Source organism: Diadema setosum, chromosome 1, assembly GCF_964275005.1.
Source record: "Diadema setosum chromosome 1, eeDiaSeto1, whole genome shotgun sequence".
NCBI classification, from domain to species: Eukaryota; Metazoa; Echinodermata; class Echinoidea; order Diadematoida; family Diadematidae; genus Diadema; species Diadema setosum.
The window spans coordinates 31254612-31326700 of record NC_092685.1 but is presented as its reverse complement, the minus strand read 5'-3'; the positions used below and the strand labels follow the sequence as shown (position 1 = coordinate 31326700).

The 72089-nt window shown below is 38.3% G+C and overlaps 4 protein-coding genes across 4 annotated transcripts; 2 read left to right on the top strand and 2 right to left on the bottom strand.

Annotated features, from left to right (window-relative positions):
- Positions 1 to 6545: 6545 nt before the first annotated feature.
- Positions 6546 to 21063, bottom strand: LOC140235346 (TAF6-like RNA polymerase II p300/CBP-associated factor-associated factor 65 kDa subunit 6L). Its single transcript, XM_072315377.1, has 10 exons — positions 20846 to 21063; positions 17010 to 17096; positions 16559 to 16709; positions 16095 to 16151; positions 13493 to 13590; positions 12623 to 12796; positions 11667 to 11791; positions 10602 to 10734; positions 9930 to 10052; positions 6546 to 9628 (listed from the first exon to the last, which is right to left on the bottom strand). Exons 1-10 carry the CDS (start codon positions 21038 to 21040, stop codon positions 8855 to 8857), a joined length of 1917 nt encoding a protein of 638 aa, XP_072171478.1. The 5' UTR covers positions 21041 to 21063; the 3' UTR covers positions 6546 to 8854.
- A 9567-nt stretch (positions 21064 to 30630) lies between these two features.
- Positions 30631 to 50527, top strand: LOC140231305 (BTB/POZ domain-containing protein KCTD3-like). The gene is made up of 16 exons (XM_072311492.1): positions 30631 to 30797; positions 38453 to 38506; positions 39053 to 39098; positions 39713 to 39845; positions 40462 to 40542; positions 41614 to 41775; positions 42356 to 42640; positions 43533 to 43648; positions 44164 to 44251; positions 45053 to 45175; positions 45747 to 45917; positions 46489 to 46644; positions 46893 to 46989; positions 47547 to 47679; positions 49262 to 49319; positions 50190 to 50527. The coding sequence occupies exons 1-16, from the start codon at positions 30715 to 30717 to the stop codon at positions 50525 to 50527; spliced, it is 2124 nt and encodes a 707-aa protein (XP_072167593.1). The 5' UTR covers positions 30631 to 30714.
- Positions 50528 to 58618: 8091 nt separating this feature from the next.
- LOC140229743 (palmitoyltransferase ZDHHC22-like) lies at positions 58619 to 59781 on the bottom strand. Its single transcript, XM_072309980.1, has one exon. It carries the CDS (start codon positions 59519 to 59521, stop codon positions 58628 to 58630), a length of 894 nt encoding a protein of 297 aa, XP_072166081.1. The 5' UTR covers positions 59522 to 59781; the 3' UTR covers positions 58619 to 58627.
- Positions 59782 to 60461: 680 nt separating this feature from the next.
- LOC140229734 (uncharacterized) lies at positions 60462 to 64536 on the top strand. The gene is made up of 2 exons (XM_072309974.1): positions 60462 to 60578; positions 63088 to 64536. The coding sequence occupies exon 2, from the start codon at positions 63432 to 63434 to the stop codon at positions 64218 to 64220; it is 789 nt and encodes a 262-aa protein (XP_072166075.1). The 5' UTR covers positions 60462 to 60578; positions 63088 to 63431; the 3' UTR covers positions 64221 to 64536.
- Positions 64537 to 72089: the final 7553 nt, after the last annotated feature.

Below are 72089 nucleotides of genomic sequence, written 5' to 3'. Positions count from 1 at the left end.
CAAGATCAACAGTCAATCTCAGATTGATACAACATGGCTACTGAGCACGATGATTGGTTTTGATGTCCACACCTGATGGTTCGCCACAGGGTAGCTCGTCTCCTTTGGGCCAGGCAGCACAGGACGTTTCAACTGGGACATTGGCAACACGCTATCTTCATGGAGGAGAGCCGGTTTTATCCTTGACCATGGAGATGGGAGACAGCGGGTTCGTCGGTTAGCTGGGGAAAGCCTTTGGGATGACTGTGTCCACGAGACAATTACCCAAGGTGAAGAAGGCCCAGTGATGGTCTGGGCCGGAATCCATCAAGGAGGAAAAACGCCACTGGTGGTGCCGGATGGCACCACTAGTGGCATTTACTTATCTAGTGAACGCCGCTGTCTACAGGGGGTTGTTGGAGTTCCACTGCCTTCCACATGAAAGACATGTGTATGGGTTCAATTTCCGACTGCAGGATGATAACGCTAGACCGCACAGGACAGCTGTAGTTAGAGAATTCCTAGAGGTAGAGGGGGTTGAGCAGTTGCCATGGCCAGCTTGTTCGCCAGATATGAACCCCACAGAACATGCATGGGATGCCCTAGGCCGAGCCATCAATGGCAGAGAGGTCATTCCTCAAAATTTGCGGGAGTTGGCAGCTGTGTTGAGGGAAGAGTGGGAAGCCATACCTGTTGATGTCATCAACAACCTGGTGGACAGCCTGCCACAACGCCTACGCGCTCTGATTCGTGCTAGGGGTGGGTATACCGGGGGTGGACATACCCGATATGGTGAAATCTTAAAAATGACTTAAATTTGATGTGAACTTGTCAATGCAATCACAAAGAAAGTCATCTGGAAAATTGAATGAGGTTTAAAACAAATATTCTGTTGATAAAGTTTCATTTGTAATGTTACCAATGTTGTTTCATGCCCATCTATATATATAAAAGTCTCGAACTACTGCTGCTGCTGCTGCTGCTGCTGCTCGCACTTGCTCGGTGCACTCAGGCGGAACGCCAAGGGCATTCATAGGTCATTGCATTGAAAAACTGCCTGTGTCATTCCCACTAGGCAGGAGGGATGATGCGTGTACACTCGTGCGAATGTGCACTTAGTTGACTCAATACAGCACTAGTTTATGTCAATTTTATGAAAAGAAATAATAAACTGTGAAGGTATAATGAAAAAATATTATTTTTCTGTGTATTTTATTCATAAATCATCTTCATTTCCACCTATCTGTAATCACATCTTACCCACTTGCAAATCGACGTGTCCATAGTGTCCTCGAGCCCCCGAGATAGCGCTGGGACATTCCATTCAATGACGGGGTTTTTGTTTTGCAACGTTATCAACTAACTCTCATGTAAGCAAGTTCTTGCTATGGCTAATCTATTCTATAATGTATCATAATCTATCTATGCTTAGATAGCCTAATTCAATTTTGCAGAGACATAGAAAAAGATTTGTTTTACAATCGTGATACGTTCATCTACTCATTTACCCTGTGCTGGAATCCGCATGTCTGCTCCGCACGTGTTATTGCTATCGCTCAAACTTCGATCGCGATGGCTTGTATGTAGATACACATGGCATGGTACAAACAAATCGGACGTAAGAAGTCGTACATTCAAGAGCTAAAACAGACAAATAGCGAAATCAATGTCCACTGAAAAGGTCTTGACACTGTAATGTATGTTCCAAAATCATGTTTGGCTTAGTTTTGAGAGGATTTTCAAGGTTTTCCTCGCTCGAGATCAGGAATGAGATAGCTGTACTAGGTACTCATCATACAACGTGTACTGTAACATGTGCAATGTATGTGACGTGACTGTTGCATGCATCGAGTGCGACAAGAACGCTAGGAATGCACCAGCTACGCGGTGTGCTGCAAATTCTTGGGGCGAAATTAGACTTCATTGTTCAGCCCGTCTAGTATTTATATTTTCATGATAATTCTAATTCTTCATAAAATCACGATTAACATACTTAATATATTCGTTATATATTTTAGAAGAGTAATATGAAATATTTGGGTTTTTTTTTTCAGTCCGAGAGAAAAAGACTTTTGAATAAAAAAGTAATAATAAACAAAAATTCTTAACTCAAGTCTAAATTCCATGCGCCTTCTTGCAGTTCCCCGCAGTTGTCCATGGATACGATGCATAATCAACTGTTTACAGAAGGCGTTTTCACATCAGCCCGATAAAAATCCAAGCTCGAGATATTTGTTTTTATTCCCCAAGTCAGAAAATAGCGCGCTATTTCGAAACATCAGGCTGATGTGAAAACGCCTAGAGTCGTACCTACCCTACTGCTCCTGTTAGATTGTAATTGAGAGCGATTGTGATTTTATCGGTGGTGTTTATAGCTTTATAACCCTAGCCAATAAAAAAAAGACAAATTCAAACATCAAATGGTGTGACAGTTTTAGTCAGAATTCCCTATCGATATCACTTGTTGCCACGATAGTTTTCAGATTTCACTTGCTTCATTATCGAAGCTGTTGGACGTTTGAAAGAACTGCTTCACAAGAAATCACCTTTGATTTATCATTCACATATTTCTTTTATTAGTTTAATGTCATAATATTTCATGATGGTATGTGTTCTGTCTTTACATGGCAAGATGGGATTTTTTTTCCATCCAGGGTCAAAGAAGAAAGTGACAGCAAGGAAACAAAAAGGATAGGGAGGAAATGAAGAGGACAGAAAGAAATACCTGCTCAGCAGGCTCTTTTTTTTTATTGATTTAACACAATGGTGAACGCAGTACATCAGATTATAAGTACAATTCTAAATAATTTATTAGTTGAAAAATTAGCAAAGAAAACGGGATTTCATCAAGTTCTAAATAAAAACTAAAATTAGCATCGCCATTTAGATCTAATGTTCACTACAGAATAGACCTAATGCAAACTTATTGTCAAGCTTTTGGTTGAGTTTCTTTAGAGACACAAATTTTGGTAGCACTAAATCCGAGTGAACAAACAAAATGAAAAAAAAAATGAATTAGCATCGCCATTTAGATCTAATGTTCACTACAGAATAGACCTAATGCAAACTTATTGTCAAGCTTTTGGTCGAGTTTCTTTAGAGACACAAATTTTGGTAGCGCTAAATCCGAGTGAACAAGCAAAATGAAAAAAAAATGATAAAATGCAGGTCTCTAGACCATTCCTGTCTGTGCACGAGCGAGCATCAGCACCGTTTCAGTGTCACTCTCGTCATCGGCCTAGGCTATTCGTGTCATGTCGTACTCGCCATCAACGTCATGCTCATGGTCACACGAAATAAATTGCATCATAAGGGTTCGTACATCAACATCACCAGAATCATGGACATTATCATCATCATCACTATCATCTCAACCACAGCAAATCCCTGAATATCACTCCCATCATCATCATACTCTTCACTCTCACAAAACACATCAGCAAACGAGACCTAGCTAGACATTAGTTATACACAAAAATGAAAAGGAGGTGGAAAACAAGTAATGAATACACGAAGACTATCGACAGTGGTATTTTACCGTAGAAAAAAATACACAAAACATCTTGCACCGGAAAAAAAAAAATCGAGGTAAAAAACTACGATGAGTAAAACTAGGGTGAAAACCCGATGCCTGGAAGACGAACGATGAAAACATTTTACGGTAAAAATGCAAACTCGAAAACAAACGAGTGGGTACCATACAAAGAACGATGTTCTCGCACACACGTAGATAATCTACATCGTGTTCAATCAAAAAACTCAATAAACACTCGAACAAAAACTCACCTCTAAATTGTTGCAAACGAGATAATCACTTAAAATAATGAACAAAACACTCTCAGAAGTACGATTGTACTCTGAGAATAAAAGATATAGAATGATACGAAAGCAAAAGAGAAAAAAGAGGGAGATATGGACGGGAAACCTAGAGAAGTTACGCAACACTCACTAACGTAGATGGAATTCGACACACACAGCTAGGTAATCAGATATCCACGCACTCTCTGAGGAGATCGATCGATATCACGATACCGCGCGTAAGAAATCACTGCAGTTGCTGGGGCAACAAAGATACATGCGCGCTGTAAACATGAATATTGATTACTTTCTCAGCAGGCTCGAACCACAGAACTCTGTGTAAGAGTTCTGTGGTCTGAGGTCGTAGGACGCCCTCTTTTGGTCAGAAATAATGCAGCCCACGCTGGATGTTTCAGATTTTCGCGAAAAACTGTTCGGTTTTCACCACAATTTGCTTGGTTGTGGTGGCCCTGCCAAGTTTCCAGCGTACTGAACACATTCCCGGTCATAAATTTTTGTTTAGTGTGCTTAACACAATTTTAAGCGGGGTGCGGTATTCGGGCCCCTGACGAGGTGCGGGCACCTCGCTATACTTGACAAGGGACGCCGAGGCGCGTAGCGCCGAGCCTAGCTGCCGAGGCGCGCGCGCAGCGCGCGCCGAGGCAGCTAGTAGTTTATAATGATTTAGACATTTGTTAAAAATCACTGTGAAAGTGTTTAAGCGACATGATAACAAAGTTAAGTGCTTGACATACATCAAACATATTATTTTCCAAGCACATTGTAATAGATATGCCGTTAATATTTGAGAAAAAAAAAATGTTCCACCTTTATGACGAACAGTGTATGTGTGTGTGTGTGTGTATTATATATATATATATATATATATAAATTATTTCAAAGTCTATGTTTCTCTATGTATTGACGTCCCAATGAAAATATTGTGAAATAACGACATATCTGTGACTTCAAAATTTATACGAACATACCGAGATGAAATCTGGTGGTCCATGGACTTGTTTAAGAATAAAGATTGCAGTATCGATGCAAATTAAGCCTGTATTTAACGTTTGACTCATGTTATGATTACATATATATACATATATATATATATATATATATATACAGGGGCAGATCCAGGCATTCTGTAAAGGGGAGGCGCCTTTACAAAATTAAAGAGGGATGGGGCGCATGTGGCCCCACATTCGAGAGGGGGCGCACGCCCAGTGCGCCCCCCTCTGGATCCGCCATTGTTTATTATATATATATATATATATATATATATATATATATATATATGTATATAATATATATTGACACAAAGAGAGGGAAAACTGACCACAAACAAATAATAGAGAGTGAAAACTTTGAGCAAAGAAAATGTTCGAATCCCGATGAAAACCCATTTTCTTTGCTCAAAGTTTTCACTCTATATATGTGATATATATTATATATATATATATATATATATATATATATATAAAACATTACCTTGTGTGAAAGCCTCCACAAAAGGGATATCAAGGAGCAAAAATCAATTGACACAATCAATCATTTTGATGAATATGTACTTAAAACCTTGCTCTTTACCAATCCTGTACTGGTGACTGAAACTTACACTCCTTCCATCAAGACAGCCATACCAATCAGCCATACAGTCTTTTCTACTTGGTTTTTTTATCCTTCAATATAATCAGCAGTAAAATATATACCACCACATAAGTGTAAGACAACACACTTGTATATTTACATCAGATATATGCCATGCTTTGATTACTGTCACATAAAGAAAATATCTGACATATCTTGCATTCTTGTACATTCCCATACAGATGCTTTATCAACTTTCTCTCTCAACCATCCTCTCCCCTCCCCCCCCCCCTCCCTCTCTCTCTAAAAAAAGAGAAAGGGATCCAAGTGAAAACATTGATTATTTATTTAAATGTGACTGCCCAGCTCAAAACCCACAAAGTTGCAGATTAGGATTCTCTGTATATACTTGACCAAATATATGTCATATGCCATTATAATATGATTTCAGTCAATACTCTCCCTTTAACCTGTAGAGAGATACACTTGTATATACAGTCAACCTTGCCCAAGTCAAATCTATTCGGACTGAAGGAATAACTTTGACTTAGAGAAAATTTGTCTTATGAGGGAGTAAAATCAATAGAATATAAAAAAAAGACTTAAAAAAAACCTTCGACTTGGGTGATTACTTGACTTGTGTGAGGTCAACTCAGGCAAGGTTGACTGTATAGAGTACTACACTCCACAACCACCCGTTTTCTCCAGTGTGGCTCTCTTTCTTTCATTGTAATTTCCTGAATCTTCTGGCTTATCTGCCATTCACACAATACTATATGGGTAAATTCACTCCCATGTGGATTTTCATGATTAGATGTCACGAAATATCTTGTGTACGTGCATCTCTGTGCTTGACTTCGTTCTACCTTTCATTTGATTTCACTTCATACTGTCACTTAATGTGTACAACCTGACCTTGTGGTTTGAGCTAATTACCTTTGGAGGTCTCTCTTTGATAACTCCGTCAAAAAGTTTGATTGAATTAAATTGAGTGACCTGAAACGAACGATTACATCAAAGCCACAAAAACATACATATCAAATTCTCTAAAATGATACATGTTTTTGTAATCCCTGGTAGCTGAAATATAGAATCACTCCAATATTGACTTTATAGTGGTGAGGCCTGTGACATGATTCATGTCAAAGAATTACAGAAATGAGCACCAGATACAAGTATTCAAATAAATATCTCAGTGTTTATTCACCTATACGAAAATGTATTTACATTAATGAGTGATCATAGTGTTGAAAACATTACGAAGACGACAAATAGTGCACCCGTGGTGAACATATTCCAGTGTTTCAGATAACTGTCTTCAAATGAAATTCCGAAAACTACACATTTTTGAAAAAAAAAAAGTTTTGTTGTGTCATAATTCTATTCACATAAAGCCCATCCTTTCAAAGGAAGCTTTCACAAACCATCAAAAAGCAAAATCAAGAGACGTTTGACTTGAGCTACTAGCAACAGCTAGACCACTGTTTGAGTCATCCAAACAAAGAAATAATGCCTTTGGTACCCTTCAAGGCAAAGGCATAAGAATGGTCACTTGGTCCAAGACATTTTCAAGCTTCCACTTACTTCTGAAAGAAGCAAGAAACACAGCAGTGTTGCTGTTTAAGAATGCAAACATACAGGTACTTGTTCAGTCCTCTTCAAAGAAATGGATAACATGGTTAGCACCTCCTGCATTTTCCACTGCAGTATTGAAACTTTATATATATACCTTACTTCACGATTCTCAGAGTTTCTAGGCTTCTGGTTGGTCAAAGGTGCAGTCACTGGTTTTCGCTATACTGCCCAATAGTCAGCTAGTGGGCAAGATGTGTGTAAGTATATCTGCATTCGCATCTATATTTGCACATTGTGAAATTGTTCTTTATATAATTTCCCTGACCAGTAGCATGACAACTTTATTTCAAAGCCATGATTTAGCATAGATATCTTAAAAAGTAAGATATAGTATATAAAAACAAATATATTGACTAGTATGGGCCACAGTTAAAACTATTTGCCCTTGGTAATTTCTCCCTCTAGGCAAATAGTGTTTACTGTGCCCCTCAAAGTAAATGATATTTGCATACCATTCAGATTGGATCTGCACACACAATTTAAATATGGAAAGTTCCATGACATAAAGTAACGTTGTACATTCTGCCTAGACAGGAGACCCACTAAGTTTTCAGCTTGCTGCTTATACACTTGCTCCTTCATGCCACAGCTAGATACTTATCCATGTGATTAAAAAAATTGAAGGGATATGGTCAGCGTGTTTGAAACAAGAAACAAAGGGGGGGGGGGGGGAGGGGCAGCCAAGCATCAATCTGGTGGTACACACTCAACTCAACCACAGTGACTTTAAAGCTGTTCACCGTGCCCTCATTTCTTCACACACCAGAGTAGAGAGTATTAAGTTTCGGCTCGCTCAAGGACATAAATGCCATAGCGGGCCTTGAACCAAGGATTACTCACTAAACGTGCAGTGAGAAAGCCACATAACCATGATCTTGATAACCATTCAATAACATTAGATGGGTTTTTTCAAAATAATGTTTTGTATACACCACTTGATTGATGTTGTTTTTCTTTTGCACCATATCATTGATGAGCACCTCTTATTGATGCCTTGCTGATGTTTTCCAATTTTTGCTTTGTTAAGAAAGAATTAATATTAAATAATTTCTTTTTCTCTTTTTTTTTTGGGGGGGGGGGGGGGCTAGGAAGGAGGGACATCGGTCTCTTTTACATGATGCCCCACTGACGTCACTAAAAAATACTTTGTTTGGATATCCTGGTAGAACAAGAGTGACAAAGGATGAAAGTAGTTCCCAGTTACTCATCCTCCCTTTGCTTACAAAATGCTGTCATTTGTTGAAGAATGTTGTACACAAAAAAACATCGCTTTCGGATCATAAGAAATGAATACAAATTATGAATAGGCAACTCTACGGCACAGAATTCCTCTCAGAGGGGAAAAGAAAAGACTGAAATCTCACTAGTACTGGTATTTTCCTTCATGAGATCTGTAGGCTTAAAATGTGCTTAAAGGTTTTCCAGCTGTAAGGACTCAATAACCACTGGACTAATATTCACGGTAACAAATTTGTTAACTGTGATCTACGAAAGGGCAAATACATGCCAAAGTGTTGCTAAAAAAGGAACACAATTTTTTCTTTGAGCAAATCAAGACAAATAAGTATGAAATTATGCAAATATCAAATCTTGTGAGAGTATTTGTGGTTTCCTTGATTCCTATGCATTAATTTTCTAACAGTTGTCCTGTCTGTTCAACATCATGATATAAAAACCTCAACAACAGGACACCCAAACATCAAGGCTTTTCAATTACACTTTGGCCTTCGAGAGGAGACAGTGTTGAATATTGCAAGAACAAGAACCAAATATAACTGAAAGCACTGGTCCATGTTACCAGAGAGCTACATGTTTGGCAAAAAGTAGAGAGTCAAGAAGACACCCAGGGGTGCTAGAGTGTTGCATGTATGCTAGGGAGGTTCCTGGTGGACGGCATTCCCAATCTTTTCACTTTTGTCCTCTTGGCTTTGCCTACTGGTGGCATTTTGATGCTCACTTGCCAGACTCGGCTCTCTAACTGCGCGGCACTCGCTCTCTTGGCAGGATGTTTCAAAAGCTTTGTTGGCTGGAAGGCATCCCTCACCCCACCCGAACGGGTCCGGAATCGTTTGCTGGTCTTGCCCTGTCTCGTTCTGAGGCTCTGTGACCTGTGCGTTGAGCTTCCGGGCTTTGGTGGCCGACTCTGTGGCTTGGGCTTCGCCTCCTCCGCCGCATCCACCTTCGACCGGGGCGGGGGAGGAAACGTATTTGTGGCATTTGGCCGATGGCGCCTGAACATGGTCCCATCAAAGGTGACCCGCTCATTGACGAGTTCATTCAGGGAGGCACTGTGTTCGATTCGCTTGTCAAGTTGGGAAAGCACCTGCAGCACGTTGACCTCAATGCCGAGTCTAACACTCAAGCTGTCCCCAAAATATGAGTAAAGTTCTGTGTATAGCTCAACAAAACCATTCACCCTTGCTTTCTCCACGAACTTTTCCTTGACAGGTGGAGTAAGGCTCCCCGATGAAGACAGTGAGCGCAGCTGGATAACACGACTGGCTGTGCTAAAGGCAAGTTCTGGCAGGTGGCGCGGACTGTCGCAGGGAGAAGTTATTTGGCTGGGCAGCTCCGGATCAGAGACGCCCTCGTGGTACTTGTAACGGAGTAAAGTTTCAGCTGCCATCTGGAAAGCAAAAGAAAGTGAGGGAGAAATAAATGTGAAAGTGGTAAATATTAATAATGCCACCAAATTAACTTTGAGATACATCAACTGTGAAAATTCGCAATTCACAGCAAAACTTTACAATTCCATGACTTCCCTTATTTGTATCCAATTTTGAACAAATTTTCTCCAATGTGCATATAAAATTTTACTTTCTTTTATGACTAACTTTTAACTGATTTGGAATTCCCTCTAAACTTAATATCACCAGTGACATGAAGAATATGCAAATTAATGTACACAGATGATGGGTTTCACTTACCAGGAGAGCCCCATGGACCTTGTGTCCATCTGCCTTGACCTGTGAGACGGCCGTTTCCTCCAGGACTTGCTGTAAGGTGACCCAGTATGTGGCCAGCTGTGGACACAGCACCTCTTCAATGGCCTGATAAGAATTATCATGATACAGTCGACTCCCATTATATCAAAGTCTTCAGAACGGGCAGTTTTCTTTCGTTACATCAAAATTTTGTTATAACCGAACAAATCATGTATGTAAAGATGCATAGCTGATGATTTGGGGGGGGGGGGGGGGCTGAATATTTACTTCGTTTTAACCAAATTTTTGTTATAACTGTGTTCCTTATAATGGGAGTGCACTGTACAAAAATAAATCACTGCTTGTGTGTTTACGTACTCTTGCCGAAGGGCTCTAGAGTCGTGACTGTGGCTGAAACCCAAAGCATGAATATTGCACATAATACAAAAACATATCATACAGCATGACAACTCTGGTGCAAAGCTGAAAACAGGAAACATGTCCACTTTAAGCAAGTCATATTCTACACGTACAACAAATCTGCACATAACACAAACAGGGTATATGTAAAAGTACATGACGGTAACTACCTTTCCATGGTATCTGTCTTTTGACGTTGTACATTTTAATTATCATAGTTGTAGGGAAAAACAAAAATGTCTATGACAGTCTTACTTGGGGTCCAAGAGCTACGAGTCCCATAACTGCCCCATAGTATGTGCACAGCGGCCTGGCCGGATCATTCAGTCCGTCCTGGAGTGCCTTCAACATTTGCTGGTAGAACTTGCTCTTTGAATCTTTGGCACATCTGAGTGGGACAAAAAAAAAAGAAGCAAAGTGGTAGTTGCATTGGTTGAAATGCATTCTAACTCCTATGCCATCACAAATTAAATTGAGAAAGCATCATGAGTGTGTTTAAAGAGATGATATAGTTTTGGTTGAGATGGGGCTTCATGTTTCCAACTTTTTTTTTTTTGTGAGATAATGAGAAACTTCTTACAAAATATGAAAGAGTGTACAATTCTAAGAAAAATTCAAAATTTATTTGATGAAAATTGGTTGTGAAATGGCCCAGATATCCTGTATAAAGCGATCCTAATGACAGGTGGGACCCTCCTCTTATTAGAATCCCTTTGTTTTACTTTATGTTTGTATATCTCGGCCATTTTAAAACCAATTTTCATCACATCAACTTTGAATTTCTCTTAAAATTGTATGGTCTTTAATATTTCATAAGGCATTTTGTAATTATCTCGCATAAAGTTAAAAGATGAATTTCCATCTCAACCAAAACTACAACATCCCTTTAAGTAAAAATGTAGAAAATGAAAAGAAAACTGAAATACAGACTGATGTCTATACTATCAAACTTTCTGAATTAAACATATTTTTCCTCATAAATCATCAAATGGGCTTACAACAGAAAAGGGCTGATGATATACACAAATGCAACAACAGAGGAAACTCACTTATAAGGGGGAGAGGAATGAGAAGACAAAACAACCTCTTTTAACATCATTTGTGAATATTGGTCAGAGATGTTTAATTTGTGCAAATATACCAGTCAAAAATCAGCATTTCAAGTTCAGGAATGATTTTCATTTGTGGATGCCAGGAAGTTAATCATTTTTTTTTTTTTATTAATTTTGAAAAATTTCATTTTAAAAATAACTAATACTTTCAATATACTTGTTTCTTTTACAGTGAAAGAATCATCAGGATCCTCTCAGTGAAGCGCACCTGAGGATGGGTTGGAGAAGTCTGGCAGCAAAGTCCCTCAGGCCCCAGTGGTCATTCAGTGGGTTGATGGACACTGCAAGTGGCTTAAGGATGCAGTACATCACCATGGAAACCAGCTGGATCATCTGGAAATTGGAATTGCAGGCATACACATGCATTTTGTCAGGACATCTGCATTTTGACAGACTTTTCCAGTTCAATATGACCTTGAAATGAGCACTGTCTCCATAAACTCCACTAAATAAACTACATAATACAGAATGTAAAATGTATTCACACACTGACATAATCAAGATCCTTTAATACGAGCCTTAGATTTCACATGATATTGAAGCGTACACACATGACTAAATGCATCAATGTCAGGGAAACCCATATCTAAGATTCATGATTCTTCATTGTCTGACAATGATACAGAAAATCGCCTTCCACTGGCAAAAGAAAAGAAAAGTAGTATACTGACAAAAACATTGTTCAAGATGAAAGACAGCGATGAATACACAGGTAAATTATTCAATTTAAATCTACCTAAGATAAGTTTACACTGATTAATAGATTTTATTAAAAGAAACCAAAGTCTTTGTGCATTCTAAATCTAAGGGGGAAAAATACTGAACAATTCGTAGAGGGTTCTAGAAGTAGAAAAGAAGTTTTAGTACAAATTGAAATTTTCATGCATTTTGCATGACAAAATTTAGCTCAAAAATATAAAAAGCATGTGAATATTTTTGCTTGTTATATGTACCATTATGTAATGTCTTGATTCTGCAGAATTAAAAATATGTGAAATTTAGCGGTTCATGAAAAATTACTCGCCTGAAAATATCCACTTTTACAGCATACGAACATCATGAATTGTCTCTTGTGAAGTAGGCCTATAGGTGCATATTTGGACAGTTTTGGGGGACAAATAGCATATAGAGACTTTTCAGCTGCACATGAAGTCAGTTACTCACATAGGGTCCCAAATAGAGGAACTTGTTCCTGACAAGTGCATCAACAACATACAGCAGCCCCTTCAGTTGATGTAGCTCAAGGCTTACTATTTTGACACCTTCCGATACAAAGTTGACAAGAGAGGGCAGCAAACAGGCTACCTTGCTACTCGTCTGAAGATCATTCAACAAAGTCTGGATACAGCGAGAAGAAAATGGATGAAGTGACATACATGTACATTTGAAGAACTCCGTGACAACACTAATACAATACGACCACTTTCTAGAACTTGGAAACTTTCTTGTTATAGCTACAAAATACTGACTGAACATTCAATTTACTGACTACAAAAGTTTGATACATAACTTAATAACATGACAAATCACAATGCATTCTACGATATAAAAGCACACACCTCTGTAGCTTTCTCTAACCTTTTACTTTACGCATCTTACAGAATACAATTTAAGATTTTTTCCTGCACATCTATAAATATCAAGGCAATATTAAAGTAATCACACATCATTTTTTTTATAACTTCTTACTAATTTAAAATTTTTCCCACACATACAGCAGGATTGACACAAACTGTATTCTGTGGTGGTCCATTTGGGCCATGAAAATCTTTAAATCTGAAATTTTGGTGGCCTGAAAAATATATGTAGTGGCTAAAAACAAAAGCAAAACGTAACAGTCCATTTTAAATCTTAGTTGCCCAATCAGGACACACAAAGATCTATAGCCTATTTTTCAAATTTGGTGGCCCAACATCAATTTTTAGTGGCCCCGGGCCACCTGGCCACTACTAATATCAAGCCCTACATACATGATATCATATCCCACTGTAGTTAAGGAGAAAGTGAGGTCCTGAGTGGACAGAAATGACCCACCTTTGCAGCCTCATTGTCTGTCCCGAGAACAGCCCTGACCAGCTGCTGGTAGTAGATCAACTGATCTGATGACAGCATGTCCTTTGTGTGCAACAGACCTGATCATGAAAATCAAAAAGCAGCATTCAAAACTCGATGGCACATCACTTCTTTCATGGTTTCCAAAAGGATCACATCTTCCTTTTCTTTCATTTTTTATTTAAGAACCAATCCTCAAGGAATGCGCTTCAACTCTCTGAGGCATATTACCCAGTCATAAAATAACAAAGAATCTGATTATTTGTTGTGAAGAAAAAGAAAACAAAGCATCTCCTTAAAATGTCTTCTATCATCTCTTGTTCTCATTATCTATAAAATTATGAGTCTTACATGAGTGCTACCATCAATTTCCCCAACACAGACAATTTCAAATCCAGTAAAATCGCTGTTCTTACACTAGAAAATGAGACTACTGGTATTTGTCAAATAGGGACCCCCCCCCAAAAAAAAAAAAGAAGAAAAAAAAAAAAAGAGGTACTGTTAGATGACCTATTGTTTTCCCAACTAAGTCTTATAAACCTTCCAGTCCACAAAGCAAAGTTCAGTTGAACGAATCAAAAATAAAACAGCTTTCTCTTCAGATGTATGGCTTACTTACATACAATGAATATAAATGGAGCAATGAAACTTTCAAATAAAATTACTTATTATCAAATGCTAAATTACATACGCTGCACATACTGCCAATATTTATTCAACTATCGAGCAGAGAGCGAACTTTCAAAGAGACTACAGAGTACTGTAAAACATGAAATATTCGCGGCATGAAATTTTCGCGAATTGCTACTGGCATTCAATGCATGTAGTGTAGACAAAAGCTTTCGCGTGCATTTTAATTTCGCGAATTTTGGCGCTCGCGAAATTTGCGAAATTAAAATGCACGCGAAAATTTCTCGTTTTACAGTATGTAAAAGCGCTTTGAGATTTACAGTACCTTATTGGCAACAACATGTGAGTCCAGATTAATGATCCTAATAACTGGAAAAAATAAATGCTATTTGTCTCTTTCTGTTGGGTGGTAACTTATTTGCCAATTAGCAGAATTATCTACACAGCTGTTAATGAAGGGAAAGTATTAATACTAACGCATTTCAACTCTCTACAATGAAAACAATGTGAGACCATTTCTGTGAGAGCAATACCTTGTACCAGGACCAGTGAATAAAGGAAAACAAGGAAAAGTAGAAATTACGCGGTGCGTAATATATGTCCCCGCCGGAAGTTTAAATCTTTGGACTGGCATCAATGAGTGTAGAAGTTTTTAAGACCTCACCTAGTGCCATCACATATTAAGCAAATGGAATCGAAATTGGGTTAGAAATGGTGAAGGAGTAGCATTTTGTAGCCAATGTACAATAAGGTCAAAAATCAAGGTCAAAGGTCAAAATTCTGTGTAGAGGTTTTGAAGCCCTCACCTAGTGCCATCACATAAAGCAAACGGAATCGAAATCGGGTTAGAAATGGCAAAGGAGTAGCATTTTGTAGCAAAATGTACAATAAGGTCAAAAATCAAGGTCAAAGAAGTCAAAGGTCAAAATTCCGTGTAGAAGTTTTGAAGCCCTCACCTAGTGCCATCACATAAAGCAAACAAAATCGAAATCAGGTTAGAAATGGCGAAGGAGTAGCATTTTGTAGCAAAATGTACAATATAGGTCAAAAATCAAGGTCAAAGGTCAAAATTCTGTGTAGAAGTTTTGAAGCCCTCACCTAGTGCCATCACATAAAGCAAACGGAATCGAAATCGGGTTAGAAATGGCGGAGTAGCATTTTGTAGCCAATATACAATATAGGTCAAAAATCAAGGTCATAGGTCAAAATTCTGTGTAGAAGTTTTGAAGCCCTCACCTAGTGCCATCACATAAAGCAAACGGAATCGAAATCGGGTTAGAAATGGCGAAGGAGTAGCATTTTGTAGCAAAATGTACAATAGAGGTCAAAAATCAAGGTCAAAGGTCAAAGAAGTCAAAGGTCAAAATTCTGTGAAGAAGTTTTGAAGCCCTCACCTAGTGCCATCACATAAAGCAAACAGAATTGAAATCAGGTTAGCAATGGCGAAGGAGTAGCATTTTGTAGCAAAATGGACAATATAGGTCAAAGGTCACAACTGAAATTCTGTGTAGAAGTTTCAAAGCTCCCATGTAGTGCTATCATATAAAGCAAACAGAATCAAAATTGGCTCATAAATAACAGAGAAGTAGCAAATTGAACATTTTGATCACACACGGACGTACACACACACATACACACGGACGGACACACACACGTACGGAGCCCGTTTCATAGTCCCCTGCTCGAACTCGTTCGACGGGGACAAAAATCATAGCATAGAAATCTAGAATGATGCCATATCACTGGTTTCGGCAGTGACATTCATGTGGTGTATTCTATACTTGCTTGTTTGAAGAGGGTATGTACCAGGACTTCAAGCTCCACATGAGTGTGGGTGGTTTCATGGTAAGGATACATAGTGCGCCATGAAACCACCCACCAAATGTTCTGCCACCATGGAAACCGTCAACGAATGTACTCTACAAGATGCCATGACACTAAATCTTGCTCTTACCTTGGTCGCTATGTGATGCTGGTACTTTGTTCACACCCTCTATGGTCAGCCAGTTTGCTGTATGCACAAAAGAAAATTTGTCAGCTACAACTACATGGATGAAACTGGCAAAAATGAATACAAATCTTGTCTTTGACTTGAGGGCTCCCTTTGTTACTCCATTGCACAAAGATACTTTTAACAATTAATCTGATTATATACAACTTACATCCATTCATATGATTTAACTGAAAATAAAATAATGTGCATTCTCTGCACAAGAAGTTCAAAGAAAATGTGTATATTAGTACTGCATGTGACTTATTTTATTCTAATGCTACATCTTACTCTTAGTACAGGTGTACCTATTTTTTCTTGTTTTAAGAAGGCTTACTTAAAACAAAGGTTTTGATCAAAAAAATGCATGAAATTACAGTAGTACAGCATATCTGCCAAAGACACATGGACTGTGGAGCGCAGCTCACCCTTCAGAGATGTTCTCCCATTGTCGAGGGGTGTCTTTGTATCCATGGCGATTTCTGAGAGGCTTAGGTCACGATCTTCAGCAAAGTACAGCTCTGCATCTTTCACTTGCCTGAATACAGAGGGCTCATTTGAACCATATCCATGAATGGGCTGCAAGGTAGAACATATCATCATCATCAGAGCATTTCATTTTCTTCCCCCCCCCCCCCCCCTTGAGTGGCTGTCTTGACATTCTACTGACTGACATTTTTCTCTCATAGCAGACAATGGTGATAACAGCAATTACAATAATAATTATCATCATCAAAGTCAAATCATAAATCCCATTGTTCATCTATAGAATTCACAGGTCACATAAAGGGTATCAAGACAGAAGTGCATAAAGCTCAGCTTTATAACTACAAACAATTCTCATGACACACATACATTTGATATATTGGCATATCCTACCTCTACATCACTCCATCGAAGAGCCTTATTGAAGTCTTCTGTGGTCATTCGCTTACGCTTACTGTGCTTCATAAACTGGGCGCTGGCCTGGGTGTACAAACAAAGAGAACAAGAAAAAAAAAGGAAAATGATAACCTTTTTCTTTTAGATGTTGGTGCTGATCTGAAATTTTATAGCCACTCCAAACACATACATTCATTGACTGAAAGATCGGTCTGTATCTGGTCGTCGGGGATATGTTCCGCTGAGACTGCGTCTGGCTTCACGGATCCCCTCCTATACAGACTCGAAGGCTATGATGCTGGCTCCTATAGGGGTGCTCTGCCAGCGGTCGCGTACAGACCAAACGTTACGATGAACCCAATTTCATACAGCTTGTTTACACTCAAACATGTTTGACATGACACGACACATTATGCAGCAATATTTGGGGTAACTTTCTCACATTGTACAATTGAAATACATTACTAGGTTAAATTGCAGAAATTTGTATCCATATTGCAACATCGCCGTTTGCAAGCCGTAAGTCGCCATTTTGAATCTGTAAGCCAATCACATGCGAGGTACGTGTTTTGATAAAAAACATGTAGAAATCTACCTCGCATGTGATTGGCTAATGGATTCATACGTTGAAGAGCTGTCAATTACGACCGTACCGACGGGCTGGTAGTTGCATCTTTTTTTCATGAAAATTCTACCAAAATGTTGGATATATCATTAATCTGGTGAGTGCAATGCATTCTTGAAATGTTGATTTTTCTATACAAGTTTAAATTTGCCAATCTAGGAGTGTGAATTAGACGCAATCGAGAAGGGTGAGGTACCTCACCCAATTCTCCATAGAGACAGTGGTTAAGAGCACCCCTACAGCGAGGTACACTATAAGCTTCCGTCTGTCTATGGAAGAGATAACCCAGGCGCGGGGCGCTGTAGCCAGTAACAGCCGTACGGGTTGGGGTCGCTGGTGCAGTTATGGAGGAGAGTGATAATGTCAATAAAAATAAACTCTTCCGGACAGACAGATCTTTCTGTCTAAATATATTCATTGCACAACAACATACACAGCACATGCAGTTTTCTTGCCCTTTCAAAAATTCCATCTCCCTTTAGATTACTTCCATGATACTGTAAAATGTATGCCATTACTTTTTCTATTTCACGTATCAGCCAAAATCAAGATGGGTACCGGCTATCCAACAGACAGCATTTAGCAGCGATGTTTGCAGTGCAGCGTCACAATGGATCCATTGGATGGATGGAATATAATTATGACCAGGGCCCGGTTGCATGAAAGTTACTATTGGGGCAACTTTGGCATCCAATGGTAACTACCATGGTAACAATACGCAACAGCCAATCAAAATCAAGAATTCCATGGAAGTTACCATTGGACGGCAAAGTTACAATAATAGTAACTGCGACCAGCTCAGCAGCCCCAAACGCGTAGCATAATGGGGCTGCGGACTGTAGCATTCAGGATGACAGGGATAGTATCGCGGATGTAAAATATCAACTTAAAATAGAAAATTTTTTTCAATTTGAAGACTTACAGATGAAGTTGAAGTGTTGACAACAGGTAACGTGGAATGTTTGGTTTTGCCAATAGTCTCTTTCTGTTCGAATTGATGACTTACTGTGACTCGGTCGAGAGGAACCTGGGAGACCTACACTTAGGCCTACACTGAATTGACGGCCAGCGCATGCGCACACATCACATGCGCACAAATTTCAAATCCATTGACCGGATAAGATGTCTGTGTGTGCATGCGCTGGCCGTCAATTCAGTGTAGCTCTCCCAGGTTCCTCTCGACCGAGTCACATTAAGTCATCAATTCTAACAGAAAGGGACTATTGGCAGAACCAAACGTTGCACGTTATCTGTTGTCAACACTTCAACTTCACCTGTAAGTCTTCAAATTGAAAAATTTTTTCGATTTCAAGTTGATATTTATCCACGATACTATCCCTGTTATGATCCTGAATGCTACAGTCCGCAGCCCCATTATGCTACGCGTTTGGGGCTGCTGGTCGCAGTTACAATAACAGTAACTTTTATGCAACGGGCCCCCACGTGTGACGTCTTCCATATTCATATCCCCCTGTAACTATACACAGCCCAGTCGCCGCTGTACATACGCAGCGCGACAGGGCTGTACCAGCGAAGCTCCAAACACGAAGAGGGTCCAACGATCGCATGCGATCGGATTGAATTTTGATACTTTAGATCATTTTTTTGCCACTTCAAACTCATCTGACGAACAAAATGATAATGAGACTTCATATCTATGCTATGAATATTGAAATTTAGATTTAATAACTTACCTAAATTGATGGTTATATGCAGCATGTGTGAACGGTTCACGAACGGTACATCGTCTTTCACGCCAGGCCATTTCCAATATCCGGGAGGTCACATGATCTGAATACCCTTTCAAAAGGTCGCGCTGTCGACCGTGCTGCTACACCAACACTCAAGCAGCGCATCGCACGCACGCAAAAGATTTCCGCAGAGATCAAGGCGCCATTTTGAATTCTGCAACGATGAACCCCGACGGTGTTAGGGAATCCGCCAGAAAGTATCATTTTTTGGTTCCACGGACTTATCACGGGGGCTCTCAATGGACTTACGAACCTTCTGTAATACAACTACAAGCATGCACTTAAGCCTAAGGTGAGTAACGTTTGGTAACGACTAACGTGTACATTGTTTATAAAGAATGTATAAATTTTCATAAGTTTTGTAGTTGTGTTGTGGTTCCCCACTTTGAAGGTGCCCGCTCGCTGGTCAGACGCTGTATTCGCGTAGCATATTAACAGCGTCTGGTCGGGCTAATCCCCCTGTAGCCCGACCAGACGCTGTTAATACGCTACGCGAATACAGCGTCAGACCAACGAGCGGGCACCTACAAAGTGGGGAACTACAACACAACTACAAAACTTATGAAAATTTATACGTTCTTTATAAACAATGTACACGTTAGCAAACGTTACTCACCTTAAGTGTATGCTTGTATTACAGAAGGTTCGTAAGTCCATTGAGAGCCCTCGTGATAAGTCCGTGGTACCAAAAAATGATACTTTCTGGCGGATTCCCTAACACCGTCAGGGTTCATCGTTGCAGAATTCAAAATGGCGCCTTGATCTCTGCGGAAATCTTTTGCGTGCGTGCGATGCGCTGCTTGAGTGTTGGTGTAGCAGCACGGTCGACAGCGCGACCTTTTGAAAGGGCATTCAGATCATGTGACCTCGGATATTGGAAATGGCCTGGCGTGAAAGACGATGTACCGTTCGTGAACCGTTCACACATGCTGCATATAACCATCATTTTAGGTAAGTTATCAAATCTAAATTTCAATATTCATAGCATAGATATGAAGTCTCATTATCATTTTGTTCGTCAGATGATTTTGAAGTGACAAAAAAATGATCTAAAGTATCAAAATTCAATCCGATCGCATGCGATCGTTGGACCCTCTTCGTGTTTGGAGCTTCGTTGGTACAGCCCTGTCGCGCTACGTATGTACAGCGGCGACTGGGCTGTGTATAGTTAATCCCCCTGTAGATAGACGTTGTCTAACACTAACAGTCTAGTTGTAGAACTTGCTTTGCAACAAACAGCTCATAAACACAGGAAAGTCATGATTAAATTTTACACTTAAAAACTTCATGCAGTTACATATCACAATTCACATACTGTAACGTTAGACAGGATCCATAAGGAGAACATTGGATGAGGATAACCCCGCGCGTTCGGGTCGGTCGTGTGCTTAGGATCGGGAGGGACGGTGTTTAATCAGTTATATGACATAAACATTAATACATGGGACTGAGCAAACCTGCACTGCCTCCCGAAGTCGGTAGCACACATCTTCAGCTAAAGTTGCTGCTATTTCGTCAGAGACACCATCAAAACCAGCAGATTCCGCCATGATCTTGATCGAATCTTTTGAAAATAAGGCATACTTCTTTTCATCTGCAGTTTTTGATCTGTCCTCTTGCTTAATCTGCGGCTTCGCCTCAGTAGAATTCATTACTGTGTTCACCTTCCCGCTGTCGGCCATGTTCAAACGCAATCAGACGTGAGACATAGACGTAGACGTACGGGCGTCCGAATCTATGTATGGCACAACCAGCGCCAGGGAACGATTCACTTTCTAGGAAATGTCTCCATCAAATAATTGATAAATGTCGCAGTGCTGTATCATTTTTTGTATTACATGGCGCATAAATTGTTCACTGTTTTTCTTGTACAGTAGAACAAACGTGTAATATGACTTTAATTACAACAACCAACAAACATATCAAAATTTTCCAGTGGTAGAGAACATAAGCAAAACCCAAAACCCCTCGTATAGGCCCTATGTTGAGTCAGATAACTGTACTGTACTGTATAACCTGTTTGTTATCATCTGATCATTTTGTCATGTAGGCCTAAACATTTATTTTGCAATAAATGCAGAAAAGTGCCTGCAAACAAGCAAAGGCACACAATAACAAATAAACATATGCATTTCACCAGGCAGTAGGTCTCCCTAATTTCCTCATAACCAAACATTAGTGAACTTTTTTCTATCCTGACTTATACTAAACTGTCTCTTCATATCAGGGGAGGGGGGGGGGGGGGGGGGGTATGTATCCCCCTAGTTTACAAGGTGCCGGGGGATGACATGTATAATCATCCCCCTCTAAGGTTTTGGGGAAATATCACAGTATCTTTTTACTAGTCGTATCAATCTTTCTTTTTTTTTTCAATTCAATTCAATTCAAAGGTGTTTTTTTTTTTTTCAATTCAATTCAATTCAATTCAATTCAATTCATATTCAATTCAAATGAAAACCTTTGAATTGAAATGGTTTATTGAATCTTCGGGGGTTATCGTAATTGCACTCTTCTTCTCTTTTCCCTCTTCTTCTTCTTCTTTTGTTTCTTCTTCTTATCATTGTCTCTATCGTCACGAGATATCTCTTGGAGATCAATATCACGTCAAGTTCCATCCTGGAACCTTAGACTTTTAGTACTTTCCTTAGGATTCGCGCCGTCCCCAGCAATGCTGCTTTTTGGAGCGTTTGCACTCGATCGTGGGCACACCCGCATCGCCCAAGTGCCGTCGCAACTGCTTTGGCGTTGTTCCGAGTGCTCCAATGAAAATAGGGATCACCTTCGTTTTCGTATTCCACAGCCGGCGAAGTTCTCTGGCAAGGTCCTGGTACTTTCTATCTTTTCCTTCTCCTTCGCGGCTACTCTGCTGTCTCCTGGTACCGCGACATCGACGATCGTGCACCTCTGTCGAGCCCTTTCTACGCCTTTAATATCCGGACGCCTATGCTGGATGACATTGTATTGTATATTGGCATATGTAAAATAGTTGATGACGCAGCCCTATTTTATCTTTGTAGACTTCTATCCCGACGTAACGTCATACCAGACATGTCCTAACAAATCAGTTATATTTACCTAAGCCGAAAACAGACAATAAAAAAAAAAGTTCCTTCTCATCGTTATACTCCGCCTGTAAAAATGTTCAATTCTTTACCAATTTCCGTTCAATCATTCCCTTCATTACAAATTTTCAAGAAACCCTTCCGGCTTCACCAGTCTATCTTTTGATTTAATTATTATTTCGTATGACCACCACTTGTATTATGTCGTATTATGTTTTCGCTGTAGTTTCCATTAGTATATAATATATTACTCGATATCAAAGTGTAATCCGTATATTTGATTTTGTAACCTGTAGAATTTGTATTTGATGCAGGACTCCCTTGCAAAGAAAGCCATTGGGGCTCTGAACGGGACAACCCTGCTTTTAAAGAAAACATGAATATATAAAATAAATGAATAAATAAATAAATAAATAAATAAATAAATAAATAAATTGTCAGTTTGAACTTCGAAATCCCACAGGATTTTAACTTGGTCATTTTCAGAAATTTTCTGTTGTTCGTGCATACACCATTTGCTCTCACATGTTTTCTGCAAAGCTCCCAGTGAACGACTTGTACCATTGTAGCTTGTCATGTTGTCTTTTGTACTCCTTTTGGGCCAGTTTACTACAGCCACGTACATAGTACGATATAATATGTTGCACTGTCTCGTCTCTTTCTCGGCATATCCTGCATGCGGCATCCACATCTCTCTTCTGTACCTTGGCTTTTAGAGCATTCGTTGACAGTGCTTGCTCTTGGGCAGCGATGATCAGTCCTTCTGTCTCCTTCTTCAGTTCTCCTTTCTTCAGCCATAACCATTATCACTGCTGATGTTCTCCGTCTCTCTGCAGAACTGCCCGTGTAGCTGCTTTTCTCTCCACTTTGCGAATCTTTCTGTTCGTTTCTTGCTTTTGAAAGTAAGTGGATCAATGGCGTTTACATTATTTTTCCTCACTGCAGTGGCGTATCTAGGGAAAACGGCGCCCGGGGCAAGCGCGAAAATTGCGCCCCTAATTTCTGAAAAAGTGTTCAACCCCAACCCCATCCCGGTAGGGACTTTAAACCCAGTCCACATGATATGCTTTTTCAAGCACTTTAAAGGGGTCTTTTGAGGGTGATTTAAATGTAATGAATTTTGATAAATTTTGGCGAGCGAGCGCAGCGAGCGAGCCGAAAATTTTGGTATTTCAGCTTACAAAACATGGAATTTTTGTCATTTTTTGCTAATCAAATCTTACAATTCCAATCAAGATATAGTGACGGCCTTATAGATAACGATTTATACCAACAAACTGCATTAGGAATTTCAAAAGTACTCTAAATTAGTACGCGCGAGTTAGCCGAAATTTGTATATTTCCACGTCATCATCACGTTTTGTTTTTATCTATTTTTTCTTTTTCTTTTTTTTTTTTTGAGAAATTTTGGCGAGCGAGCGCAGCGAGCGAGCCGAAAATTTTTGTATTTCAGCTTACAAAACATGGAATTCTTGTCATTTTTTTCTTATTAAATCTTACAATTCTAATCAAGATATAGTGACGACCTTATAGATAACGATTTATACCAACAAACTGAGGACTTATAATACTAGTACTATAAATTAGTACGAGCGAGTGAGCCGAAATTTGCATATTTCCGCGTCATCATTACGTTTTGTTCTTATCTTTTTTGATTTGTTTTTTTTTTGCGCCCCCCCCCCCATTTCATGTTCGAAACCGTTGGCGTCCTCTCTTGATCCAATCGGCGATCGCTTCAGAACGAATGAAATTGCAGCCGCTGCTCCGTGTAACATTTTTCCTGCTTAATATAAAATGATATGTGTGAACACAATAGACATTGCTATTTTGTGCGCGTCATCGTCACGTTTTGTTCTTATCTTCTTCTTTTCTTTTCTTTTTTTGATAAATTTTGGCGAGCGAGCGCAGCGAGCGAGCCGAAAATTTTTGTATTTCAGCTTACAAAACATTGAATTCTTGTCATTTTTTGCTTATTTAATCTTACAATTCGAGATAATAGTGACGGCCTTATAGATAACAATTTATACCAACAAACTGTGGACTTGAAAAAAATACTCTAGATTGTACGAGCGAGTGAGCCGAAATTTGCATATTTCCTCGTCATCATTACGTTTTGTTCTTTTTTGTTCCCTCCCCCCCCCCCCCCGTATGTTCAAAACCGTTGGCGCATTCTTTTGATCCAATTGGCGATCGCTTCAGAACGAAAGAAATTGCAGCCGCTGCTCCGTGAAACATTTTGCTTGCTAAATATAAAATAACATGTGTGAACACAATAGACATTGTCATTTTGTCCGCGTCATCATCACGTTTTGTTCTTACCTTCTTTATTTATATAAATTTTGGCGAGCGAACGCAGGGAGCGAGCAGAAAAATTTTGTATTTCATCTGACAGAACATGGAATTCTTGTGTGAACACAATAAACATTGTCATTTTGTCTGCGTCATCATCATGTTTTGTTTTTATCTTGTTTGATTTGGTTTTCTGCCCCCCAACTACATTCTCCCCCCCCCCCCCCTTTCCGGGCGAGTTTTTTTTTTTTTCTTCTTCTTCTTCTTCTTCTTCTTCTTCTTCTTTTCTTTTTTCTTTTTTCTTCTTCTTCGTTTTTTTTTCTTTTTCTTCTTTTTTTTCGTTTTTTTTTTCGTTTTTTGCGCCCCCAAGGTGTGGCGCCCGGGGCACGTGCCCCCCTTGCCCCCCCCCCCCTAGATACGCCACTGCCTCACTGCTGTTTATGTAATTGTTTAGGCTGATTTGCTTCATTTCCACGCAATCTGATGCACTCACGAGCTCTTGGCCTCCTCCTTTCCTTGGCAGGTACAACCTGTAGACATCAGCACTCATCTGGTGGGTTTTGTAGTTCGAGAGCATCTTTCTTGTCTTCCATATAATAGCAGCCAGTTTCGCCTTCGTCCATTCCACCACTCCTCCTGTGTATCTCAAAACTGCTACCGCCCAAGTGCTATAGAGCTGTGATATCACGTGTCCACCATTTAAGTGTGATTTGGTCGTCACAGACACTTTGATAGCATTGTTCGAAACATCATCAGATTCCAACACACCGAGGTATTTGTAATTCTCTCCTTTCTCCAAACTCTGTAATAGTCTTTCATCAGGAAGTGATATTCCTGCCCTCTTCACTTCGGTCTCCCTCTCTTCATAACCAGGGTAGCGCACTTGTTGATGCCGAAGTCCATTCCGGATGTCTTTGGTTCATCTTGTTGAAGAGCTTGTTCTGTCTGAATTGCGTTACACGTTGCTGGTATCCTTTTACCTTTGCAGCCTTCGCCGTCACACGCTGCTTGAGCTCTTCAAATCAAAGACGACAGTCCTCCCTTTTCCATTTATATTGTACCTTTTCTCAATTTGAGATAGTCCTCTGATTTTCTTACCGCGTCTCTTTTCGCTCTCAGTTAGTTTACTTATGGCAGCCCTCATCTCCGTTATTTTGTCCCTCCAGTCGTCTTTTCCACCATGGCTCAGTTTTATTAACTTTTTGCTTAGAATGCACTTTAAATCCAAGATCTTCAGTTACAACTTTGGCTGCAGCATAAAGTAGAGCATTTGTGTCTGTTATGCATGTGGTATCGATGGTGTCCAATAGACCTACGTCGTTAACATCCATATAATATGCCCCATCAGCTTGCGTTTGTCTATACTGAATTGAGGGCTGGCAGCTTTTCTCTTTGGGAATCCGTCATTATATTCCAATATTCTCGACCTTATTGTTGTTTTTTCTTCAGAGAGTTCAAATTCAATTCGTGATGCTTCCGTATCTTCCCCTATCTGCTCATTGTCCTCATCACCAGCGTGGAACGTGGTATTTGGGGTACAGTGTTATCATTCGTTGGTCTATATTCTGCAATGTATCGTCATTTGTATTACTCTGCTCCACCTCACTCTCTTTATCTCCTCCGACTCGAGAGAACCATCGATTTACTCTTATAGCTCTGACTTGATCAGCTAATCTCTGTTCTGATATTGCAAAGAGTTCTTCCTCGTCCCAAAAGCGCTTCATGCGCTGTCGATAACCTCTCTTTCTTGGCTCACTTTTGAAGTAACACTTCATTACAACTTTGTTGGTTGTTCTACTCCACTTTCGTCTATGCACATTGTCAATCATTTCCTCATGTTGATCATGGCCAGTGTTTTGGTTACGTCCAGGAGACGCCTGACCATCCACGTCTCTCCTTATTATTATTATTATTATTATTATTATTAGTATCATTATTATTATTATTATTATCATTATTATTATTATCATTATTATTATTGTTATTATCATTATTACAATTATTATCATTATTATTATTGTTATTATCATTATTACAATTATTATTATCATTATTATTATTATTATTATTATTATTATTATTATTATTATTATCATTGTTATTGTTATCATTATTATTATTATTATTATAAATGTTATTATCATTATCATTATTATTATTATTATCATTATTATTATAATTGTCATCATCATCATCATTATTATTATCCTTATCCTCGTCTTTGTTCTTGTCACTTCGTTTTTATTTCCATACTTCTGATCGCTAAATACAATATTTTTTCTGCCTCTAATGGGAACGTCATTAGATATTTATCAAGAGACGTGTATACAACGGGGGATGTAGTAAATGCATAAATCTTATTGTTTATCCCCACTGTCTATTGCTTGTCTTGTAATCTTGAAACTAACTCATAGTAAGCGAGCACCTTTGTCATTGAGAGCGCGTCGGCGTTTGCGCTAATGAAAACAACAATGCACAACATTAAACCGTTCGGTTACCATTATCGCTGAATTTATTTAGTGACATGGTATACTAATATTTCTAACTTTTATGATTAAAAACTTTCTCAAAATTCCACTCAAAGAGTGCACCAGATCGTTGAATTTCAATTCTAAAAATCAAAATACTCTCTGGAGGAGGAGGAGGAGGGGGGGGGGGGGGATCCGGGAACTCCATCCCACACCTAATTCCCTTCTCGTATAGTTCCACCGCCATAAACTATACACAGTGAAAAGACGCGAAAGCAGAAATTTGATCAAGTCATTGTCATGTCCGAATGGCCTCATTGGTTGTTTCTCAAGCTTTTCATTTAAAATGATCTTAATATTTCCCCCGAATAGGCTACAGATCGTTGAATTTCAGTTTGCTATATATACACACAGTATGCAAAAGCTCCATGGGTGGGAGATAGCCCCTCCCATACCCTCCCCCTATTCTGACCATCTCAAAATACTGTGAATTAATGTCAACATTTAAATGTAGTATTTATTGTTTTACACATCCTAGCAATCAATTTGCTCAATATAAAAATCTTGCAACCATAAAATACGCACTATCATACTAAGTCATACATCCTAACCCCATACCCTGATCCCTGACACGACATTTAGTGTTCCTGCGACAGTTGTTCCGGTCTCATTTTCCCCTAACTACACACAGCCCTGTCGCTGTACACATTTAGTGTAAGTCGCGACTTGCACTAAATTTAATGTGTACAGCGACAGGGCTGTGTACAGTTGATTTTCCCCCAATGACTTAGGGCTGGGTTAGGGTTGTATTAGGCTACATAAATTATAGTTGACGTGAAAATTAAGATTAGGGTTTTGTATTGTTTATGGTTAGAATTTATGTTCGGCTTATAGGTGTGCAGATATCATGGGAGCAATATTATTGTCGCAGGGGCAAGATATGGAACTCCTTATAGATACACACACATCTCCTATCGTATAATCGTAAGCACACTGGGATCGATTTTTGTTGTTGTTGTTGCTACGTCTATATTCCTGTTTATACTCTCTAAAAGAAATCGAGTATGTTCACTCTTGTAAGGAGTGAATAACAGAAAAGTGTGAATTTAGAGTAAAATTGGAGTTAATTTTGAGTGAAAATTTTCATTTTCATTCATTTTAGAGTGACCTCAGGGATCACTCGAAGAGTGACGAGTGATCCCTGAGGTCACTCCAAAATGAGTGAAAATTAACATTTTCACTCGATTTTTTTTAAAGAGAGTAGATGTGTGTGTATGTGTGTGTATGTATGTGTGTGTGCGCGCATGCGCGCGCGCGTGTGTGTGCGTGTGTCACAACTCTTATCCCAAAGCTTAGGAAATTTCAGTTTAAACTTCTTCATGGTGCACTTTATACAAAAGTTAATCTGGTGAGATTTGGGTTTGTTTCGGATGATCTCTACTCTTTCTGCAAAAAGAGCACTGAGACATATTCACATTTATTTTGGGAGTGTATCAAAGTGCAGGAATTGTGGCAAATCATTATTCAGAAATTGAATTTAGAGGAATTAGGAAACATGAATTGGAAAGTTGTTTATACAGCTATATCCGGAAACTCGTTAAAAGTTAAAGGATGGAATACAATTTATTATATTGATGATTAAATATATTTTATATTCAGCGAGATCAGAAGGGGAGATACCAAAGTTTATTGATGTTATGAAGTATTCTAAGATGTGTAAAGAAGAAGAAAATAAGATAGCGAGTAAAAGAGGAACAGTTGGAATGCAGTTGGTAAAGTAGGAATATGATGTATACCGCGGATGATATGTGATTTTCCTTTTCTGTCTTGATTTTACTGTATCTGCGAGTTATTGTCACATCGTTGTTGGTTTTTTCCCCTCTCTGTTGATTCTACGATTTCCATATTTCCACATTATGATTAGGATGTATATGAGAACAAAATGGCAATTTACACGGCAGAGTTATTCAAGTGTGAATAAAACCTGAAACCTGAGGACTGAAGGCACGGGGTGGGGGGGGGGGGGGAGTGCATGTTTGCGTGTGTGTGTGTGTGTGTGTGTGTGTGTGTGTGTGTGTGTGTGCATGTGTGTATGTTTTCTCCCAAATGGCCTCGTTTTATGTATTTTTTTTTCGAGAAGCAATGAAATATGCCCGTTTTGTTTTTCAAGCAAATTATCTATTGTGTTGAGTCCGTTTTGCGGGCTTTTTGCGAGAATATATATGTCGTTAAAAGAAACAAAAAGCGGATTTCGTTTCCTTGGCTAAAAGAGTTACAATGTGAGATGACATTAGTTTGCACAATGTTGGTGTTACCGCATTTTGTCCTTATATAGTGTAAGATTTACGTTATTCTGTACAATGTTTGTGTATAATGCAGTTTGTCTTTGTATGATGTTTTGTTTCTGTTTCTGTGAACGTTTCTGTAAAAAAAAAAAAAAAAGTGTGAGTATATGACACATGGTCCCCGTATACTTCTCTATCAATGAAAACTGAAACAGAGTGAAAGCAGGTTACGAGAACAAGAGGAGTGGGACGAGAAAAAAAAAACCACGAATTGAAGGGAGTCAGAAAGTGAAAAGGAAGCTTATAAAGAGGGGAAGGGGGTTATGGCTTTGTTTGAAAGTGTAGACCTATCAGTTCATCATAATGATGATACAAGAGTGTTTTATCTCATTTTTGTCTTGAATACCTTTCTCGTCTTCATCAACGATATTATATAATGCATCTGTGCTTGTTTACATCAGTCCCATCGGTATGGAGATCCGAGCATAAACAATCCTAGACAAGAGTAAAAAGTAACTATACCAATTCAGTTCTTCTTGACTAATCGAGTGTTAGCCTAGGCGCATAGTCACACCGTGCAGCTACTAAACATTGTTTAATATTTCCATGATTTAACCAAGGAGCTTGAAGTTCCTTGATTTAATTTTAAACTGAACAGGGGTGTAAAACAACCAGAATTCTTGCGAAACAAGACCACTGATAGCATTTTATCATCACCTAGAAATATCCAGCTGATGAAAGAAGCCCCACAAGCATTTACAGGGTGGGGCGTTCAGTTTGCTAGTCTTTATACTGACTCTTATATTTTGTGTTCTCATTTTTAGGGAAGTCTAATCCTGGCAAATGTCAACGATAACATTTTTTTGCATACTTTCAATCCTATTTCATGAGATAAAGTAAGTATTTTTGTCACTCATTTTACTGAATCAGAGTGATCTACCAAACTTTCTGCTACGCAGTGTACATGGGGCTTATAATAAGGTGTGAAAACAAAGACTGCGCAGTCAAAAGAAGCGTACCGTAGAGGAGTGCAATTCCGGAGTTCCCCACTAGCATCGTACGTACAGTACGTACGCGTATAAAAGCAGCGGTATTCTAATCAAAGAACGTGATTCTAATTTGGGATGTTAGAGTGTAACGCTACTCACAGTCCGGTGCTGAAGCATTTAGGACTCAAGAATTATAAATATTTAGAGCGTGTAACGGCTGTCTTTTCATCCAGATGCCTCTTGATTGGAGACCAACGATGAGTGGACACTTTTTTTGTTCGGGCGATCTCATAAAACTGAACGTTGGTGGAACAAGGTAAGTAGGCCTAACAGAATAGGTCTACATTAAATTCTACTGCTCGTTTACACTCCAGTCGAAATTGTAGTCCCACATATCTATTTTGACGCTGTAATAATCGCAAATCGTGAGTATTGGATGACGGTAGCATGCCATGTTATTGGTTATAGAACTAGAAGTACCCGGTGTTCCCGGGCCGCGACCGGGCATAAATTTACAACTGTAACTGACCAATAATGTGAATGAGTTGAACAAAGAGAGAGTGGGCGGAGAAAATGTGGATATCTGTTTGACCAGTCAAGGTGACACAAGTCAATACTCAATAGTTTGTGAAATTGTGTTTCACTGTTTGTTCATGATCTAACCCCCTCTGACTGATGACGCGTGCAGGACGCTGTTAGCAGAAGAGTAACCAAGGGAATGATCTAACATTTTCAGAAAATCGACCTCCCCCGACTTTCGGAACATCATCATCATCATCATCATCATCATCATCATCATCATCTGTAAGGGAGTGTAGGTAGATCCTGTCGAGTCTCCCTGTCGTCAGCGCTTTGTAGCATGAGTAACAGTCTAGAGTAACTGCGTCAGTAAGTGGCCGTGCAGCCGTTCGTGGCAGGTACAACATACATGGTAATATACAGCTAAACACAGGCTCAGCATTGCACTGTTACATGCACACTACACATATACTAACACACTAGCAATCAACAAAAACCAACCGATAAAATGGGCACGATCTCTGACAAAAGTGAAATTTTCTCACCTAAATGACAACATATCGCACCCAAAATGAAATTTTCGTTACTTCTTAACATAACAGTTAAGAAACAATGGTCCAAGAAACTGGATTTTTTTTCGTTTTCTCAATGTTCATGGATTTTGAAAACATATCCTCACGTAAAATAGAATTTTCGCGAGCCGATGTGGGCCGCCATTTTTTTCAGAAAGTGGATGTTACCATCGAAAAAAATGAGAAAAACACGAGAAAGACATCAACAACACCGCCAGAAGTGCAATCTTGTTTGCGGCCAATGCATGTGCGCACGCTATTTTCACGTGCTTTCGCAATGGGAATTGGCGCTTACGCAATGTTCGCGAGACATGTGAAGGCGTTCAGCTAAAGATCGCGGAGCACGCGCGTATTGCATAGGGATTGTACATCGTGCTGCAAGCAGAAATACTACGTCGCATATCGCCCTTATCGGCGAAAATTGTGCCGGGTTTTGCCATGGTAAATCATGAAAACTGCGTTGGTCAATGGTAAATTTCTTTCATGAAAACAATTGCGTTAATGAATAATCTTGTCTATGATATATGAAATGGTTGAAAATAATTTGCCTGATTTGTTTACAAGTTGGAAAAACTCTTAACAATGTTAAACTGCCGCAAACGGGATATTTTACTCTATATCAAGCGTGGGCATGGATGTCAGACAATTTCAAAATGTTTCTCTAACCAAAACGTGTCTTAAACTGTGTTTAGACAACCTTTTGTTGTATTACCTAGTGGGTCACAAATTATTATACTCAAATTTTTGTCTTATAGGAGACAACTTTTATTGCTATGCAGCAATGTCTTTTATTGCTATGCAGCAATGTCTTTTATTGCTATGCAGCAATGTCTTGTAGTATAGACCGGCGGCATGGCATTGATACAGCCGTGCGTGGTTGTCTCGTTGCCATTGACATCAACGTCCTTTACTATTTGGACTTCTGTGTTGTCATCAGAATTAAAAAAAAAAAAAAAGAAGAAGAGACAAACAATGATGAATGAAGGGAATGAAAGCATTGTCCAATTTAAGTCTTCAGTTGGGTTCTTCTTCTTCTGGTACTAGTCCTGCATCCTTCATAGAATTCTACTTGAAGATTATTACAGGCATGATTCATGCTGTGTGTGCTGTGCTTGTGTGAAAGTGCAGTTGTATAAAATATCTCCGGGTGAAAGTAAAAATCAATCAGTCTACACTGCATAGCTTGCCATCAGTTTAAGCCGGAAGGCTTCCACTGATGGGGCTGATATGATGTCAGGGGGCAGTGAGTTCCAAGTCTGCACAGTGCGTGGGCAGAAGAACTGCTTAAAATGATGTTCATTTCTGGAGATTCGCAGATGGTAGCCTTGACCATGAACATGTCTTGTTGCTTTGTGGACTGTTGCTGCAAATTGCTGTTTTTCAAAGGGGTTCAACCAAAGTAAAAACAACATAACAATACACAAAACATTCAGTAGGGGAGAGTAGTAAAAAAAAACCACCCAACAACAACAACCAAAAATAAATGACTAAACAAGAAATACACAAATTTAACTGAAACAGTAAACAAATAACAATATATGCGAGGTACATGTAAGTCAAAGAACTCAAACATATAGAGCAAAAAAATCAGAAGTAGGGAGAAAAGAAAAGGAAAAAAAAAGCCAAACAATAATAGTAACTCGTACATTATTACCAAATCAAAATGCCATAAACTCAATAATGTAAGGCATTCATTGCAATTGGAATGGTGTTCAGATGACGTTTGAAACTCTCGACTGAAACAAATTTACCATAATCCAGATCATTCCATAATTTAACGCCACGATAAATCAAAGATCATATACCATAATTTTGGGTTGTGGGAGTTTGAGTTTGTGTTTGCCAGATCTCGTCACATGTATGGAGTTTCACGCACACGAAACATACTGCTTAAATATGATGGACAAAAATTATGGGTTATTTGGTACGTGACGCATGCTGAGTGTTTTCTCCAACGCACACTAAGTCTTTCTAATTTAAGTACATCATACAAGTTTTGCGAAGGGAATAAATAATCCACATTCAGTACAATCCGAAGTGCCTGATTTTGTAATACTTGTAATTCATTAAGATAGGACTTGTATGTGTTTGCCCAAACTACATCACAGTAGTCAAAATTAGGCTGAATAATTGATTTGTAAAACAGTAATGCCGTGTGTCTATCAATATACACTCTTATTCTACAAAATAAATGTAACAACTTAAACACTTTTTTCTTCACGTAATCAGCATGTTGTTTCCAACATAAATTCTGATCAATAATTACACCTTAGAAGTACATGTATTTACAACATTCATTTCTCTTCATTTCATTATCATCTATATAAATATGACAACTGTTGAGTACTGTTTGGTACTTTTTCAAACGCTGATGTGTACCGAGAAACATTACTTCACATTTCTTTGCATTCACGGTGAGTTTATTTTGCTTAAACCAGCTGGATAACCTCAGCAAATCGATGTTTAATTTCATGGTAATATTAGTTGGCTCTTTCAATGCAGTAAACAAGCAGGTATCATCTGCGTACAAAGATAACTCGCAATGGTTTACAGGCATATCATTAACAAAAATAGAAGATAATAAATGGCCTAGAAGTGAGCCCTTGGGTACACCACATTTCAAATCGGATTCAGTAGATATAATACAGACGTATATTGCCTTCTAGTTCTATCTTCAAAATAATTTCTGAACCACCTCAGTGCATGTTGGCCAAATCCATACATTTCTAACTTCTGCAATAAAATACAATGGTTGACAGTATCGAATGCTTTCTTGAGGTCGATTGCCACAAGACCAACAATATTACCTTTATCATGTCTGTCACAGATGAGGTGTTATGATACCTGTTGAGAACAAATCTCGTAGCAATTTTTTGGATGTTCCTTTCTGTATGTGGGTCCCACAGAGGAGCTCCATATTCCAGGAGTGGTCTCACCAGAGATTGATGGGCCATGGTCTTGAGTGGAGTGGAGGAGATCCTCACGTTTCTGCAAAGGAATGCAAGGGTATTGTTTGCTTTGTTGCAGATGTTAACATGCCTGTTCCAACGGAGGTCTGAGGAAATTGTGACTCCTAGGTATTTCACTTCTGGGAAAGCCTTGAGAGGTTTGCCATAGAGGGTGCACTGGAAGATCTCTGGATGTCTTTTACAGGTGACCCGAAAGACTTGACACTTATCAGGATTGAACTCCATCAGCCACTTCTTGCTCCAATCAGCAAGAGCATCAAGGTCGGCCTGAAGTTTTCTGGAATCGGTGGCAGTTTTGACAGTCATGTATATCAGGGTGTCATCAGCAAAGAGTCGCACATTGGAATTTAGGGATTCAGGCAGGTCATTGATGAAAAATAGGAAGAGGCAAGGCCCGATGACTAAACCTTGAGGCACTCCTGATTTCACGGAGCCTGCATATGAGGTTTGGCCTTCTAGCACAACTTGTTGAGTACGGTTGTGAAGTAAGTTTTCGATCCATCTGCCTACCCTTTGATACCATGGAAATGAAGCTTCTGGGACAGTCGTTGGTGGCCAACCTTACTAAAGGCTTTAGGCCTACTTAAGTCCAGTACGATAACATCTGTTTGGTTACCCTCTGGCATGTTGTTCTGAAGATCTCCCAGAAACCCAGCGAGTTGTGTTTCACCAGACATTTTTGTTTTAAAGCCATACTGTAGCGGGTAGAGGATTTCATTAATTGTAGCATGGTGCATAACGCTGCTGGTAATAATGTGTTCCATTATCTTGCAGCATACTCAGGTGAGGGAAATCGGTCTGTAGTTCGATAGGTTGGATGCATTGCCCTTCTTGGTTGCCATTATCAACATGAAATGACTGAGAGGAATTATTAAAGAAAAATCTCTTTATGTGATGATTTGTGTGTATTCCGTATGGGAGTCAAATAATTGTGTCCCGAACACAATCAAAATTGACTCTGTTCAGTCAAATACCAATGCAGCCTCCAGTAAAAAATTATAATTGAGATAGTCGAGATGACCTGTATTCATGGATTTAATACTTTGTTACGATTTCTGTGATCAACCCCCTCCCCCTGAAAAAGTAGGCCCAATTCTGAGGTTGAAAATAGTTTGGTTAGGTGAAGGTGATGAAAATATGAATAGACCAACTAATACTAACACCAATAATGATACTTATACTTATAAATACCAATACTAATGTTGATGATACCAGTGATAGAGATAATACTGTTAAAGAAATAATATGCAGCAACATCATAATTTTGATGTTCACACGTAAGAATAAAAACAATGTAAGCATACCTCATTTTTCACCACATGTGTCACTGCAGTAATTACTGCTCGTTTCGCGTTTGAAGACACCTTGCATATTACCTGGATGGCATGTACATGTAAATACCTATGCCTTCTGTAATGGTGTTGGTATTGAATCATCAGGGTCCCTGGATACATGCTTTCTCCTTCATCTTCATCATCCTCTTGATATTCTGTGGCTCCGATGTCATCGCATCCCTCAGATCCTGTGTCCTCAACTTGATTTCCTGTAACCTTAAAATCAGGCTGCTCAGTTTGACCTGAATCTTTGTTTTTTTGGGTAGCAAAAAGGGTCCTCTTTTTCGCTTTTGGGGTTGGGGAGTTCTCTACTGGCGGTCCATTCTCTCCTAATTGACTTCTTGCAGGGCGCCAACGGGCAGTCCTTTTCTTTCCTTGTTTGACAGTGTTTCTGAGAATTACTGTGTGGCATTTCCGGCACACAAAATTGTCCAAATACACAGTCCTGCCGCAAAGTTTGAAGGCTGTACCTGGAGATGTAATTGCGGCCAGTCTCAATCGACTTTACCCCTTTGACCCCTTTTCGAAGAGAGTCATGCACATAACACACCTATGGATCGTAATAGGCCATGATTCCATACAGCGGTCAAAAAGAAAACATCAGGAAAAGAGACAGGCTCTATGCTGCTTGTTCAGAAAAGTTTTCCCGCCGTGCGCAGCTTTGGTCAGAGCAGAGCCACGAATTTGGCTCAGCTCACACAGCGCAAAAACACAAGGAGGGAATGCAAAATTGCAGCATGTGTGGATCCTTCACACATAGAGAACGCGAATGTGAGGTGGTTTCATGACTAGCAAATAATCACTCTCTATAATAGATACACCAATGTTCGTGACAATATTTTCAGCCATTTGCAATAATAATATGGAGACGAACAGTGCAATTTTAGCAATCCTCTTGACTTTTATCTCACATACAAATAGGACTTAAATAGGTAACTCCTAAAAGACATTATTTCCACACGTCAAAAAGTTGATAGGCACAGCTTTGTGCATGCGAATGACACTGGTATGGGCGTGATTGTCACCTTCCCTCTCCAGGTATTCATTGTGCACCATCATGAGAATGACGAACATAAAATATAGACGATTACACAAGGACATACATGTAACATAATAGAGCGTTATTGTTCCTAATATGCATGATGTGGAAGAGAATAAATGAATAAATATGCTTGTACATTACCATTGCTAATACTGGTACATAAAAGGTGTAATCATAACACTCCTATGTGTAAATAACAATATCAACATGAAGTTGTAATTGAGTGTATGAGTGTTATTAGTTATAGTGTTGATGATATGTGTGTTTTAAGAAACCACTTCACCTTTTGAAAATGCCATGGGGAGTAGTGGAATAAAACCCCATTGACCATATGCATGGAACTGAAATGGTTAATTTATAATTTTTCATTAAACAATCTGATATGCCTTAAAGAAGAAAGTCACTCTAAAATTCTATCAATTTCATGAGAATTAAAAAAGAAATCCAGCAGAACGGTGCAAAAATGATAAAAATATGATAAAAAACAAGGAAGTTATGACATTCACAGATTTCAAAAATTTTCAGAAACACTTTTTCACCAATCGTTATGAATGAATGAACGAATGAATGAATAAATGAATGAATAAATGAATAAATGAATGAATGAAGTAGTACTTGTTTAGTCAAATTGATTGGTCCGCATGCTGATGCATAGAGAGTTAGCTTCCATTTTTTAAACATGTGATACACAATTATTATTAAACACACACACACACACACACACACACACAATGGAACAGCAAGTGATATGACTTAAAGAAAAAGAAAGACAGGTAGGATTTCAACCATAGCATTTCAACCATAGTATTTCAACCATGGTATTTTCAAAGAAAAAAAGTCTCTTTAAATGAACAATCAAATAATTCTGAACCACTGACGGTACACAGAATTATATCCTCATGAATTCCTTTATGTTCACAATTCCTTTATTGCAAATAAGTAATGTAATGAACATTCAACATGTTCAAACATCATGCATTCTACTGCATTACGCCTGTTTAACATCGGCTCATGAATATTCATATATCAGGTCTCAGTGAGAACTCAAGATTTTTTCCATACGCATACGTGTATTATAATATTTACTGCGTTTTATCCATACCTGATCAACAGCAAGGTTGTTGGCGCATGCGCTGTGAAAGCACTACGGCAATGTATTTACAAGTTCGCAGGGAGGACCAAAAGGCTCAGAAAGGACCAAAAGGAAATCATATTGTAAATCAATTCATTGCTAATGATTGTAAGTATATCGGCTAACAGACTGGCTGTGAATTCTAGCGTAAAACCATGTATTATGGTCTCTGGTCTCCCGGACAGTAAGCCATATCAGGCGATACATCAAAAGCAATAAGCTAGCCCTGCAACCCTGACATATATGTGTTGGGATCGCTGTTGCGGTTATTCATGATCATGACATAACACTACTATTTAACAGTTAATTTAGATCTACACTAACACTAGTAATACTGGTAAACACTATAAGCCCATGTATTACAATGTGATTTTCATTTCATAAATCCCTTTTATTCGCACAGATTTTCAACATCCAGGCAGACACTGACATGGATTCCAGACTCCTTTTTCTCAAGGTAAAAAACCTGCACCAATGTTTGACCTCCTGTGCCAAAATTGGACTGTGCACAACAGCATAGGTTTTACATGTAGTTGGTGGTCAAATTTTGGACGGCGTTATGGTCGAATCATGGGTGGCTTGCTTTAAATATCAACATATTCTTTGGCTTTTGCTATTGTTGAAGGTTGCTCGGCATATGAATATTTCCAGGAATTTTTCTTTTCATTCTGGAAAAATAAGATCAGATGTTGAATAAATGATAAATATGAATTGATAAGAAATATATGAAACAATGTAAGTATTTGGAAATTATTTGATATTCTTTGTAAATTGTTTTTGCTCTCTTTGGCTTAAAGATGTGAAAGAATCTGCTCATTTTGAGGGATATGTTTTCAAAATTGAAATTTGTTTTCTGGGTTTGATCAAAGGGCAGTCCATTATGATACTAAAGTTACTTCTGATATTAGGTCTAGATGTGTATTTTTTGCAACAAAGACTGAGTGTGTTTAGAAATTTACTGTTATCTGTTCTTCCTTTTCTTCATCCCCCAACTTAAACATAGCCTGCTAAGTGGAAGAATATCTTCTGTGAAGGATGAAACTGGAGCGGTAAGTGTTGCAAATAGAGTGAGGAACAAAAAAATTCAGTCATATGTACTACATTGTAAACAGTAGCAGTGCTATTGCAGTAAAAATCCTTGTTAATTCACCAGCATTGGGGGATGTTTTCTTCAATTGATATTGTACATAAATCTACTGCTTCTATTACAGTTTAATTATGATCCAGATATGTACAAAAGTAGTAGTTGAAATGTGAACTGAACCTGGAGTTATCTGTGCCCATTAGCATTGTTCTATGTTTTAGCATATCTCACTTAATTTATTTTGATCATGTGTACAAATCTACTCATCATCTGATATCTAAATACAAAGATGCTGCATATGTCAAAGTTGTAGTTTGGGTGTAAAGCAGTATAGGCTTGCATCAATAATACGTCAATAATGTTTATGTTGTCACTTCCAAAAGGTGTGTCACTTCACATTTACTGTGTAAGATGTTCAAAGTATGTAAATGCCTCAAATGAAATATGTAGTTTCTGAAGTATGCAAAGCTCCTGGAACCATGGAATAGTTGTACTCTTCTTTCAATTCATTTATTCATCTATTATTAAGCAGCATGTCATAATAAATAAAAAAAACAAATATTTCATGTCATATTTCAGATATTTATTGACAGAGACCCCAGCGCCTTTGTTCCCATCCTCAATTATCTGAGGACAAAGGAACTGAATCTCAAAGGCATTGACATACAGACCCTGAAACATGAGGCGGAATTCTATGGAATCCTACCACTAGGTGAGCAATGTCAGTTTGCATCATTGTATGTCTCCATAACACTCCAGCAGGTGTGATACTTTAAAATGAGGAATATTTGCATGCATTTCAATTTCGCGAGAGCCAAGATTCATTGAATGTTAGAGGCAACTCGCGAAAATTTCATGCCGTGAAAAAGGCTCTCGGCTCCAATTCGCGAAAAATTTCATGCCGCGAAAATATTGTGTCTTACAGTAAAATACATGCCTCTTGTTCTGTTTTGTGACCAGCATTTACTGAGCTCTAGGCAAGCATCTGTCCAAATAATGAAAGGCTAGTGAGAATTGTGCTTGGGCATGAAGCACTGGATAATTCAAATAAATGAACTTCAAAAGTGAGCTACTTTATTAAACAAACTCTTGAGAAAAGTACTGCAGAGTCCTAATTCAGTGTATAAAGACAACCTGTGATTAGTGAAGTTATGTGAATATGCATGCATGTTCCAATACAGTTTAGATGATGGCTGTTTTAAATCTAATTGTCATTGCAAAACCAAGATATCTGTCTACGTATGCTGTCAAACTGAGAACAGTTCAGCTATTTTAGCCATACAGACACAAATTTGATTATTTTGCGGTCATCTCATGTTGGTTTCCAGTGAAGAAATTGGCCTTATGTGAGGATCTGGATCATTCATCCTGTGGAAATGTCCTCTTCCATGGATTTTTGCCCCCTACACGTAAGTAGAATCTGTCAAATGTAGATTAAAAAGAAATGTATATCATCCAATGCACAATCCCTTTCATCACCGGATATTCTATGACGGTATTCTTTTGTGATATTTTGTAGCCTCTATATAGATAGTGTATGGAAGATGAGGTTATGGAACTTGGACAAGATGATGTATCATGGACTACCTATTTCAAATCTTGATCCTACTCATCGTAGGATGCTCTGTGAAAGGGTGGTCTTTCTATAGATTTTGAATTCTCTGAAGTCAGCACCCTTTTGGTACTTGCCTGATGTTGTATCAAATTATGTGTCCAATATAGAATGACATGCTGATGTTGAATTGAGGGATTTTGCATAGAACATGGGGTCTCTGAGATTTAGTTTGTTGAATTTGTTGTTGGCTTTAAAAACACCCTTCTTTAGGAGGGGTTGTGTAGATGAAGAGTGTTTAGAATCATGGTAAATACACTTAGCCAACCATTCATGTGTGTGCTTTGTCGGAATCTTTTTCAAACCCAATTTGACACATTGTTAGCATGATAAGCACAACAACAAAAAAAAAACAAGCATATCTCACTATTGCTCTCCATGTTATAGTAATTGAGAGGAGATGGGGTGGGGGGGGGGGAGGAGGGTTGAGAATGTATGCAGGGTCTTTATTATGGGGTATCTCACTGAGCTGCAAATATTTGCGAGCATAGCGAATTCTAGGGAATTTCAGGGTTCATTAACAGTTGTAATCAAAATCATAAACAATTGCAATCAAATTTGCAGATAGTTTTCATTGTTGTAAACAATTTTTCTTGTCTCAAAGAAACTTTGAGCATGTTCAAAATTTCTTTGCAACAAGAAAAACCGTTTACGACATTGAAAACTGTTTGCAAATTTGATTGCAATTGTTTACAAATTTGATTACAACTGTTAATGAACCCTGGCGAAACCTAAAATTCCCTAGAATTCGCTACGTTCGCAAACATTTCCCCTGCTCAGTGAGATACTCCCTTATATCTTTTCATTTATTAAGGTAATCAAATCCTTCATTTAGAGCATATGTTGTGTAACAATCATTGCTTCCCAGCCTTCCCTGTGAGACACGACCTAGCTGAGCAGAGGTACAGCTTTGCCAGTGAGGCAGAGCTGAGGATGCGGCCAGGCTCTCGTGCTGGGTCAGGCAGGGATCAGCGACCAGCATCGGCCATTGATATCAGACATTCCAAAAATGATCTTGACATTCCACTAGGTCAGTTTCATATGGTGATGAGGATGCTGTGGATTCTGTCTTTATTTCAGCATTTGGATCTTTTCCTTTCAACTTTGATGTAATTATTGGTGACAATGTAATAAGAGTGATTTTTCCCCCATTCCTAGGATTCAATGATAAAGTGTTGAGAAGAAATCATCATGAGAATTCTCAGTTTTGCATTTCACAGTGTGAATTCATGTATTGTTAATTGAATATCTTTGCACTGTAATAGATGGAGGATGCTTTGATGTTGCAGCTCAAATTACAATCCAGCAAATATTACTGTCATGTTTGCTCAATGTAAGAATGTTAAAGAGTTTTAGCTCTGTTATTCAACTCGGGCATGTAGCCTTTCATCCAAGTTGATGTTTTTATGCCCGTATATGAAAGACAAAGCAACAAAGTTTATCTTAACCTGACTTACTATATCAACATGGACTTTAAAATGTTAAGGTCAAATAACTTATTGCAAATTAAATTATTTCAGTTAGTCCCGTGATACAGTCATAGAGTGGCCTATCAATGCTATGCTAGTCGAAATGTATCAAAAACAAATCAGCAACTTTCGTTATCACAGATGCCAGCATTGATCCGCGTCGTGTGCTCATAATCGGGGGACACCACAACTGGATTGTGCTGGCCTATGCTCACTACGTCTGCTGCTACCGCATCAAGGAGTCGACCGGCTGGCACCAAGTCTTCATCTCACCGTACCTGGAGCAGACGGTGCAGAGGGTAGCGCTGAACCCAAAGGTGGGCGGAGTCGCTCATCTCGACAACAGGGAGAAGATGGTTGCCGTTGCGTACGGGAGCCAGATCCGGATGTGGAGTTGTCGGGAAGGAGAGGAGAAGGTGGAAATTGGTGAGCAGGTCACATTGGGATTTATGTATAATACTAGCGCTGTTGAGATGGTGCATGAGTAAACAGTGATTCTTTGATACTTTGTACATTTTCATGACAATCATAATTGTTCTCACGTGAACTCTTTGTTCCCTTTCGTTCTGTAGAGTATGAGGACGTGCTCTTTTAATGCCTCTTTGAATTATTATTACATTTCACACTTATGGAAAACGTTTCCACAAGTTTTATAATGATGATGATAAAATAGGTATACAGTAGTCATTGTGAATCAGTCAGCACCTCTGAATTTGAAATATGTATTAGTATTGTATGTGATGTATTGCAATATATTACAATGACAACCATTTGGTCCCTCCTCCATACAGTGTATACATCTTTGATCTCACAAGACATGTAGGTAAATGTTTTAGGGGTAAAACTGTTAATTCTCATTGTAGTTTTTTTCTTACTTTCACTAATCATGTAGACTGAGTGAACTGTCATAGTGTGTACTCATTATTACCTTTTACCGAAGTACACATATGTTGCCGCCGAAGCCCTTCACCACCGTTGCAGTGGCAAGCTGTTTGAATTGCTCTCTCAGTTGTCGTGACCATCCATTCACGAAATCAAAAGCATGCAGAATTCATCTTAACTGGCCAAGCGTGAAAGATTAACTGTGCAAAGATCTCTGCTTTTACTCTTTACGGTAATTCAAAATCAAACTACTCACAGTCTCTTCTTCATCGGGAGCCAACTGGACCCCATGGAAGACCAGCTTAGCATAGCTGAATATGGGCTATCCAGCCATCTTCTCGGATGGAAATGAACAAACAAACAAACAAACAAACAAACTTATGCATCGATGATAATTCATATTTTTTTTTGTGTGTTCTTTTTTTCTTTTCAACAGGAACTTTCAGTTTAGGGGTGCAGGTGGACAGTCTCTTCTTCATTGGGAGTCAGCTGGTAGCCACCAGTCACGTTGGCAAGGTTGGAGTCTGGTATGCTCTGACACAAGCTTGGCAGGTATGTCAGTTCACTTCTTCTTACTGTAGCTTGTAACTATTCATGATTTAGTCTTTCCATAGACAGTTTTTGTGATTTGTGTTCTGTTTTACTGATTTGCCAATTGCTAGAATTCCTCTTCTTCTCACTTTGCTATGATTTAGTAAAAAAAATACAATGTTACTTGTTCATATGAGATATATTTCATCATTAGTTTTAATTTATCTCAGAGCCAAACTGAGGTAGCCGTTAGTCTTTATTTTCTTCTTTTGTTTACTTTCCGAGCAAATCCATGTTCAAGGTGTAATAAGCACTCATATGCAACTAGATCATACTTCACAAAGGTGACATTTCACAATGACATACATTAACGCGTTGAGGATGGACTAATTTGGCTATAACGCGCATTTCCCATAAACACCAGCCCGAGGATTCCCAGGACTCATCTTCAGTGGGATAAAGGAGATGCAAGTACAGCTGATATCATATGATTTTAAAAGTAAGTTACTTTTGACTTTTCTATCCCATCTCTGCAGGTCCAAGATGTACAGCCCATTGCCAGCTATGATACAGCAGGTTACGTCCTCCTTCTGGGCTGCACAAATGGATCAATATACTACATAGGTATAGGAAATAGTCCAGTTACACTACAATCAGTTGTATTGTATTCATCGTTGTATTCATTTACTTCCATTGAGTAAAAACAATTTAAAAGTAAAATAGCAAACAAACAAACAAACGAACAAAGGAATCATCATGATATAAGTGAAACATAGTAATTGACAAAAGTCAATTTTATTGTTGATTACAAATGCGATACATTGTTGGTTGTAAAGGGTATTTTAGGGATTGGTTCGTTGTACTTGCTGTGCAATAAAGTAGGTTATGAAAATCAGTGTACAGGAAAAGCCAGTTGCAACTTTGTAGCATACACCAAGTACATGTACCGGTATATGCAAGGGGTATCACTAACTAATGATATTGAAAATATTGTTTTCCAAAATTTGTTGTGTATTGCTAAAGATACTGTTTACCATTGGCAACAGTGGTTTCAGAAATGTTCAAGTTATCACATTTGATGTGTACAGTATATGTGTAGGTCAGTTGTATCACAAAACATCCTACCATATAAACATTTTGCAGTAAAGCCTAAAATTTAAGGAGATATCACGATTTTTCTCACTAAACCATAACTATAGACGGTTTAGTCTAGAGACAATTTGATTAAAGCTATTGTTCACATTTTCTATATTTAACAATACTTAACATTGTTTATACTGATTAACTTTTTTACGCTGGTTGTGTCTATCCCTAACTCACATTTTAGAACTATTTTGAAGCACTAAAACTGGGTTTCTGTTTCATCTGCAAATGGTAAATAATGCCTTTAATGTCCTGTCTGAATTCTGTTCTGCCCTTGACCAGATATGCAGAAGTTCCCTCTGCGAATCAAGGACAAAGATCTCCTGGTTACCGAGCTGTACAAGGATCCAGCCAACGATGCTGTCACAGCTCTCAGTGTTTATCTCACACCAAAGAGCAGCAATAGCAAGTGGTTTTCATTTTCTTTATATGTCTGGTATTCTGTTTCTTTCTTCTTCTTTTTTTCTTTTGTCTTCTTATGCCATTGATTGCATATTATGAATATTGATGAGACTTTCTGATGAAAGGTTTGGCTGACTGTTGGAAAAGTTCATGATCATTACCTTTTCTCTTGGTTACTGGGGCGTGCAATCATGCACTGCTCAAGTTTTGCAGCTGAATTATAAGTATCTGTATACCTGTACGTGCATGTTATTGTTGAATGCTTATTGTAGATGATGAAATATTCTTTCTGACATGGAGTAATCAAATGCCTACTTGTATTTGTCCTCTGAATTGTAGGCCTACAAGGTGATTTGGGTATTGATGTATAAGTAGATTTAATGTGTGTACTTAAAACATGTGGAAAAAGAATCAAAGCAAGTCTGGTACTGCATTGTCATTTTCATAGTGGCCCCCTCCCCTCTCTTGACAAAATAGGCTTTATCCATGTAAGTATCAAATATGTGATATGCTTTGTAGTAAACTGCACAGTGTGAAGATTAGTTCTGACCACTCTTCGATGTTCGTTTTATAGGTCCAAGTGGTAACTGGATTGAGATAGCCTATGGCACGAGCTCAGGCAAGGTCAGGGTGATCGTCCAGCATCCAGAGACTGTCGGTCAAGGCCCCCAACTCTTCCAGACCTTCACCGTCCACAGAAATCCCATCACGAAGGTTGTGCTGTCAGAAAAGTATTTAGTCTCGGGTGAGTGTCAACTGCATTACTGTGAATTTCCATCTAACCCAAGATTTTACACCAAATGAAAAAGTGATCAGAGTAAATAAAGACATTTGACTATAGAATTTCACTAACTTTTCTTTTAATTGCTCTTGACTAAGACTAGCAAACTTTATTGCAGTTTCAAGTATTGGCAGTTGATTTTAATAGAGAGGGGGAGACAGCAAGATGTGAAGAACATGTAAAAAATAGAAGTGTTCTTGAGGTAAGGTGTGATATAGAAATTCATTATGGTTGAAAGTGCTACTTCTGTGTCAGCAATTTATGATATGATGTAAGAATTAACATATTTCAGGGCAAAGTGTGTTGTTATACCTTTCCAGTATACATTGCCATGTAGAGTATTCTTGTGTGATGCTTTTTGAATGACTTGTTTTCAGGTGACTTGTACTTACTTTCGAGAATATCTTCTTTTGTTTTTTGTCTGTGTCATATTCTGTACTTGTGTGTGGATAATGCCAGGGATGCTGTTATGTTCCTTAAAAGCAATATGAATCTGTGGTGACAAGTCTTCACTGCATGCATCTCTATATATTAGTTTGCTCCGAGTTCAACCACGCCCGCACCTGGACCGTGACACGCTTCCGGGGGATGCTATCCACCCAGCCCGGCTCCACCCCTCTGGCTTCCTTCAAGGTTTTGTCCATAGAGGACTCAGACCCTCATCCCTGCCAGCAGGTTGGCAACGACATTGGTGAGTTTCCGTAGACATGCCAGTACGTGGACACAAACACACTCACACACATAACACACTTTTTTGTCCACTCTTTTAAGATGTAATTTTGAGAATAGGAAATCAGCTTTGGCATCGTGAAGTAGAAATGAAACTTGCTAGGGTGAAACAGGTAGAGGTTTCTGTTTGTTTGTTTGTCTTTTGTTTGTGAAAGGTTGGTGTGAATATGAGCTGCTTTTCATGCCATCTCTTGCCCCCATTCTGCCTAGGTCCGTTTGGAGAGCTCGACGATCAACAGGTGTTTGTTCAGAAAGTTGTTCCCGACACAGATCAAGTCTACGTCAGACTGTCATCTACGGGTCAAAGGTGAAGTTCTACATTCATGTATATTATGTTGTCTTATGAGTCCCTTGATCATGATGAGTGGAGTACAATTCTTCTTTTTTTTTTTATTCAAAATGATGATAGGTGCAGTAATGACAGGATTTATCTTACAACATGATATGTTTTGATAATATATGATAATATAATTATGTTTTAAATTGTTTTGAAGGTCCCTCTTTTTGTATTTTTTTCAGGCATGCATCCATTGTCTAAAGCAGTAGTTTCAAGCTCTAGCCATAATACAAACAATTCCTATTGAAATATGATTATGATTTTATGATATAATTATATTCTATGACTTGTGTGAGGAACTACAAATATACTGGAAGCAACACGGAAGAGAAAAGTGCATCGCAGCATGTTACTGTGGCTGTGCATCATTTTATTTTGCCTGCAAGTCAGACCCAGCTTTGATCTGTGATAGTATAAGAGCTTCTTGTGGCGGAATTGGAGCTGAACTCGAGTAAAGCTCTGTGCAGTGTTAGAAAAATTAACGATGTGATCTTTATTGTTTTGTTTTTGTTTTGTTTTTCTGCCAGAGTGTGTATGATCCGATCTGTTGACGGCAGCAGCATATCCTCGTTCTGTGTCCATGAGTGCGAGGGGTCAAGTCGCATGGGGTCGCGACCCAGGAGGTACCTCTTCACAGGTCATGCCAACGGAGGGGTGCAGGTAAGCGCAAACTTGGCGTTTGTTGTACAGATTTTATGACAGTCTGTGAAAAGTGTCCAAGACAAGTCTACCTGAATGAATGTGGTGATATCTGTATAATGTGTGTCATAGAGTACCTATCACAAGTAAATTTGAGAATGAAAGGAATTCATGCAAATAGGTTAATTACTGTCTCCCACACTCTCAAACAGTTTTTATTATTTGATAGATACTTCAAAACAGCTGTTACTGCCCTGCTTTTCTAACTGCCAGCTTTATGTTGCTCTCTCTGTTTGTCATTTTGCCTTTAATAGACATCATTGCTAGGATCTAAAGCTCAGGCACCTTTTGACTCAGTTTCACTCCTCCGGCTCACTTTTACTGGATAAACTGTTTTCAGCAGCTTTTTCCTAACTTGTTCATACACGCGCATGTGTGGAACCATGACAATATCACTGAATGTGTGTGTAGTAACATATTCTTCAGACGAGAATTGGACCTACGTGTGTATTTCATGCAGTCTGCCCAAGTTCCTGGATGTAGCTTTTCAACTGCACATGCACCATTATCAGCCTATGGGTTGAATTGAGATATTGCGGTTGTATCTTTAGTGTGTCACAGTCTCTGTAAATGGGGTTGATTTGAAGTGGGAGGTATTATGGGGTTGAATCAAAACCCGATACACTGGAGGGTAAAGATTATTCTCCCTTTGGAAGACACAAATGCAAAGAGGAGCGGTTTTTGTAGTTCACTTGATGTTTGTTGGCAAAGCTACCAAAAAGTCAGTGGAATGTTTATGTTTATGCCTTTCATTGTAAACTGAGCAATGGTGATATTTCTGTCCTAGCAATAGCCATGTCAAAAAAGACCGCGCCAAGTGGTATCACACACACAAAAAAATTGTCTGTTTAAATATATGTGATTTTTAAAGGGTGTGTACAGTTCTGGTTGAGGTGGAGATTTAGCTTTTAACGTTTTGCAAAATATTCAGAAACCACCCTATGAGATGTCAAAGATCATGCAATTCCAAGTGGTATCAAAAGTTTATTTGATGAAAATCGGTTTGAAATGGCTGAGATATCCAAAAACAAGGTGAAACAAAGAGATCCTAATAAAGGCGTGGCCTGTCGCCTTTTATTATTATCACTTTTTTGGTTGAAAACCAATTTTCATCCAATAAACGTTGAATCCTTCTTAAAATTACATGCTCTTTCATATTTCATAAGAGTTTTCTCATTATCTCACTTAGGAATGTTCAAAACATGGATCCCCACCTCAACCAGAACTGTACAGTCCCTTTAAACATGGTTGTACATGGCTAACCTTGCACATGAAACTCCTCTCAACCGTTTGGTTGCATTCTTTGGAAAAAGTGCTTGTTTTTGTCCCAACAGTTATGACAAAGAGCACTTGATAACAAAATGTGATGGTGAGGGGAATAATTGAAGGGAGTAAATGCAGAGGAAATAGAAACTAGTGTCTTAAAACATACACCATGGTGCAGTTGGCACTTGAACCTCTTGCACAGTGTATTAGAAATGCTCAGTAGACTGTCAAGTTAGTCTGATTACTAAAAAATTGTATCTTTTTTGAAATCTGCCAGATGTGGGATCTCACGACGGCGATAGATATCTTCAACAAAAAAGAGAAGACAGATACTGGTGAGTCCATGTTTGACAGTTGTTTGGGGTTTTTTTTTGGGGGGGGGATGAGGCAGCAGTTTCTTTTTTTATCCTCCATCCTACTGTTTTTGGAAAACAAATTCTGTCATCAAGAAATATCAAAGGTATTGAACTAGTTTTAGAGTTATAGTGCGGAAAATGCTGTTGTCACACTCATTGAATTCATTCACTCATTATTTTTTTTTAACTCAACCTAATCTAATAATTTTGTGTCGTATCATCCTGTAAATGTTTTAATGCAGTGAGCCATATTGATATAGAGTATGTTTTTATAATATAAAAACATATTCTGTATCAATATGACTTACTGCATTAACATATATAATATGTTGTCACAGTAAAGCCTTTCCACGAAATTATAAGTCAAAGGTAAAGCATAAACCACCCATATCAAGATTGTAACAATGTTCATCATTCCCATTGACAATATATTGATGAGAGCAGTTGAAATATGCATTTAAGTGATTTTGTGTTTAACAGAATATATAAAACAACCCAGGTATAAACTATAATACATCTCATATTATACAAAATTGCAATTATACTTTATGGATTTCAGAAAATCTCAATAATCAAAGTAAATACAGTAACATTAACTGATAAGTATAATCAGAAAAAGTGTGAAGAGTGTGGCCGACCACTGTGTCTTGCCTTTAATCCTTTTTATGGTAGGTACTTTGGACATTGTGTACAACACTATGGAGTTTTTGTTTTTTGCCAATCACACTCAAAATACACAAAAGGGTTAAATCCTGAAAAGTCACTTTCTCAAAATGCCAGTGACATTGTGTGTAAATGATTATTGATGATGACAGATTTGCATGTATAATTTTTTTTTTTTTTTTTCAGATGAAAGTGTTCCTGGTGGGCCCACTGAGGAGGAATTAATCAAGCTGCTTGGAGGGAGTGATGTGAGTGCCTCCCGATGCACCACGCCGTCCATGAGCCCCGCCTCCTCCCAGCTGCTTTCCATGCCTAGGGCCAACCAGCTCAGGGCCTCTTGCACCGCACTGCCCCAGCACAGTGTGGAGGAGCTGCCCCGCAGCCTAGGGGCCGAGGGGGGATGCGAGCCTGACGCTGTGGACAGCGAAAGGGAGGGCCTGAGGGAGGTGGCGGCGACCTCTGACCCACCACCGAGAGACCCGTCTCAGCCGACGCAGCACAAGGTCAAGGTGTCACACTGCTAGCACAGCGGAGTGCAGTGTCTGTGCCCGAAGGACAGGGGCGTGACACATTGGTGGGGAGGGTAGGAGGTCATTCTCTGTTCCTGGGACAAATAACTTGAGCAAGATGGAAGAAACCTGATCCAAGTCTTCTTCTCGCTATGCTGAGAGCTGGCAATAAATTTACTACCAATGTAGAAATAGCTTTTAATGGGTCTCTGTATTGACATCTAGACGTATTTATTTCTTTGCCAAGTATCAGATAAGTTCACTTGCTGATGTGAGGCTTTCTTCGCGTATCAGCTAGTTTGGACATGCAAAACAGTTTCGTTCATATTTCCTAACTGTTGAGTTAAAACATATACTCTATATATGAAACTGTTCTCTTTTTGTTTAAAATGATATAATTTTATGCCTAAGTTAAGATCTATTTTAAGGATTATTTTTATACTGGTGAAAATTATTTTCTTTGCGCTGATGGTGTATAAATTACAGTAAATGCATATTTATTTTTTCATACATTTGAGAATATGGGTTACTGAATATAGCTTACCTCCAGTAAAAAAAAAAAAAAAAAAAAAGTGTGAGAAAAATCAATTGCTTGCAGGAATTGTTAAGTTGTTCACCATATAGTGATTTAGATACATGACACTGGATATTTTGTACTTTATTTGATGAATTTGAGGATGCAATAATACTTGTACATATATTTGTTGAAAAATATACTGCAGGAAAAAAGAAATGCAGAAATGCAGATGCAAAAAAGTCAAACAGAAAAGTAACTGCTGCACTGAAGTCTGACATAAGCTAAAAAGTTTCTGGGAAGTCAAAATTTGTGCATTTAAAACGAATGATATTATTCACAGTCACGCACACACATCCAGAAATACTTTTAAAGTGTGGTATCATTTCATTCCATATCTCCCTCTGACCTGGACAGAAATCTTCACAAATTTCTGTCTTTATATCAATTGAAACGAAACAATTTACGTCTATTTTCTTTGCATCAGATCATTGTTAGAGATGTAATAACTTCGCGATGATGACTTTTAAAGAGGAGGGAATTGCTTTTGCTAGATGTCTTCCCAAAACATGATATTACATGGATTTTGATGTGCAAACCACGCAACTTACATATATTGTTGTGAATTTGTAAAACATTAATATTCTATAATTTTTTGTCATAAGTATGATATCAGTAAAAAATTCTGTATTTCTGCTTATTTGATCTTTAATTTTGGGGTTTTGGTTTATCAAAGTCATTTTATAGGATCTCACTGTAATGTGTATCAGTTTGATACGACAGGATGCAAGGTCCAGTCTCTTTTTTGGCTAGTTTTAAAATGGCTGTCATTCAAACGAAGGTGTGATATTGATTTGCAAATCATACTGATAAATTTACAGATTCCCTGAAGCACAGTGCTGATAGGCTGACAGTGAAGGCTGCTGTATACAAATATTTACAATATTTCCTTCTGGCTTTTTTTTTGGGTTCTTTTTGTTTATTAATATGCAACTATGAAGCCAAACATTGACATTCAGTGTCATGTCAGAGTTGATATTCCCTGCTCGTTGTATTAGCATGTGCAACAGCAATTGAATACATGCTTTGCCGTAGCGCACATTTCACTGGGTATTGATAAAATACTTTTGTCATAAATGCAAGTGTTGAGCACTGGGTCTTGCTGTGTGAAAGTATGTTTGTGCTTATGGCATTGTGACTGTGTCAAGTATGTGTGTGTGTGTGTGTGTGTGTGTGTGTGTGTCTGTGCAAGCTACATGTGTAATGATTACATTGAAGCTGTTCCAAATTCTGTGATCCCTGTGGCATTTGACAGTGATCACCGCCTGAGGATTCCAAAGCATTTCCTTGAAATACGAGTGTCTGAACCTACGTTTGGGTTCTGTAATCAGAATTGTTGATATTATTTGCCTGGGGTATCACTGAAAATGGATGACAAAGTAGAGAAGCACAGAATACAAAATGAATGGTGCTGATTGATGTATCTAAATTCTATATATTTATGAGAATATATAAAGACAGCTTAAATCGTTTAAATGTAACCAGTGTGTATATGAGAATATTACCTAATTACTGACTGGTAGTGCAATATACTGAAGAAGAGTATAATATGTTTCATTTGCAGTATACAATATTGTTTTCAATGCATTTTTGTATTTAAAGATGGCATAAAAGCTAGAAAATATGAACATTTTTTCATGATACCTGTACATGTTTATATATATTTGCAATCCAACCATTTCAGTTCATGTGCCTTTATAGGGATTGAATGCATAGGGGAGAATCCAGTTGTTTCTTTGACATAAATGCTACATATGATGGTAACACTGTTACCTATTATTAATTGTAAATTGTCTAATTTTGATATTTTAGTTAAGTCTGTGGTCTCGATTTTTTTTTTTTTTTGTAAGCCATGAATGATTTCTGTCTTAAAGATGACTACCATCATCTTACTGTAATGGTAATGATGATTTGTGTTTGTTTGTGTCTTTTTTTCTTCTTTTTTTAAAAATTTTGTTTGTTTCCTACAGTGCCTGTCAACCAGGTCAAGCTGCTATATAGTTTGCTTTTCAACACACAGATACAGAATGTATCTTTAAGTTATTTTAGAATGAGAATGCCAATATGAACACAAGATGCCACTTGATTAGTGAATCAAACAAATGATGGTTAGAGTTGAAATTCACTCTATAGACTTTGAATGTAAGCAGGGGGTCATCTGGCATAAGCCTCCTGTAAGACTCTTGACCCAGCAAACCTGGACATGTGATATGTTGGCATCACTCTCCAGTGAAACTCGAGTAGAGTCTACACATATTATTACATGTACGTTAATGTGTCCACAGAATGCACCGTAACAGAACATGATTTAGAAATACAGAAAGAATTTTAATTGTTGTTGTTACCATTGTAGTGGTAAGTTAGCTGTCAAGTAACCCATAAATTGTGACATGTAAGGGCAGAATAAATATATGTGTGCCCCATTGTCACTGAAGGTGACATGGTTGTGTAATACTGTACCCCTTAGTAGTCTTGTGTGTGAAATGGCAGTATGTATACATCTTCCAATTAGGACTCTTGCCAACTCATTTCGAGGATTTAGACAAATTATGTATCTTCCAAGACCAAGGAAGTTGGTCTTTCTATACAAATTCGAGAGAAGTTGTAGTTTGATTGATAATTTTTGTAAACACAAAACAGGAAAGTTTAACACAAGCAGTATTTGTAAAGTGGTCAAGATGCCTATCTCTGTATTTCTCAATAGAAACACCATTGTGTTTAAGTCAATCATTCCCACTAGCCACTTGCCTGTGTACAATATGAACAACTTTTCAAGTCTGTGGTCGAGAAAGAGTCAAAATACCGACATATTGACAAAATGGAAACCAAAGGTTTTAACATATGTTGTAGAATGAATCTCGTTATGAAGAGGCCGGATATAACACATTTCTTATTAAAAGACAATTTTTACCGGTGTTTGGAAAAGACCTTTCATTGTTTTACAAGATTACCACTAAGAAGGGCTCAAAAGATGATGCCATATCAGATGTTTTCTGACTTAACATACATGATCTATATTTTCACTGATTAACAGTGTTACCTCTGAATAGTCCTTTTACCATGTGCCACTATTTTCACTTGCAATAAAACTCAGTTTAGGATGAAATGACAAAAGAAGCCTTTACCAGTATCTCTTGGTGTCTGTAGTGTCAAGAGCAGTAGAACTGCAAGGCTCAAAGTATATTACGCACTTGTTTTAAGATACAATTTATGTACACTGTATTAGTGAAATTCAGGAATTTGGCAGTAGTTGAAATGGTGTGTAGTACACACAAACATAGTACTTATTATGCTTGTTGCATTTTTTTTTCTTTTGTCATAGAAGTCACAAGACTATATGCAATTCATGTGAGTGTAGCATCAGTAAATCTCTTCCTCGGCCAGATCAAAGCCTCATGTAGCTCAGACCTCTGCCAGTGCATGCAGACATTGTACATACAGAACAGGGAACCCTATTACGAAAACTTGCATATAATACGAGATACTGCATTTGACAAGTTGAATTTGGCATTCCCAATTTTCTCTTACTGTGGTTAGCTGGTCTTTTTTTTGTGCATTTATGATGTACTGGTTGTAACGTGGTAAAATTGGCAATCCCAGTGACCTCACTGTAACTTGGGTTTCCCTGTACTGTATAAGCTGAGGACTTTACTTCTGTCATGCCAGACTCAACTTCAGAGATGTCTGTCAATTACTGTATGTGTTGCTCGTATATTGTGTTTGAAATAAAGGGTTCCAGATATTGAATTGTTGAAAACATTTGATTTACCAACTAAATTTGTAATAGAGGAGCTTTCTTTTATCTCATATATATAATATATATATATATATATATATATATATATAATACAGTACTTCATTGATGAATCCTCAAATCTGATTGGTCAACGGTGCAGTCACTAGTTATTTTTCTAGCAGTCAGCTAGCGGTTTTTTCCAAGATGCGCATAAATATGTGTATATATTGCGTGTGTATCTACATTTGCACATTGGTTTAATTATACTTTATATGTAATTTCTCTGGCTGGTAGCACAATAACATCAATTCAATGCCATAATTGAGCATAAATATCTTAAATTAAGTGATATCTTTTTGAGACATGGTTAAAACTATTTCCCCTTGGTGATTTTGTCTTAGGGCATAACACTGTTGACAAATCACCTCTGGGCCAATAGTTTTAATTGCCTTTTGAAGCAGTCGATACGATGTATTACTGTATACATGTACTATATTACATCAACAGCATCTACTGTAAAAGTGGAAATTTTCGTGAATTTCACGCAACCATAAGGTAGAGCAAAAACAAAAGCACGCAAATGTTTTTTACATGCAATATGTTCCAGTACAATGTAGTAAATGTCCTGATTCGGTGGAATGAAAAGCACGCGAAATTCATCTTAGGGTGCCGAGCGCAAAAAATTGCTCGCGCAAAAATATCCACTTTTACAGTATGCCTTGATATAACGTGTACATTATTTAGACTTACATGTACAATGTAGATTTCATCTGAACACTGAGACATGAGAGTTAACACAGTGACCATGATACACATAATTGAAATCTCTGCTTTTATTTCACACAAGAATGAAAAAAACTGACAAAGTGAAAGACCAAGTTGTTAAACATTACCGTATTTCTCTTCATACAAGGTGCAAAAGTGCTTCCAAAAACTTGCATTAACATTCCTTGGTTGATGCAATCGGATGAAAAGTTGTATGATTACAAAAATATACAAATACAATTGTACATGTACAATTTACACTGTCATGCCATGTTACGAGACAACTGCATGGTTATACGCATACTGATTGAAATGTGTAGACCCCTGACGGGACCCACAAAGATTTGAGCAAACCTTCCCCCTCCAATGGACAACATGGGCATCAAAAGAATATCTGCAAACAGATGATATGTACATGGGGCACTCCTGTTACAATGAACACGGTTACAATGGAACCTTGTTATAATGAGGTTGGATACAGCGAGTTACCTGATATAACGAAGTGATATTGCAGATCCTCTTCCTGTCATATTACGTTTTTATCCCTGATATAAGGAGGAAATTTCAGGTTCTCCAGTATTACAAAATTTTGTTCAAGTAAAAATTCAGGAGTCAAAATTATTAACATTAAAACATAAAAGTCTACGGTTCAAAATTCCCTTAAATTGCACAAAATTTTGATACAACAAAAGAAAACTGCTGGTCCAGAGGACTCTGATAGAAAGGGAATCTCCTGTATATGGAGACCAGAAAAAGATAATCCTCTGCTATTTGTAACATATCAATTGTTCAGCATGTTCAATTCGTTTTTCAAGACTGAAGGCATGTTTCAGTCATCTTACAGTAAAAAAAAAAAAAAAAAAAAAAAAAAAAAAAAAAAAAAAGTTAATACAAATCATATTCTGACAGCAATCTTACACAAGTTCATGGAAACTAAGATCAAATCACTTCATCCACTGTTTTGATGGGGTTGGTGTACTTCTTGATTACACACAATGCAAATTGTGCATAATTCATGTCTAGATCTCCCCACAGACTTGCAAGTTAGGATTTCCATGGAAACACATTTAAAACATCAATATCTCTCACAGAATGAACTTCCCTGTCAGAACTTTCAAGGCAAATTACACATACCATTTTCATGGTCTGTTACAGATGTACAATGTGTAGATAATTTCACTGGTACATCGAGCTTTAATGAACTTTCCATGCAATGACACCATGAATGCAAACAGTTCTACTGCATAACAGAAAAGTGTATAATTTCTGTTGTGTTCTATGAAAACATACACTCTACCAATCTTCACAGCAAACAACCCACCACCAATTCAATCAAACACTAACAAAAATATGTATTGCCTTACACATGTACAATGTATTTCAGAATAGTGAATGTAAAGTCAATCCCTATCTCAATCAACTGAAGTGTTCCAGTACCTTGAATTTCTGTAAAATGTGAATAATTTTGACCTTGGAAACAACTTAACATTTAAATTACCCTAATTAATGTAGACAAAATACATGCATGTAAACATGGGTGTACACTGTGTGTGTGTTGTCTGCTTTCATTCACTGGTCGGGAAGTTCATTCAATGTTGCATGTCACTTACAATGTAAATTTAATGAAACATAATTAGTATAAAATTAGTGCAAGATCAAACAGTACACAGCATTAAATATCTCACCAAAAACTAAAATATACAATACCTGTACATGTTGTGGTCTGCAATTTTGATGAAATTTATCACGATTATCCCTTGAAGCAAATACTACTGTATAGAGTTTGGAAACTTATACATGTACACGAATCTTCAAACTATACATCACTTACATGTAACTTAAATGTACATTATCATAATCAATGAAACAGTTTAAATGCAAACAAGCAAAGACAAATGGCATACAAGTGCAAACAAAGCTCTGGATCTGCAAGATACCATGATATCAGTCAAACAACAGAAAAGTCGAACCATTTTCTTCAGCCTTGCCCCTTGACATTTCGGGAAGTTGAGCTATGATGTATTCAGCAAAGCAGGTACGAGTCTTCATTTTCACTTCAAAATTAAAAAAACTGGAATGGTATACTGAATATAGTGTACATAATGTATGTATATGTAATGTTTTATCAAACAGTACATTCATCATTCTCATGAACTTTAAGAAAACTCTTGATTACAGTATTTGGAGTGACTATGACACAACTCCCATGCTCATTAAGCTGTGAATTGTCCTTTAGCACATTGCAATCCAATGGGAAGTTTGTGGTCTAGAAATTGAATGACATTGCTCAACAGAGTTTTTCTTGAAATGAATGAATTTGTGTTATCAATATAGTAAACAGCTTTAGTCCTAAGTGCATGAAAATTGGATAAATTTTTTTTTTGTTAAACCCAAAAGTATTGAAACAGGTGTCTTTTCATGAATATATTTCTGTGACTTAAATTCTGTAGCAAAAGTCTTATCTGGAATCTGTCACATCTGCTCAATATGGAAGCAGGTTTCTTAACTTCACAATCTCCCATTCCAGTGATGGCATACTCTTTACAGTGCGTTCTGATTTACAGAGCATTCTGAACAGTACTATTCTATCGTCAATTTTTGATAGCATTTTTTTTGGTGGTAAACTACAATACTTTTTGGTGGTTGGATAAGACTTGTGACTACACAATCATGCACTGCATGTGCACATGTATGGTATCATCACTTGTACACATGTAGTTGTACACAACACAAAATTGTCAAAAAATATATGTCAGCCTATTAAATTCCAAGGTGATACACCAGAAATGCTATGAACACCCCCCCCCCCTTCTTCCACTGCACTTTATTCAAAACAATACAGTACATAATTCTTTGTTGTTGTTCTGCCTTCTGGTACATCAAGAATCAAATGAGTAAATCTTAATGTAATGTTGAAATACCATCCAGGCTTTATGGAGATCAGTCATTTCTCTCAAAAAACTCTTTAGTATGTGGACGTATTTTCACTTCTTCTGAGTTTTTGGTAATTTGCTAGTGTTCATTGGTTTATTCTGCTCAATCAGTATGGCTTGATGTCTTTCACTCGCCCCCAGTGGATTCCATCACCAGACTGGCCAAACTTGACTGGTAGAATAAATGAAAGCCACCAGTAACGACCAAATACCTCACGGAGGTTGACCTGCGCACCAGCATCATACTCCGCATTTCTCTTGGACATTTCATAGCTGGTCTGTCCACGCAAGATCAAATTAAAGTGATGAAAGGCAAGCATGGTGCAGCCAATCCCGATCACAAGCACCGTGTAGAACATCGTCAAGATGAACAGCGGTTGGAGAGGGAAGGATCCGGCAAGCCACCTGATGACCGCAATGGGGTAGAGGTAATATGGCGTCTGCCATGACACAAAAGGCCCAATAACATGATTAAGGTACGTTGCATAGCACAGGAATGAAAAGAGGGTTGTGAGGGCACAGTAGAAGACAAACACAACAAAGTAACTGTGGTTTCTGTGCCCGGCGCATCGGCCCACAAAGAAGCAGTGCGAATCACGTTTCAGGACACACTTTGAGCAGACGACGCAGTGGTGGGCTCGTGGAGGCATGTACTGCTGGCAAGGAACACAGTATCCCCAGTTCTTTCCCCCCTCGGCTTTCGGCATTGTCAGGGTTCTTGCATCGTAAAATGTGTTTGTAATGAGGCAGAGGACATAGTTCATCATCATGCTGCAGAAAAAATACACAAAGATCCATGATGCAACTTTCCTCGTATAGCTTTCTTCTTCACTTCCCCAGACCTCTGGGATGGCCACGTACAGCGTTGTGTAGAACACTAGAACAGACATAATCCAATAATAAGCAATGCCACTGGTATTGGCTAGCTTCATAACTTGACGCTGATCTGGAATGGAGTCCAAAACGCTCTTACGGAGCTCGGCCAGTGACAACGTTGTCATGTTGAGAAGAGATATGTGTATCGTACACTGCAGCTAGATATCAAGTTCAAATGCTGTGCTGATCCAGTTAAGTTACTTTCACTCAGAGCAGCAGTGACACTCTCCTCTGGAACAGTCTGTCATGCTCATGTCAAGCCTTATAAGGTTAGTCTTGTTCTACACTCACTTGCTTTGGATCATCGTCTGATCAAATCTTTGATGACTAAATGAGTGAATGAGTGAGGGATTGATGATGAACTTGCCCGACCAGACGCTGTGACTGGGCGCATGGCCATAGGCTGTGTATAGTTAATGATGAACCATAAATAATTAGCACAGCTCATTACACTTTACTAGTAACTAGCTAGAGACAAGGAGGGCTTCTTTATACTGGCAGGATCCACGAGGACGAAGCGAATGTGAACATCAACAACAACTTGCCGAATTTGGTTGTCTGAAGTGAATCTGTGATGGCTTATAGGGCCAGGTAGCAAGAGTTATCGCCTTATCGGTTGAACTGATCAATATCTATGGAGACCAGCGACGCACATTATTTGCCTCTACATATTGTACCTACCTACACGTACGTGCACGCAATGCCTCACTACACACTCAACACTACACTGGTCTCATGTTCATTCAAGTCTTGCACTACACTTTCACAACGCGCCGAAAACACAACCGAATATGTCATCAATCACCACTTTGATAAAAGTAAACGCAATATATTCAATTTAATCTAAAAATTAATGTATATAAATTACATATAAAAATAATGTTCAACATATATAAATTGATGAAGAAGTATTCCGTAAGGGTTCGAAAATTTATTTTGCTATACTCTCCTCGGAAATGTCACTGAGATGGACGCGCGAAGTTTGTGTACGCTGGAGTCTGGGGAAGTCCCTGGCATGCACCTGTGCTGTGCCTATCATAACATACTTTGGTGACATGTGCCGATACATTGCATACGGACGCTACCACATATAACACACACATGCGCGCTACAAGTGTATTCTGAATTAATCAACGCAGTGCCGAGTTCGAGTCTCACGTTGGAGATCAGACCCAAAGGCAAGTAAGTACATATATGTACGTGTGTACAGTACTATCATTGACTATATCTACCGTAAACATGCAAATAGAATTATCTTTTAGTTTATGTAATCATGGCATATCAGGGGCGGATCCAGGAATTCTGAAAGGGGGTGGGGGGGGGGGACGCAAAGCAGTTTACATTTGGTGCCACTTCCGGATTCGATCAGCTGATACGAGAAAAGCAAAACCACAAACGGTTGTCCCCCCCCCTCCCCCCCCCCCATCTATCACTGTGGCATATGGACTGTCGTTGGGGTAGGGATATGTTCCGCCGCGCACCGCGCGGAGACTACGTCTACCATCTCAGCATCTGACTGCGGAATCCCCTCCTGCATAAAGTATTTAAAAAAAAGAGAGTAAAGTCAATAAAGATCTACTCCGGACAGATCGACAGTTTTGTTTTATTTTTTTTTTTCCGTCTATGCTAAGAGTTGGGGGGGGGGAGGGATACTCACTCGATATCTATGTTGTATCTATATACACGTACTGTATTTCTATCTCTATATAAAATTTTAGACTCTGGCTAGCTAGTAGTAAGTAAATATCTGGCTTTGAAAAAAAAAAAAGGACAGGCCAAATCATGATATCACTTATCAGTCGTCAGTCCTCTCTCATTCTGTGTGTGCGTCTCCACTATGTGCAAAGTCTGTCAGTCTATGGAGGTTGAAAGAAAACCCCGGCTATGACGAAACGAATGGCGGTGAATGGAGTGGTGGATTATTTCGCGATAATGCCAAAGGACCTAAATTAATAGCTGTAATTTCTCGTTTGGTGAAACATCTTTGAGACATGAGGGTAAAGGAAGTTGCAGTAGTAGGGCTGTTGTAGCAGCTAGAGTAGTCACATAATGATTTTTAAAAAATATCTTTGGAACAAATTGGAATTAAGTGACATTTATCACATGTGGGCCACCATGCAGTTTGCAATTAAAAAATGAAACTTTCATCATATTTTGAATGAATTTCCTGGACTCCTAAGAAGCTCCATTGAATTACATCCCTGCTTTATGGAGGATAATCATACAGTATAGTATACAAATAAATTAATGAATGTTTAAGAGTGCAATGGACAGAATATTTCATGAGGTGAAAGATGAAATGATCCATTCAACACGTACGGCTGCGCCTTGTTGAAAGAATCAGTAATTTCATCTTTCACCGAATGAAATATTCTGTCCATTGCACAAAAGAAAAACGTTTATGATATGTTTTATATAATGCCTAAAATAGATCCCTGTCATTTGATGTTTTATGAATTTTAGAAACAGGAGAGAATGCGCGGGATCTGAGCTCAAGAGAGTGCTCACTGAGTGCATATACACACTGCAAACGCAAGTGTTTTACACACATATAGTGTGCCAGGCTCTCAGCGTACATGCAATGGAGCAAATCGTATGGACCCAAGATTGCACAGTAGGTGGAACCACAATTGCACGAATGATGAAGTATACAAGGCCTAATAGTAAAATGGGACGAATGACCAATAGCAAACAACCAGTCAAATGACAAGGATCTATCTAGGTGTTATATAATACTTGATATCATTGTTGAAATGTGGACAGTTGTTGGAATCAAACATTTGTGGTGAATGGTGCAATATAAACCTTGTTTGAAGGAAGAAAGAGGCATGGGGCCTACCAGGGTATATGCTTGCAGTAAGAATATCTGCCATACATGTCTGTTTTTGGCATCATTACAAGTCTTTTGAGGCACATGTGTTTATTGTTACATTGGCATTAGGCCTATTTGAAGTATGTTACTCTTAAAGGGAAGGTAAACCCAAAAATCAATGTGGATTGAGTGAAAGCAGCAACATTAGTAGAACACATCAGTGAAAGTTTGAGGAAAATCGGACAATCGATGCAAAAGTTATGAATTTTTAAAGTTTTGGTGTTGAAACCGCTGGATGAGGAGACTACTAGAGGATATGACGTATGAGTGGACAACAATACAAAGAAAATATAAAGGAAATTCGACAAAAATTCACTTTTCTAGAATTATGAAAGAGCAATGGACCAACCTCTTTCAGATAGCAGGGGGAATAATTGCTACCCCTAACATATGTCAATATCAAGTTGATGGAATTTGTAATTTTCATGAAAAATGGATTTTTGTAGAATTTTCTTTATATTTTCTTGGTATTGTTGTCCACTCATACGTCATAACCTCTAGTAGTCTCCTCGTCCAGCAGTTCCAACACCAAAACTTTAAAAATTCATAACTTTTGCATCGATTGTCCGATTTTCTTCAAACTTTCACTGATGTGTTCTACTAATGTTGCTGCTTTCACTCAATCCACATTGCTCTTGGGGTTTATCTTCTCTTTAAAGCTGATACATGTACAAGGATTTCACATGAAATGATTGTTATTATTTGATCTGTTTTAGTACTTTGTTACCACATTTTCATGTATTAAATGATCACAGTGATACTTTTGTCATGCATGTTCAATTTGTTGTGGAACTCGGTGCTTTCTTTGATGTTTTTAAGGTTCCAGTTCAATGGCCCATCTGTACCATCATGAAGGATTCGCCAGACCAATCAATATGGAGACAGAGCGGATGAGGATTCACACTGACCTGAAAAAAGCATCTTTGCAAAATGTCTGACCTTTGACATCTGTACCATAAGACCACACAAAGGAAAATAAACAATACATGCACTGAAACTCAGAAGTGCAATGTATGACCAAAAAAAAAAAAAGAGTCGTGTGCAGGGGAATAGGACAGTTGGGAAGCCATGAGTGATTATATGAGTCGTTCACTGCAAGATTTTTTTTTTCTCTTTTATTTTTGTGAGTTTCAAGTGTTGCACATCCTGTTTTCATGTGATTAATGTTCACGTTTTGGTGTGTGGAGATGGACTGTGATAACCTGAAGGCTATCCTGCACTGCAAGATAAGATCAGCACGGAACACTCGCATTCTCTCTCTCAATGGCCTCCAACTCCAGCCGTTTCCTTGCAGGGATGTCACCAAATTATCCAATCTCCAACACCTTTATCTCAGCGACTGTAAGTTGTCCGGGAGGGTTCCCCTGGCAATTGGCCAGTTGCCCCAACTCCTGACGCTGGACGTGTCGATGAACTCACTGACCGATATCCCTGGGGAGATTTGCTCCTTGCTGGTAAAGCTGACCACTCTCGATATCAGCTTCAACAAACTAGTGACGCTGCCACGCGACATACACGGTATGAAGGACCTGACTGAGCTGAATGCATCCCAAAACCGTCTGGTTTCAATAGTCGAGGAACTTGGGGAGCTGTCTTCACTGAAATATCTGAACTTTTCAGACAACCTGCTCCGTGACGTCCCGGGCTGTGTTCTATGTGGTGCTTCCCATCGAGGCTTGCTCCTCTTGAATGTCGCCGGCAACCTTCTCCGCACCCTGCCCCCAGAGGTCGGCTGCCTGCGTGCTCTGGAGACCCTTGATGTCAGCAACAACTGCATGCAATTCCTACCAAGAGCAGCAAGGTCACTGGGGCAGTTGAAGGTGTTCCAGCATGCTGGGAATGACTGGTTGATGTGCCCGCCTCACATCCCAGGGGTGCCTTTGGATCGTCAGTCAAGTCATGGGAGGTGCGCCCTGGAAAAGCTGTACTCCTACATCTACCCTCCTCTCTAGAGAGAAGTCATCCTTAGTGAACAGATTGACAACAGACTTAATGTTCATTCCCACACACCAGCCAAACTGGATACACATATAAACATTTTACACTGTACTATTGCAACTTGTGATGAAAAAGTCTGATTGCATCTGATTGATTCTTGCTCATGCAAGATGGCTAGATTGCTCATGGTTCATTTTAATTCTTTGAGTATTAAACTTCCATTTCATGTCATTCTTTTTAGATTCTATTTCTTTCAATTTAGAGAGAATTCATTCGATTTAATGACTCACAATTGGCATTAAATTTTGCACCAGCTGGATAGACGTTCAATTTTGTCGCAAGGACCAATTTATTTTCATTTATAGGAACACAACTTTGCACTTTGAACATTCAAATTCAATTAACATAAATAAGTTTCTGTGTTTCTATGTCCTTTTTTTTTCTCTCTTATACATTGGATTAAATTTGTATATGATTTCATTTCATTTAAAAGTTTCATTAAATAGGATAATTTCAATTGTATTGTATGTATTTCTTTCCTGTCAACCATTCTTTCACTTTCAATATATCCCCCAACAGTATGGATTTAACATTTAGGGAATGGTCATATCTCAGAATTTCTTATTTGTCCCAATCCATATTAACACTTGATTCCATTCCTACCTACCCCATGTCCATCGTAAATTGCCACAATCAGCTAATTGACCTGTTTCATCCAAGAGTATCGCAAATGATATAGTCTCACATATTGTTAAATGCTTCACCCACTAATTCTGTCAATATTCCAGATATTCATATACATTGTACATGTACATGGTATAGGCCCTATGCTACTCTAGAAGTTGCATAAGTCGCATATAAATAAAATGTACATGTATGTGTGTATAAAAATGGATTTATACAAGCTATTGGCAAAAGTCCCATTTCAAGGTGCATTAAAGGAATAGTACAGTATTGGTGGAGATGAGAATTGGGCTTTTAAGTTTTTGCAAGATACCAAGAAAACACTTTTGAAATAGTACAGAGCATACCATTTTAAGAGGAATTCGAAGTTTATTTGATGAAAATCGGATTTGGTATGACCGAAACATCCAAAAACAAAGTAAAACAAAGCGATCGTAATAAAGTGTGGGTCCCACACTTTATCAGAATTGCTCTGTTTTGGATATCTCAGCCATTTCAAAACCAATTTTCATCAAATAAACGTTGAATTCCTCCTTGGATCACATGCTCTCTCATATTTCATAAGAGGTTTCTCATTATCTCACCAAAAAATGTTAGAAACCTGAAATTAGGTCTCAACCAAAACTATACGATCCCTTTAAATTTGCATACTCAAACAAATCAGTAACTACAAAGAGCATGAGCAACAACAAAATACATTGCCCATATGTTAATGTTTGCCTTGTCATGAATTTGAGTTCCTGAACGTTCTTCACGGCAGTGCTGATGCGAATCTGAATGTGTAACATGTGCATTTTTAAGTTGAATGCCCTTTTTATATGTTTATTTGAGAAACTCATGAAATCACATGAAGAAATTAAATTAAATGTATTAGTTGCCCTTTTGAATGTTGATCTCAGTGATCATTCAAATTCACTCAAACTTGAATGATCGCATTGTTAAATCAAATGCAAATCTGATGAAATTGAGTGGAAAGACGTATACTAAAACGAAAACGTAAAAACACAAACAAATCTTGACAAAATGAAAGTGTGAAAACATACTTTTGTTTCCAGTATCACTCTGAAGTGACGTAAAAACAAATCACACCATAACTCATAACATCTCAAACGGCAATGACATAAGAAAGTACAAATGCAAAGCATTTTGACTGACAATAAGGTGATTTTTTAAATTTTTATTCACAATACATACACACCAACAGAATTCATCTGTGCAGTACTCATCACTGAATTTTCAAAATAAGACACTTATACATTTTTCTTTTCACAAGATCCAGGTGTCAAACATCTCACAAACAGAGGCAAAATGGTTTGGCCAGACAGAGTCACATTTTTTTCTACAAAAATAAATGCCTAGTACATTAACTTTGCAATGCATTTCAGGTACAGGTACAATATGAAAAAAAAAAAAAATTAAAAAAAAAAAAAAAAAAATCATGCAGTGCCACCCCCTCCCCCCAAAACAACCCAAACGTCCTTGAGGAATACACTTTGAGTTGACGCCCAAAACACCTAGGTTGTAGCTTCAAGTCTATACATAAGACCTTCCAACCTTTCTGACTGAGAAATGGCAATGATTTGGTTCGTAAGTAGGAAGGAAAGAGCAGTTACCATAAGAATGTGTAGTAAAATTATCAAGAAGCATGGGAAACTCTTATTGAAACAAAAGCATGGTCTGGTCAAAATTCAGAATGGTTGGGAGGTCTGTATACACATGTATGTATATGTATGTATGTTTATATATGCATATATATATATTTTTTTTCTTTTCTAGAAAGACAATTATTATTATTTTTTTTTTTTGGGTTGCTCACACACCATGGTATGACAAGTAGCGTTGGTGTTTTTTAGAACTTTGAGCAACATTACAATCTGCATCTGAGTCATACAAATTCATGTCAAAAGGTTTTGTGCGGGATAGATATAACCACACATGACATGTTGCCATTTTTTTTTTCCAAATTGTAGACTCGCTTGTAATTTCAACATAGCCCTCTAACAACTCACAATGGACTACAAATATCACATCAACACTTCTTGGGACTGAGTTCATGATCAAAGTACTCAAATGCTTGTACGAGGTGTGCATGTCAACAGTGCAATTACAAATGTGTTTTTAGTTGTGTCATGTGCAAACTAGTAACACAGTTAATTTTACGCAATACATAACAATACCTGAGGGTGTGTAAAAATGGATCAAAACACACACACACATATAAGAAATCTTTCCAATGACAATTTCAGCCTAGTCTTGCATTATACACACACTGCATATACATGTACAATGTATATATAATTATGTGACCTTGCATCACAAAACCACTCAAAAGTTGGCAGACATGGATTTCTAGTTAGGGGCAGATAATGAAACGGCTTCAAACTGAAGTATAACTCAAAATGGACATTTCTAACCTATCTAAGTAATGAAAAGAATGTACACCCTCTTGAAGTATTGAGAAAAGAGGCCTTGAAGTTTATAACAGCTCATAGGGTCTATTTAAGTCCTGAATCTCACCCAGCAATACAATTATAGGACTTAAAAAAAAAAAAAAAAAAAGATATGAAATTCCATAGCAACGTACTATGAAGGGGCTACATATAAAATTTTTCACATTTATTAACATTATATTCATGACTGATACATGTACTAATTCATAATGCCACAGCACTATCCTTTCAAAAGTAATTAGAGTTGAAAGTGAAGAGTGTGTAAAGGGTTTGTAAGAAATGACAAGGAACCTCTGAGGCATACAAGTGTATGTAACCACACAGGCCAAAAATGTTTAAAAAAAAGAGAGAGAGAAAAAAAAGAGAGAAAATAATTACATAAAATTGACAAAAAAGACAATTTTCCATTTCTTGCGTGATCCCCAAATCTAGAATTATACAATGTATGGGGGAATCGCTCTTTCAGAAAATATAAAAATTTCACTAGTTTGACCCATTTCACCAATTATGGTCTTGTAACACGTTGGTTTTGTGATGCATGGTCACGCAGGTCATATGTTCCCTTTATGAGGCTGACTGTTTTGTTCAACATCACATGATTAAACAGAATGACATTATTTAAATCAACAGAACACGTTTCCCAGTGTAGCCTGACATAACACCGAGCGAAGCAAAAACGCTGTGTGTAGTTAATCCCCATTGCAGAGAAATACATGGATGAAGCAGAGCATCATATCCCCAGAGCATCAAGCTGATTTGAAATACTCTGCCCACAGGCTAAAATTTCATGGTCATGTCTATGCTAGGCATGACAACTCAAGAGGAGACATTAGCATTTATTCTTCCCATTGTGGAAACCATACCAGTTGTCAGAGAGTCTCTGCTGAAATATCAAACTACACTAGTTAGTGTTTTAGAAACATGTCAATCTCGCAAGTATCTACAGATAATGCTAAGTGTACATCATCTTCCTGTCGGCCACAGCAGCCGCATTTGGCCAAAACGTAGTGTGCTGTGGGTAAGTGGGATAGTCTCCTTTTACCCCTTCATATTCTAGTCTTCTTTGTTCCAGTCCTCGCTCCGTAGAACAGGTAGCTATCACACACCATTCTCAAGGCGTATGGTCAGACTAGACTACACAATATTTTCTGTTATGTCCCACTACAGGACGACTTCCCAAGTTTTTTTACGGCCTATTACGTGCTGTCGTGTTCTGTTGCATTCACCCCGATTTATCACGTTTCTCATTGGCACCGAAAGTGCCGTCGCAAAATTTTTTACAATTTAAAAATGTGATATGGTATTAACAGCAATCTGGCCTGTCGCGTTTGCCCATCCCGTCCCCACATGTTGTCTCATGTCCATCCCGTTTTGTCCACGGTGACCTGAAATGTGACTGCTGTGACCGCTGGAAACATGGTGTAAATGAAGCATTACTATGCAGAAGTCCAATCTCTCTGTCCCTACTGAATAAAAAGCTTTGACTTAAGAGGAATTAAACTTACATGATATACAAATAATACAAAAATCACAGTATTCAAACAGGGAATCCTTTAAACATCGACTTCGGCAATATTCCACTTTATGCGAGTTCAACTTATGTAAGGTTGATTGTACTAAAAAAAAAAAATGTCTTAGGAAGTATTTGGTCTCAATGGTCTCAACTTTAAAGAATATAATTACATGTACATAGACAAAATCTGTACAATAGATATGTACTCTATATATATGAATATTCATCACCTGCAAGGAGGTACCTTATATCAGGGAGGTGGGCACCTCCCTGCTTGAACAGTACCTTCATTGAATTCCCTATTTCAGTCATGCAAGCACCAACAGATGAATTTGATCCCACTCATTCATTTGTGCCAAAAGAGTGGTCCCCCTTTTCCTCTAAGGTGTCAAGGAGCACCTCATCTGCATATCACAGAGAGAAAACTCTTGAACGCAACAAAACATGGGTCTCACTCTAATGTGCAGTGCCACATGAAATGTCCAGGGTATTGGGACCCCCCCCCCCCAAAAAAAAAAAAAAAAAAAAATCGTTCTCCCTGACATACCATAAAATGTACACACTGGATATCACACTACAACCATCACCACTGTTAAGGACATCTTATCTTTGTTCTTTCACTCTTTATGCGCCATGTTCGCACGTCCGACTCGGTCGACGGTGTGCCAAGCTCGCATATTCTGCTCAAATGCACAAACCCGCCCAAACTGATCGATAAATCGCCAAATGCCACAGTACAATGGAAGCGTTTTTCATGATCTCATTTCTGTCACACATACATTGCATTTTATGTGGCGACTGATTATCACAAGCATGGTCCCTACTGGATTTGCGAATGAGTTCCAAGTTTCTGTCACTGTTTTGTGTGTAAAAGTCATGCCTCTACAATACATGTAATTTGAAAACAGAATGTTTTCCCCAACCATGACTAAATTGCCATCACAGAATATTGTGGTACACAGGGGGATAATTCACACCATGGCACATAAAGAGTTAAAATGACGGCAGAAATGAAACACAAATGTCTGTCTGAGTAGCAAGATTTCATCCCTCTTCTAAAAGCTTACTCACATACATGAACATAACATGAATACAGCGAAGATAAAGATTAGATTTTTCTCTGTAATGATATATCAAAATGGTATTTATATGTACAAACACACATCCCGACGTACCCAAATGGCTGGTACTGCAAAAAGCTGTGATCAGTGATCGTCACATGTATAGACATATATATGTAATTTAAAACTTGATATTTATCTTAATTCTTAAATTGCACATTATTTCACAAAATATGAATTACTCAAACCATGAATTTACTTATTATATCCACAATAGGTTGAGGATTAAGCTTGTCCTCCGTTTCAAACTACCTCTCAAACCTACCAGGTACATGAACTGATAATATCTGCTCACGCACCGTCACTTGCTTGTAACTTAGAATTCAAAGATAATTTCTTTAAGGCACGGTCATTAAGAACAACAAATAGAAAAATACCGCCTGTACTGATCTTTTCTCCCCATCAAAGTAGCAAGTGCTGACGAGGGGAAAAGTTGTACACTTTTGAGATAGGTCTGATCACACACGTGCACACACAAGCTGCCTCTTTTGGCAGCTGAAATAATGGCTTTTGCTCAGCGACAAGTGCTGAAGTTCTGTTATCCCGCCCTACAAAAGCAAGCCGGGGACTTTGAAAGGACAGCACATGCATACATGTGAAGAAAAAAAAAAAAGAGGATGAAAAGAAATGGATCAAATTCCACATGTTTCCATGATTTTGTCATACACAATGGAAGAATCCAGGAGAGGAAACATTCTTGAGGGATAGTAATCCCAAGCAGGCAAAGAATGGTTTGGGATTCAAAAGCTTTGAAGCAGAAGTGAATGTGATACAGCAAATGCTAAGAACAAACAAACAAACAAACAAACAAACAAAGCATGCCATTGGGTTCATTTCTTTCAAATGCTGGCTCGACATGTATGTTGCAAAGGGTTTACCTGAGGAGACCATACACGAATGGACGGATCACTGTGGGAGGATCACAGTATAGCATATTTCATGACAAAAAATATTTGTACACTTCTCCTCTTCCTCCCTACCCCCTCCAACGTACTCTAAATGATCAGATAATCAGTTAAGTGATGTCCTGTCCGAATCCTAGATGTCTTACCCCAAAAGTGAAGCCACCACGGCATGTCAAAGGAATGTCTATCCCATTGGATACAGTGCTTTGGCTGCCATGTTTTTCTGCTCTCCTGAACATTTGACATTTTGTAGATACGGATTCTTGTCGCCCCAGCGACGTTATGTCATTCTGTCAGTAGCGCCCTATAGACAGACTGTAAACTCCCGAATACTGACGGAAAATAAGATAAAACGGGACTATCGGCAGATGCATGGGATCATTCAAACTGATGACTATACAAATGGGAGAGGTTCTTGTATTTTAATTATTCACAGAAAGAATCATTATATTTTGTACAAACAAATGGGATAGTTGTTTGGAGATGACATCATCGACATGCCTAATTTGCATGTGTGATTGTGACCAACTTTGTTTTGTAAAATGCACAAAAGTACATTTATTTTAAAACTGGACATTTAAAATACATTAAAATGATTCTTTATCTTTCCCTCAGATTTTAAGGACACTTCCACTGTTCCATTACGTTCAATCAGTTTATATAAGTCAACAAGAGCTGAGCATAAGAGTGAGTTTTGCTCGCTTCGCTTTACATCGCTTTTTACAGTAACTCATCAATAGAGTCGTCCCACCACCGAACACCTGTAATCAACTCCTGAAACCGATACAGAAAGCCGTCACTTTTGAGTGTTGTCAGTGCACTTACAGCATGTCCAGCACAAAGTCGCAAACTTTTTAACAAAGTTCTCCTGCACCACACCCCAGGAAATGCCTGTCATGAAGGAGAGATGAACAGCCAACCTGATTCAAACTCTGCGTCACCTTGTGACATTTTGTTTTCTGGTTTTTCAAAGTATACCATGGTATTCCTCCATCTATCATCATGTCATCCATATAGAATAAACAAGACATTGCATCACTTTTACAATACCCAAAAAATAGTTGATAAAATAGAAATATGGGGTGGTAGTACAGATTGTAAATACATAGTATGTAAAATGTAAATTGTGCATACATCATAAAAAAGTCATACATCTCTTGCTATATGTTTTACATAAAACTAATAACATTTACATTAATCTCTTTTCACT

Excerpts from the sequence above, each read along its gene's own strand:
- LOC140235346 (XM_072315377.1), bottom strand. The coding sequence starts at position 21,040 with ATGAATTCTACTGAGGCGAAGCCGCAGATTAAGCAAGAGGACAGATCA. Across the intron at positions 16,152-16,558 it reads TGGGAGAACATCTCTGAAGG|CAAACTGGCTGACCATAGAG; the intron begins GTGAGCTGCGCT and ends TTGTGCATACAG. Across the intron at positions 11,792-12,622 it reads TCCTCTATTTGGGACCCTAT|ATGATCCAGCTGGTTTCCAT; the intron begins GTGAGTAACTGA and ends TCCAATTTCCAG.
- LOC140231305 (XM_072311492.1), top strand. The coding sequence starts at position 30,715 with ATGCCTCTTGATTGGAGACCAACGATGAGTGGACACTTTTTTTGTTCG. Across the intron at positions 41,776-42,355 it reads TGATCTTGACATTCCACTAG|ATGCCAGCATTGATCCGCGT; the intron begins GTCAGTTTCATA and ends TCGTTATCACAG. Across the intron at positions 44,252-45,052 it reads TGGATCAATATACTACATAG|ATATGCAGAAGTTCCCTCTG; the intron begins GTATAGGAAATA and ends GCCCTTGACCAG.
- LOC140229743 (XM_072309980.1), bottom strand. The coding sequence starts at position 59,521 with ATGACAACGTTGTCACTGGCCGAGCTCCGTAAGAGCGTTTTGGACTCC.
- LOC140229734 (XM_072309974.1), top strand. The coding sequence starts at position 63,432 with ATGTTCACGTTTTGGTGTGTGGAGATGGACTGTGATAACCTGAAGGCT.